The sequence below is a fragment of the Glycine max genome, chromosome 12, assembly GCF_000004515.6.
Source record: "Glycine max cultivar Williams 82 chromosome 12, Glycine_max_v4.0, whole genome shotgun sequence".
Lineage (NCBI taxonomy): Eukaryota > Viridiplantae > Streptophyta > Magnoliopsida > Fabales > Fabaceae > Glycine > Glycine max.
Genome location: NC_038248.2, coordinates 512,012 through 563,176, shown reverse-complemented (window position 1 = coordinate 563,176; position 51,165 = coordinate 512,012). Strand labels below are relative to the sequence as shown.

The following is a 51,165-nucleotide window of genomic DNA, read 5'->3' as shown; positions in this document are numbered from 1 at the left end:
CCAGATTCCCCACCTTGCGAGATCAAAAGTAACCTACCTCTCTCATCTCATCCCTTCTCCCTATACTTCCCTTTCAATTAAATACTAATTGATTATTTTGTGTGAAGTTACTTTTGCGGAGAAACACGAGCTCAGACAAATCTACGTTCGAAGCACGGCTCGCGTCTACGAGATTTACTATGCGCCCAATTCCCGCACCAACAACGACTATCTCTCTACAGTCCGTTGCGGCTTTGCTGTTAGAGACGATCAGGTTCTTCGTTTCCCTTCTATTCAAAATCTGAGCGACGATAACATTAATAAGTCTGAAGATGATTGGGTTGAAGTCAAAGTTCCTGATTCTCCTTCGCAAACCAAGCCCTACCCCAATTCCGCCAAAACCTCTGTGTCCCAGGTATTCATTCCATTGCACCTCTTCTCCTTCAGTGCTTATTATTCCGAATAAATGATTGCTCAATTTGGTTCGCTCTCGTTTAAATTAGCAAATAAATAGTACGCAATGAATGTATATTCCCTATAAGGGAGAACACAATGATGCATCAATTTAGTATCGGGTCATGCTTAAATTACACTGCTTCTCTTGATAGATATTAATACATGCTATGTTTTTTGCAACTTCAAATAGTCTTGGGAACAATTTTCTTCACTCTCTACATCAATAGCAGCAGCTAGATTTGAACCCCTACTATTGACTTTTAAACTTCATGAGATGATCATGGACAAAGATGATCGTAAGGTGTTTGAAACATTATTTTATCTTTTAAAATCCTAAAATTGATAGTAGGTTATTCAATATTGGCTATGCTATGGACAAGATTTTGACAAAGTCAGGAAAGAATTCTTTGGCGGGCTCTATCATGAAAAATGAAGGTTCATTTTATCAACATGGAAAACAAAGTATTTTTTTTATTGGCAAATGTTAATTGTTAGTTTTTGTTTGTAGGAGGGATCAAACCTACGACTTTTTCCTTCTTTCCCTCCTTCTTAACCACCCACCCAACCTTGATCAAACCTACGACTTTTTCCTTCTTTCCCTCCTTCTTAACCACCCACCCAACCTTGTATCTTCTGGAAAAGAAAGTATTACATTTCATTATTTTTAAAATTAAAAAGAATGCAAGCATACCTCAAATGATGCATTATTCTCCTAGCTTTTAGATTCTCATGTGCCACATTAGATGATGGTATGTTAGTTTGATTTTCTGATTTCTGTGTTCTTTCTTCCTGTCTCCAGGATCTTTATGAGGCTACAGCAGAGATTAATGATGCAAATCCTTGCATTTCTGTTACTCTTCGTCTGCTCTCGCTTCAGAGCAAAGGCCGTGTTTATGTTGATGAGATTTATGTGTTTGCTGATCCTGTTGAGTCAGCTGATTCAGAAAGCCATATTGAAAACTCATCCAGCAGTTCCCTCATGGCTATGTTTCTACCTTCAATGCAATTATCTAAGACAACAGAGCTCAGCAATCTAAATGCTCTTAGAAAGGAAAACCAACATTTTCCGGGGGATGGTTTGGAAGTAACTCTCCCAAGTGATTCTGTAATTAAAACTCAGCTGAAAGGAAACACTAGCATAACTGATCCTCAAGAAGTGAAGTTGAATGAGGTAAAAGGAGGTTGGGTGGGTCCATCCCAGCCAGATGCACTCTCAGAAGATGCTAGAATAGAGAGCAATCATGCTGCAGTACCCTCACAAACTGATAAAATGGACAACACTTTCAGTGTTGTACCCTCAAAAATTGCCGAAATGGAGAACAACGATACTGCTCTTCCCTTTCAATTTGCTAAAACCAAATGTAATTGTAGTGCTATTCCGTCACAAGGTTCTATTCCTGAGAGCAATCATGGTGATTGTTTGGGTGACAATGTTGAAAGGGCCCTGGAACAGCTTCTATCACGCATGGACAGGATAGAAGAAATCTGTCTTGGCTTTCAAGAGAAAATGGTAATGCCCATGAGCAGCATTGAGGCAAGACTTCAGCAAGTCGAGCAGCAACTGGATACTCTGACTAAGAAATTTCAGACTTCTGCTTTGCCATCTTGTCCTAGAATTTCTGCTCTTGATGCTTCTTGTATTGAATCAGATGCCAACTCTTGTGAAAATTGTCCTGATTATACTGTCACCAGGGAAAATGAATCAGATGAGAAAAATTTACACACAGAGGTACCATATGTCTCTGCTCTCATGTCTGATTCAGAAAATACTACTCAATTGCTCCCAGGTCTTGTAGTTACAGCTCCTGAGTTTCTTGATGGTGAGGATGAAGAAGGTGATGCATCAGGACAAGAAACAAACTCTTCGAAAGATAAAGGAAAGCAGTCAACTGATGATGCTATATGTTCTGCTTTAGCTAATTTTTTGTTTTCTTTTTCTCTAGAGTCTCCAGAGTATACCAAACGTTTAAGTGTTAAAGCCCCTGAGTTTTCAAATGAAGATGATGATGACCATGAGAGTAATAGTGAGATAGCAAAAAATGACCCAGTTCATCTCACAGAGAGTGAGGAATTTAGTCACATCCAAGTGTTGGCTTCATCCTATACTTTGGAAAATAGTGAGAAGATAGACCCAGATTCTAATGATAAATTCTCGAAAAAGACTGCCCAAGAATCTGAAGAAAATGACCAGCTTTACAGTGCAGAAGGAGATCAAGATGAGGCGTGTGTGAACACTGGTTGTATTGACAGCTTTGAAGAAGACAAAAGTGGAAAAATCAATGATCAGAAAAGTGACATTTCAGATGAGTTGCTCGACAATCAGACCCCCTTGGGTCATAGTATCACCGAGGAAGGACCATCTGCAGGAACTGAACTTACTGTTGCAGCAGAGGTCCCTAGAAAAACATTCCATGAGAACATCATAGAGAATGTTCTTGGATTTGCACTTGCTTCCTCTGTTGTAGATTTTGAAAACCCAATATTGGATGTGAAATTCATTTCTCAGAGAAGTAGTACCGAGCGTTTCCTTGAAGACCTTCTAGTGGGAACACAAGATCAAAAGACCAGTTCAAGCGATCAATCTCTCAAGGAAAGCAATGATGATCTTTCTGTTAAGGAACAACTGAAAAGCAATGGTGATGTCTCAGTTGAGGAGCAGTCTAATTTGATTTCAATAGAAGATGGGGAACTGGTGATTCCAGCTAGCGATAGCCATTTTGCTGTGGACAAAGACTTGTGTACTTCTTCGATAACTGCATCTGTGAACAATGAAGTTGATAATCTGCCGCTGCCGGAGGATCATAAACGAAAACGTGATCAAATAACTGGGTCAAGTTTCATATGAAGTGGTTTCTAAGTTCCTGTTTCAGTTCACGAATCTAAATCGTTTACGCATTCTATATAGCCTATTTTCATGAATATCATCTTCTTGCTGCCTTGTCTAAATTTTCAACAATCTTTAGTATTTTTTGGCTTTATGGCGTGGTTGCAAGCACGGCAACTGTAAATAGTCAATCACTTCTTCGTTGTAGTTGCATTAGGATTATTCGGAGGTTATATATTTTCCTTATATGCATTAATAGGCAATTAAATCATGATTTTTCTCTTCTTTATTTTTTGTGCGTTTGGAGGCTGGTGACATTACTTATCTTTTTATGATTTAATTAATAGGTATAACGCTTCCGCCATTATCAAAACTTTTGATATTTTATTTTACTAGAGCTACAGTGTTTTGATTAGACTAGAGCTACAGTTTGATATATACTGAAAAAAATATTATTATTTTGTATTGGTAAATATTTCTTAACCAATTATCTTAAATATTTCAAAGTAAAATCTCATCTTTAGTCCTTTCATGCTGGTGATTTATCTATAAATTTCACGACTTCAGCAAGTAAGGGGCTGTCCTAAACTGACTTATGTGTACACCCTAAATCTTTGTCTATATAGCAAAACATCTCATCTTCAATTGTAAATAAGAGTATTACATGATATCAGTGAAGAAAAAGAAAACATAAGTTAGTTCTTTTTTACATATAATTTAATTTAGTTTAATTATGAAAAAAGTAATGTCAGTCTCAATCATATTAATTTTTAAATAAAAATTCATTAATTAGTTACTAATATTATGAATTTAAATGTTAATTTGACTTAAGAATTATCTATATATGTAAGACAGAGAGAGATAATTTCTTTATTTATTAATTAAAATAACCGATGAAACACATTTTAAAAATTTGTATATTTTTTATATAAATTATCATGAACTATGTTGTGTTTTTTTTTCCTGTGGTCCTTGATAATTTTTTTATTTTTTAAAAATATTTTTGTATTACTTTTTGGAGAGAATTTTTAAAAATGATTATTATTCCTTGTAGACAATTTATTTTTTTAGTCTATGATTCCAGACTAAAGTTTGGTTAGTAATTATTTTGGGTAAGAATCAAATTTAAATATTATGTGATTCAATCTTAATTTTACTGTATGAAATCAGTTGGTTCTATTAAACAATCTATTATTATTATAAGTTAGTGTTGAAAAAAATAGAAATAAAAGAAAGCGTTGATAAATAATAATTGGGCGAAAAGAGAAGAGAGATTGAGTTGAAGGGGTTAGGGTTTAGGAAGGGATGGAAGCGGCAGTGGTGGACGTCGGCTCTAAGCTCCTCAAAGCGGGCTTTGCAATTCCTGACCAGACTCCTGCCATGGTTTCCTTTCATTCTCTCTCTATCATTACTGTTATAACTTTAATCTCATAATTTAATTCAACTCAACTATACTTCTCTGCCATGATGCTCTTCTTACATACCTTTCATTACAGGCCCGCACTTGGAGAGGTTTTATCTCCTTCAATGCATAATTCTAAGTTTCTAACCCACTTAGCTATTCTCAAGTATTACTTTGGACTTCACAACCGCACAATCATATCACCACTTTAGTACCTACCTATACCTAACTATCTATCTCTGTCAGAATCCCTAATTGACCTTCTTTCCATTGGACTCAGATAATTCCCACTCAGATGAAGCAATTACTCGATGATGGATCCGTCGCAGATAATTCACTGGCTGACAATGTCACCGTTGATCCCGTTGTGCGAGGATTTATTAGAGATTGGGATGCAATTGAGGATTTGTTGCACCATGTTTTGTATACCGGCCTCGGATGGGAAATTGGCAATGAAGGACAAATACTATTTACAGATCCACTTTGTACCCCAAAGGTTTCTCAAACTTGTTTGTTTTCTCTTTTCCTGTACACATTTAATTTCATACCCCTTTTATGTGTCACTCTGTGTATATGTATTCTTTCGTAGATTTTTGTTTTCTTTTTCATCTTTATGAACTACTCTTGCAACCTTTTGTTACATAGAACTGCCGGTAATAAGTTCGTATTCTTGTTTTCATGTGCATTATATAGCTTTTCTTAATTCGTGCACGTGTTATTGTTTTCCACTTTTCCAGGCGAACAAAGAACAGTTGGTGCAACTAATGTTTGAAACATTCAATATATCAGGATTTTATGCCTCAGAACAAGCAGTGTTATCACTCTATGCTGTGGGACGTATCTCAGGCTGCACTGTTGATATTGGACATGGAAAAATAGGTATCCACACCTGAATGCTGTGGTCCATTTCTTGCCATTGTATATACCTTGTGCCTTGTGTATTCTAGATAACATTTTTTTTTACAATATTCTTTTTGTCTTGTTTTCTGCATGGTTGAGTGGAAAGAATCATGTACTTAGGCTGCTATATTCGGTAACATAGGTTCCTAGGATTAATTTATCAGCAGTTTCACAGTTCCACCATGCCAGGTTTTTCCTTATGACTTGTTTTCCTCACTGTCAAATTGAAAGCTGAGACAAGTTATTTTCCACAATTTTCTCTTCTGCAGTTAAGTATTAGGAGTTACAATATTTTAACTTTCTCATGTAATCATGGTTAACTTTTGATTTTAAGTGTAGTTGGTAAATGCAATGAGGAAAATATTACTCAATTTATTGAAAACAGAATATTAAATTCTGCCTGAGATTAATGAATTTCTATTGCTCTTTTAGGGGCAAAGATATGTTCAGTAATTTTAAAGTATCAATTCATGGTGTGAAAAATCATTTTTCCTTTGATATTGTTTTTATCTTCAATCATGGTTTGAGAGGGCCATTCTAATTGTGTTCCAGTAAATATTGCATTCTCAATTGGAGTAAATAAATAGATGTCTGAGTGTATTCAAATATGAAACTTGTTCTTGAGCTAACTGGTTGTTATGTGCATCATGATCTTTTTGGTTTTATAACTAGATATTGCACCGGTAATTGAGGGTGCTGTTCACCACATCGCCTCGAGAAGATTTGAGTTTGGAGGTACTGATCTAACTAATTTCCTGGCTCAAGAACTTGGCAAGTCCAATCCACAAGTAAATATCAGCATGTCTGATGTGGAAAAAATAAAAGAGTTGTACTCATGCTGTGCTGAAGATGAATTAGCTTATCAGAAGACCGAATATTCTTGTCCTGTGGAGAAGCACACCCTTCCTGATGGACAGGTAAGCTTTCTGAATTTCAAAGATAAGTTTGACTAGTGAAAATGAAAGGAAATATGGGAATGAAGAATCAGTAAGGAGAAAACAGGGATTTCTTTGGATTATTATGATTGATTGATTTAAGCAAAACTTACAAGCAAAAGTGAGGGGGTGGCTGATGTTTGTTACTTTGGAATACATTCTGTTTTCAACTTTCTGTGATTAGAAATTAAAATCTGATCTTTTAGCTCATCATGCAGATTTCTTTTATTGTGTTATATATTTGAATTAGCTTTTTGAGGAAACCCTTTGCAAGTTATCTGGAAGCTCAAACTGTTAAATTGCATCAGTAACTACCATATTCCATTAGGAGGGGCAGTGTATTAGTATGTCTCCATAAGGACGTTTGAGCTGGCTCTCTATTTAATGGACCAGCTGCTTTTTTTTAGACCAGGCTAGCAAAGAATTGTCTTTCAACATTCTGGACCAGCCTGAAGATTATTTCGTTTCCGAGCCAAACAGGCTGGTTTGATGGGATAAAACTACCAAACTCATCAAGCTTTGTTTCCTTCCCCCCAAGTGTTAACGATGTGTTTTATATTCTAAGTTCCATAAATGGATCTTCAATTCAATAAGTTATGCATTCATCTAAAAGTTGAATTATCTTATAGGTGATAGCAATTGGGAGAGAAAGATATACTGTTGGGGAAGCTTTATTCCAGCCATGTCTACTGGGTTTAGAGGCTCATGGCATTGTTGATCAGCTTGTCCGTGCTATTTCAACTGTGTCATCTGATAATCAACGACAGCTGCTGGAAAATACTGTGGTTTGTGGTGGCACTTCTTCTATGACAGGTAAATTTAGGACAAGCCTCACAACAGTTAGATTTCTTATCTAAGCCAATGCCGTTGCTATGAGTAACTTCTGACAGGCTGATGCTGCTTCTCATTGCAGGTTTTGAAGAGAGATTTCAGAAGGAATCTAGCTTAAGTTCATCTGCTGTTCAACCTACCCTCGTTAAGGTAATTTGGTTATCTTGTGAAATAACTTCAAATTATAACAACTTAAATGTTATAAATAAATAGCTTTTTTTTTCTTTCAATTTGGTAGATTTTAAAATCAAAATTTGACAAATGAATAACATTATAAACTACAAAGATACTATCATTATTCTTGTTATAACTTGAGTTTCCACTGGTGGATAAATCTCTGGCTTACTGCAGCCTCCAGAATACATGCCAGAAAATTTAACCATGTATTCTGCATGGGTGGGAGGTGCCATACTTGCCAAAGTGGTTTTCCCTCAAAATCAGCATATAACCAAGGCAGACTATGATGAAACCGGACCTTCCATTGTTCATCGGAAATGCTTCTGACAGTATCTATCCACATGATTTTAACAACTGTTGGTACCGTAACATGCCATAATCCTTGTATATTCCAAGTGCTAGATGTCCATGTGCGTGCATATCTTAAAAGCTGCAGCGATCTCCATTAATGCAATCTTCTCACTCTTTACGACTTCCTAGGTTGCAGTCGAAGATTTCCATAAATACTTGTTCCTCAAACATGTTGGAGCTCTAGGAGCTTGCATATCTTTATAATGTGGATATCCCCTGTAAAATATTCACTTTGGCCCTTTGTAACCTTGTGGGCTGTAGCTACTAGCACACCCCTTTGTTCCTTTTTTATGATAGTTTTGTAATTTTTGTCTTAAAATTATGAATTAGTAATATATCTCATTAATAGTTTGGAAGGGAAGTTATAGGCAAGACTTCTAATCAACTTTCCCTTAACTGCAGTATACGTAGTTGTTATACCTTTTACGTGACTATGGTTTCATGCAATAGGTGCTGTGAAATGAGATGAAGCAATTAACTCTGCATGTTATGCCTGTGTTATAAATACATTTAAGTTTTTGCAAGTAAATAATTTAGGGTTTCTTTTTTAATTTTTGTAAACAATTAGTTATTTTTTTTAAAATAATGTGGGCTAAAATGGTTGGTCTACAATCATATGCACAAAACTCATTTAACTTAGGGGCTAACCCATATAAGTCCATATTTAAATGGGCTAGATAACACTGAGTTTTAGTTTACGCTGGCCACAGGTTTAATGAGTCAACACGTAGATTAAGACCTATATATTTACCTCCCTGCTGCTTGCGAGTGGATACCCTCCCTGGTGCATATTGGAGAATGTGGAGGTCCTACATTGCCAAGTCACTAATTATACCGGTGACTGTGAGCATGGACCCCCAATACCCCAATATTCAAATCGAATAATATATACTATGTGGATAAGAAGAATAAATATTGATAATTAGTAGTATATCTTGTCGTGAATGATTAAAATTAGAACATACAAGTCACATGATTTTTAAAAAATACTCAATCTCGATTCATGATTATCCATGCTTATCATTATATGATTCAAATTTGTTCCTCTCACTTTCTTTTATATAAAAATAGCTTTCTTCATGATTACTATGCATGATTATATGACTCAAATTTGTTTCTCACCTTTTTTCATATAAAAATAGTTTCTCAATATACACACAAAACTCAGCTTAATTTTAAGCAGTAAAGCATGGTGATGGTTTTTGTGGCTGGTAGTTTTGTTTCTTGGTGATGTAAACTCTGTAACCAAAAGAGAGAAAAAAAAATAATATTCGATAATTACTCTGCAAATTTATTTATGACAAGTATCTCAAAACAAAATTCACAGTAAAACACCAGATTCCTCCTAAGCTCTTGTACATTCATACATACTTTAAGAAGGAATAAGGGCAATGGAAGGTGGCAAAACAAAAACAAAACTATAATTTTTTGTGATCAGCTTCCATTTTCAACCGTCCTTTACTATTCAATCAATGGGGTGCAAAGGGTAAAGCTCTAAGATTTATCTTTTCTGCATCAAAATGCTACCGTGCTGAAGAAATGTTGAGACGCGTATTTGATGATGGATTTGAGAAGGAGCTGTTTTTGTGTTTATGCAGTGCCACCTAAAATGTTATGATACGAGTGAAAGGTGTTTTAGAATAGAAGCAAGCAATTTGCACTTATCAAATGTGACAGAGATATAAAGATACTGCTAATCAATGTTGGTAGTATTGACATACAATCAATTGTCGACTCATGAATTTATTGACATGACATTTGGTATTCTTCTCATAAGACAAGTGAATCTGTGTTAATGTGAAACATGAGCAGTGGAATCATCAACTGGGTGCCAGTATCTGTTGAAAAACCAAAGGGAATCGGCCTCCACAGCAACTCCATCTTGATTTCGGTGCCAGCTATAGTGAGCATGAGTTCGGTTCGTTATGTCAAAAATGGCATGTCCAAAGCTGGCCTCTCGGAATGCAGAATACTTTGGCTGTGGTTCTGTCATGCTGCAACTCATGTCATTTATATCAGACTTAGAGGCATAAAAATAAGAAGAAATGTGACAAGACTCATCATGTTACATATAATGAACTTACTTGGTTGCTAAACCTTCAAGGTTTCCTCCATCCCCAATGGTTATATATACAGGAGCTGATTTATCATTTACAGGAGCACAAAGACCATTTACAATATTGTATGCAACATTGGAAACACGCTCCTGATACATAGTAGCTCATCAATCAGATACAAATTCAAAAAAGTTTATTGAAGTGTATTACTTGTGCAATATTTTTGTAGCTTATTTTCATCTTAAGTTTTTAGGGCCAGAAACTGACATTTACTTGCACAGTTATCTTTTCAAGTTTGAATGCAAGCCTAATGATACATGATTGATACCGGCGGCTTTCAGAAACATGTTGTAGAAATTTCAAATGAGGAATTGAAGTGCTAGTAGCTTAAGAGACCAAGTTTTAGCACTTACAGATCGTTCATAGGCATGAACATGACCAGCAAACACAACATCAACCTTGTACTGCACAAACCAGGGCTCATACATGACTCTCATTGTTTCCCCTTCCATATAGTGATAATTGTAGCTATTATACCAAGGTGAATGCATGAGAACAATCAACCAAGGAGTCTCTGTCCTGTTAACTTTCGGTAGCTCCTTTTCAAGCCATTTATATTGTGGTGTATATTTTCCTGAGAAAATGGAAGATTATTGTAACAAAAGAGATACCACTTTAAAAACAATGATATCTCAGATTATGTGTGCATTTAATCCAAGTAGTAACAGAACAGCTGACGAATGCAATTTAACTTTACATGTTAGCACAGACACACGCACAGATCATTTAAGGCAAGTGTTTGTCTGTGATATTTAACATTCCACATTTAATGGAAACATACATACATACAGATAGATATATATAGATCTAAGAACTGAAATTATTCAGTAAAATTTGATCTTTTCCAAGTCATATAGGTAATCACTAAGGTGAAATTATTACAAACAGAATCGTGTTTGTCTGAAATCATAGAATCAGCCAGTGCTCTCTACATAAATATGTATCATGCAAAAGACATCTAGCATTACCATACGCTGAATATGAGGCCAAAACAATGATGTGTGCTGAAGCTCTCTTGATAGAATACCAGAAGGGTGAAGTACTTTGAGATGCTTTATAAGGAACATGGTAACGGTGGGTATAAGGCTTGAAAGGTACAGTTTCACCCTACAACAAAGCAGTGATCCATGTTAAAAACTTACTTCTTACTAATTTGGACTAGGAAAATGCATTACACGAGGGTTAGAATTTATGGTTGAAAAAATAAAAGAATGAAAAGTTTCTCAGATAGTTAAAACAAAATAAAGTCAATTCTTATGAGAAGCTTACAATTTCTGGAGCAAAATCAATTTCATGGTTTCCTGCAGTCCATATCCATGGTTGATAAGCAACACTCCTTTCTGTAAACCTTCCCCAAGAATCCCACCTAATGTTATCATGATTTGGGTAGTTATCCGCATAAGAGAGGTCTCCAACGAATAGTACAGTTTGTCCTTTTCTTGGGTTCAATTCATAGTGAGAAAGAGTTTTATTTGAATCAAAACTCTGACCAAGATCCCCTGCAAATAAAGACAAACCAGTTTACAGGAAACATAATGGCCTATTGGTACACAAACATATAGCATTTTTCCTTCCCAAATTAATGATGAATGCTCAACAATTCAAGGTGATAAAGACAATTGAGCTAGACCCCCTCAGTGACTCCGAATTACTTTGATAGAATAGTACACTTACCTATGAGACCAAATGTATATGGCACATCGGGACCGATTTCAGGAGGAGTCACAAACCAAAACTGCCGTGTTGTGTTCCCAAGTCCAACCTCATAGTAGTATTTGGTGTTGTACTGCCCCAAAAGAAGCACACGTATCAACAATTGATTCACAAAGCAAAATGCCCTTTTTCTTTTCTTTCACAAGATTCTAGCCTGGCATCTATCTGGACAATAAACAGCATAAAGCCAAAGTAATGGAAAAGAGAATTACCTCCAAATTTCTGATGGTGGTGTGATGAATAAAACCAGATGTGTAATTGAAGAACCTATAAGTAACAAGTTTTCCTTCAACTATCTTCTTCTGGTCACTGTTCTCACTCCAGTAACGCACTTCGCTCGACCCCGGCTCATCCACAGTCACCCATGACACGATCACTGCTTTCCCCACTAGGTCACCTTGCGTTATATGAACCTAAATGCAGATCACCCATTGATTCAAATAAAAAAAAGGGAAATTCCTAAAGAGTGAAAAAAAGCAAAAATGTTGAACTTAAAAAGAGAATTGGTTAAGCACAAAACTTGGATGTAGCTCTATTGGTGTTTTTGGTGCCATGCTGCTATCGGAATTGAAATTTCACTTGGATAATATAGTGATAATAAAGATTTCTATTAAACATCAACTCAGACTATCAAAGTGAAACTCCAATTATTATTCAAGATGAGCACAAAATCATGTATAGAACTACATCCAAGTTTTGCCCATTGGTTAATGACAAGAAGTGGATCTAGCAGAATACAGAACTTGATTCACTAAGCAACAAAGCATCATTCATCACTTCCCTCTCAACTCTAGAGTTATATTGACAGAAAAACAGAATAAAAAATTAAGGGAAACCCAGATAAGATATAAAGAAGAAAAGGGTAGGTACCTGCTGGGGGGCATTATAACCAGGAGGAATAGCAAAGACATCGCTGTCAAGTGGCATATCTACAGCCTTCTCAACTTTCCTGACGAAGGGGCTGCTTGTGCCTCCATTGCACACAACACACACATTCAGAATCAAACCCAATGCCAAGAGACCCTCCACAACACCCATTTTGCTCAAAACCCGTGATTCTAGTGATCCAGGGTCGCAACACTCGCGTATTTATTATTCCAATGCACTCTCTGATCTTTATAATGATAAGTACTGGTATAAGGTAAATTGATAAGGGTGCATTAACTGTTAAATGAATGGAATGGCATATGATGAGGAATATTCACATTAGAGGTCAACAAGACAGAGGGTCCGTGAAGCAAGCAACATTTACCATCGTTTTCTTCGAAAGACAAAAACACGGTTCAGTTTACGTTAACCGCGAAGACTAAGAGAAACAAACCAATGAATGGCTTCAGTTAAGTTGAAGCGGTGAACTGATAAAAATAATGATAAAGTATAAACTATAATATAATATTGATTCACGTCACATCATGTATCTCTCTCACTTATTTATTTTTTCTTCCATCTCATAGGAAAAAGAAGTTGTTCAGCCAAGATTTTTGTTACAAATTACAAAGTTGACTTTGAATGCACAGGTCTGAATCGAATTGGAATTGCAGCATATGAGGAGTGGCGTTCAGTTCAGACCATACAAGTTGCCCGAATGGGCCGGATAGCCCCAGTTAAGAGTTGGAGACACACTTTTCTATATATGGCGTCAAACAAATTGGAATCTTTTTTATTGTGATCATTGATTACATTTTTCTATGTCATTTTGAAAAAGAAAAGGTCATAATCAAATGAAATTATAGGCTAGTGTTATTTCATAAAAGTTACAAACGTTATGATATGATATACCCTTTGTTTTACTCTTAATTAACTTCTCTCTTATCATCAACCATCAATCAACAGGTGGATTGGATTCTTTTATTTTAATCGGTCCTATAATAATCTTATCCATCTTAAATAAAATTATTTCACTATGATAATTATTTTATAAGATCGGCTACATATTTGCATTGTTTTTAACCCCAATGGAAAAAAATATCGTTACATTTAATATTTTCTAAATACTATAACTTAAGAACATATAAAAGGAGAGATTAATAAAGTTGGGTGCACCTTATCTTTAAATTCTCAAATTTAATAATGACATGCGAATACTTTTTTTTTAATATAAATGTTGTGAATTTTTTTGGAAACAAAAATGCATGCCAATTATTAATTTAAGAAATCGATGGCAAGGCATTAAATTGAGAAGTTGATGGTAAGGCATTAAATAATTTGATAAGATTCATCCCTCTTTTTACAGAAAAAAGATTTGTCCCTTAAAATCTACTTACATTGCAATCGTTTATTACTTACATTTTTCAAATAACTTTATAGATACTTTTGCCCAACATAACCGAAATGTCGCTCGGCTCTACCATCGGTTGTTTTGTTCTAACTTATGTCTCATGAGTTCATATGATTTTTGGTCCCTTGAATTATCAATTTAAACTTAATGGATCTTAACTTGATCCCACTAATTTAAGGTTGACCATCGGGCATCACTATTCTCAACTATTAAGTCTCGGATATCAATTGAGATGTTGGTTATCGACCATCAGTCGCAACTACTAATTATTTGATACTAGTTGTGAACCATCGACTACGCATCAACAATATTTATTAGAGTACATATTAATTGAAAAGAGTACTATACTATAATTTACGACAAAAAAGAGAGAGTATACTGTAGTCTTTCCTCAGACAATTGTTGAAAAAAATCTTAAAAAACACCTAATCCTTTTTCTAACATGCTTTGACAACTCTCGTTTTTTCTTAATCTGTTCTTTATTTATCTACTTAATCATATCAAATTTTATAGACATGAGATTCTAGTAATATCGTTGTATCAAGTGTTATATGTGTTCAAACAGTTTATATCCACATGCTAAAATATAATTCATTGAAAGTACCTTAATTTCTTGGTGTACTTTCCTTTTATAAAGTGAGATATTCATTCTTCACAATTAAATGTGTATATTTTATTATAAGACTCTTTCCTGGTCCTAATCAAGCAACCCCACCAATGTGAAACAAAGGGCACCATACATCTCTACTAATTCGTGCAGGCAGAGAGAATTTTCATTTTTAACCATTATTTTTTAAATTTTGTTTCTTTTAGAAAAAATTTATTTGTATATTTTATCATAATTTATATATATATATATATTTAATTTTTTTTCTTAATTTAAAATAACCATAAATGCACAGAATATTATCATTTTAAATTATAAGTATATGTATAATTAATTTTAAAAGATTGAATATGAAATATAAAAGTAGAGAAATTCACAACTTGTGTTGTTATTTAAGAAATAGTCTGTTGTAAGAGTTTTTTTTGTTTGTTTTGTTTTGGCAGTTACATTGAGAGGTTTAATCATTATTAATAAAATCTAGTTTTTCGGTTACCATGATATGTGGCGTAAAGTATGCCACACTCTTTTTAATAATTGATATTTGTTGTAGAATTCAATTGACTACTCTAAACATGATAACCGGAAATTTGTTATCTCATGTATCAGTCATATTTGTAATGCATTTGTTTCTGTAAAAATTAATAAAATTTTAATAATTTTATCACCGGATGAATAGAGGAGGATAAATATGTAACAGATAGTGACATCCCCATCTTCGACTTTCCCAATTAAAAAAAATCAGGTAATTTTTGAATCTGAACCGACCCGTACCCAATCAATTCAGATATTTTCCATTAAAATCGGGATATGTTTGAGCCGATATCCACAGGTTTCATCACCATGACTAGACTACTCCAAATCACATTATTTTTTTAATTTCCAATACTCAAATTGAATTGTAAGCTTGATTAGAGGGATTTAGTTTAGTTTCATTTGAAAAAAAATATGTTGATTAATAAACTCTAGTTTTATATGATCAAAAAAGAATATCTAGGATCAGTATAAAGTTTTTATTTTATTTATTATTACACATCATAATATATAAATTTGTTAAAATTAATAATAAGCTTCCTAAAAGTCACATCAAAGTTAATTTTTAATTACTTTTTTTTAACTGTGGAATAAAATAAGTATGAAACAATTTATAACAATTCACATATATTGTTGAATGAACTTGATACCCTCAATCATTTTAAATAAGTTGTTAGTGTAAAATCTTTTATATTAATATTATATTTCCATTAAACTCATTTTAATACAGGGATAAATATTCCATTTACTTTCTACCTTCACATTGTATACTCTTTTTCCCTATTGATGTTGTGTTTTCTTTAGGTAATTGTCGTGGATCTTATGATTCTTTTTTGAATAAATGATTTATTTCTAGATTAACCTTAAAGCGTAATTTATTCCTGGGTGCAAGTTGGGGCGAACACAATGGAATTTGGGCCATTTGGGGATGTAAAATACGTACGTATACAGCCTACAGAACAGAAGTAATAGTGGCCTGTTTGTCGGCCCAAGCGGACAAAATGTATGTGTCATTTGTCTATTTTTTTTGCAGCCTACACAATGGAACTTGATTTTCTTCTTTTGCAAATATAGCATTATAATTTGTTATTACCATTGAGCGTGTTCATAAAATAACATAAAGTTGGTTCTATCTCTCATAAAATATAATTAAGTGAAAAGTGTCATACAAAAGCGACATTACAAAAGTGTTTGCACTCTAAAATTTCCCAAAGAATTCTATGTACAATAATTTTATCATACTTATACAAGATGTATTACTTGGTATAATAGTTTTATTATTTGTTCACACTCATTTGTTCATGGTTTTAAGCCTGGAATTTTTTTATTTTATTTTTATTTTCAAAATGTTAGATATCAGGTAAATGTGAGAATCAAATTTTTATAGTTTAATTTAAAAATATAGGAATCAAAATTTAATAATTAAAAATTGGGTTCACATCAACACCCTCTATATCAACACTTTAACTCTGCATATTAATAGTGTGTTTGTGGATTCACATCCACCACACTCAAACGTGGATCACAGAAGCAACTTTTAGTTGCTTTTGGTGCATCTTGACGTGAAAATTTGATCAAACACGGATGACGGATGCTACTTCAAACACGCACTAAGTGGGTGTTTGCTTGTACAGTGTATACGTGCATCTCCGTACCTTTTCACGTCCAATTCCTATTATAACGCATCAGCCACAACTAGATGTGTTGGTCTTGATGCAGATCAACCCTGACTCAACCTAGAATCAAACAAAGGCTAACGCACTTACATTATCATCTCCGTCAATTATATGATGTATAGTTAATGAACAAACCCAAATTAAACAATTTGAAAAATGCCAGAATCAATATTACACAATTTTAAAATACGAGGCACAAAGTTGTATAACTAAAAATTAGGATACAAAAGGCCTAAAAACTATATTGTGGCGATATAAAAGGTGCGATTAAGCTTAATTGAAATAATAGCGCTTTTATCATGAAAGAAGTACGTATAAATGACACAAGTGAGCTCAAATACTAATAAAATTATTTGGGTCAATTGTTACTAACAACAAACAAGAATTCAAGTCGCTTGTCTAACTTGGAGTGCTGCAACTGCAAGTGGATCGTGAAAATCATTAACCAACAATCCAACACGGAAGATCGAAGCCCTTCTTTGACTTCAAAAGGGCATTAGTGTATTACTTTTTCCGTATCACATCATCTATCACTTTTATAATTATAATTTTTTTTAAAAGGTTTTTGTTTTAAAAATTGAGAATGCATTAATTATTTTTTCAGAATATTTTTTTTTATATTACAAAAAATTTAATTAATTCGTAATTATATTTAGACTATTTTAATAGGAGTATTTTAGTCAAAGAAAATTATTTTGCTACAATAGTTTATATAATTAATATAGTAGTTTTTTAATATTTAAGACGAACGAAGTTTGGTCATTCGTGCATAAATTTCTGAAGGGAGGACCAGAATAAACGTGTTTTGGTCGTACAAGCATATTATATTTGTCCATATATTTCATGCCTATATATTTTCATTTGATTTTTTTTTTTTGAAAATTTCATTTGAATATGGAAAATATCAATTATTTTTCTCAAACTGAGGGATTCCATATGTTCATACGAGTACCCCAAAACCTGAATGCGAAATTCATGGTATTCAGCAAAACGACGAGGACTTTTTCTTGAAAATGAAATCAACAAAAAGAAAATCAGTTCAACATTCTAACAACGTATATAAAATAATGCAACTGAAATCAATACTGAGTTAACATATACTCAGCTAGCGCGTAGAGAGTCTAGATTAACATTAACGTGGCCTTTGTTCACGTCTGTTAAAAGAGAAAGAGAAGTCCACACGTACATACATATTCATATTTCACATGAGATGCAGCACAACTTTTGTGACAAGATATGCAATTACTTATTTATGAGTCAATAAGTAATTTATCACGTTTTTTTGTTTTTTTTGTTTTGATAAACACATTAAGAGCTATATAGTAGAGGAGCTAAACTTATGCACGAGATGAGAGTAAATCTTATCCATGTCAATCATGTTCACATCACATAATCTTATATAATTTCAAGGGTTTAGCTGAGTAAAGAAAGACAAAATCTCATATTTATCAAGCTGTTGCGTATTTAAGTTTTAATTCGTCTATTTAAGCTAAGGTGAAGTAAATCCATTTACTTCTTATCCCTCTTTTAACTGTTAAAAAAATTAATGATAAAGTAAATTGTTAAAAAAAATTATACAGAAGTGATGTAAAAAAAAAGGGCGCATAACAGAAAAGAGAAAAGACTAGACCAAATGGAAGTAAAATTGTTCATTTATCATATTATTATAAGCAAAAACCATTTGAGGAAACCGCAAGTTGACTAGGGTAGGACAAAAGTTGAGAATTATCAATTATAAATACACATATATATAGCTAGGCAATATACAAGCAAGTTTCAAGCATATATACACAGAACTATCATCTTGGTAAGATGGTTAAATGTTTTGATTTTTTTCTTTCACTGAACTTTGGCAAAATGACAAAGCTTCTCGTTTGGAGGACTGATAAGCCTCAAGATGATATGCCTCAGACACCAAACTCACGTAAGTGGAAAAACCCTTTTTCTGCTTTCATCAGATTTCAGTCCATGTTGATTTCATGTCTATTTCCCCGTTACAAGAATTATTAATTTGTTAGATTTCTTGAATATCAGTTTCAAACTTCGTTCGATTTATATTCAGTTGAAAGCAATTAAGTTGGCGGAGAGTACATATAATCTTATTTCATGAAAAGATGTCCAAGATTTGAAGCGTTAAGTATATATCTGGGTTAATACATTGGATTTAATTAGAAATTGAAATATCTGTTTTGTTCTGTGCAGAAGTTACAATTGTATCACGAGACCATCCACGTGGGGGCAATTATTAGTTGTAAGTTGTAACATGCTGATGCAGCATATCAGTTACTGTATGTCTCTTCAGATGTGATGAGATATATGGTTACTTAATGTTTAGTTTCTCTGTGTCCCGGTTAAGTTTTCGTTTCTATAGAAGATAGAAGCTTTAGTTGGTTAATTATTGAAGTGAAGTTGTATCCTCATGATGCTTTCTCTTTCACTTAGGGTGTATATATGAAAGTTGTAATTAAACTCTTGTAACAGTATGTAATGGTCAATTAATACGTAGTTTTAATTAGTTGAGGCATTGCAAGTTGCAACTCAAACAAATTAAGGATATATATATTCAGAATTGTGATTAGGAATTAATTTCCGGCGAGTCCCGCCAAGCAAACAATACTTGTGAAATGGCTACCTGAAAGATATGCTCAGCTCATGTTAATTGAATTGAAAGTCCCAATTAAAAAATGTTTTAAACATTAATAATAAATTAAATGGAACCAACCGCCTGGGACGATTTATATGGAAATGCTTATTGTTACGAAAAGATATGTAGGGAAATGCTGATTGGTACAAAATTAATTTGTACTAATCACACAAACAATTGCTTTTCATTTAAAAGCCATTTTATATCTTTTTTAATTTATAATTTATAATAATTTTTTAGAAAAATAAAAACCGTTACCTTATTATTCGCGCCTTTCGTGCATTTGTATTTTCGTGATATATGAGTACTCTTTAAGTTATCAGGGTATTTGCTAATTAAAGTTTTTTCCGAAAGTTTTTCAATACTTATTATGGTCAAGTTAAGAAAATAGTCTTTTATTGCATGCACGAAACATACATGGATTTTTTTTTATCTATATCATTTAATTTTTAAACCAAATTATATTATATAGAAGATTTTAATGGTAAACAATTTCTATTAAGTATATACCAACCAATTTGATTTTAAAATAAAATTATCAAAATTTTATCATGGTCAAATGATAGAAACTTTTCACCTTAATTATTTGAATTTTTAATACATGAACGATGCGCATGCAACATTCAATTAATGCGACATTTCTTTATGGACCATTGCACTGCGTTGAATTTGTATGCTTACATCAACCGCATTATATATTGATCAACAAACAATTCAATATATAACTCTTGAACGTTGATTGGTCATTCCAGTTTCTCGTAAACTTGTTTACTATTTAACTTTTTTTTTTACTTGTTAATATATATGATAACATGGAACACTCATATAATAAGGGCTTAGTCAACTATTCAATATAATACACAATTATTTCTTGATACGTTCATCTCCCAACGGGTGTAATAGTTGACATATATCAAGGGGGTTAATTAATTATTACGTACTGAGCCTTCAAATACATCAGTGTATGCACCACTTGATTAAGATGAGAGTATCAGAGAGACTAAATATGTATTTAGGAGAATTGACTAATTAAGTACTTATTACATGGGTGTGTCCTTGATGTATTGTGCCCATTCCACAAACCTTGAAATTAAAGTTGAAGAAGGTCGCCTAGTGCTGGTTCTCTTCCATACCTTAGGCATCAATAAGTTTTTCGGACCAATAGATAAACCAATTTCATCCTATATTTCACCATAACCAAAAATGCCTGTGAGCACATGCAGTCAAGATGAACGACTGCTTAGGACTGGGTTCAAAAATAGGAAGACTTAATTTAAGCAATTGAATTAGAGAAACTAAAACCACTCGTTTAATATACTATTAGGAACGAAAACACAATTATACCTGAATAATTTACTATTGTTATTATAAAAATATCAAGCTTTATATTGAAAGTAAAAACAAAAGAATAAGAAGTTTTAAATAACTTTTTCATCTTTGAGTCTTTATTTTTATACATTTTATTCTTGAAGTTTGAACTATAACCTACATATCGATCATCTTAAGTCTTAACATAAAAAAACCATTTAAGGCGAATCTAACAAAATAAACAAACAAACAAATAAGGCAAAAAGTAAAGACATATATGTATATGAATTATTTAGAGTAAATGATAATCACTTTAGTCATTGTATTTGAAAGTTTTTGAAATTAAGAAAATGTAAAAAAAAATCCCTAAAAGTAAAAATCTACAAGCACATTAGTTTAGAATTTTAAAAAAATGATTTGAGTGATAATATTCACATATATTTATGAATCAAAAGTAGTAGATAGTTAAATTTAAGGACTTATATGGCTTTTTTAATTTCAGAAACTAATATAACAGATTCGTCTAATTTCAAGCAAAAGTACTATTTACTCGAATGATCTATTTATTATTATATTTTACTGCTTTACCTACTTTATATTCTTCATAGTTATTTTGTTATTCAAAACTAATCGAATCTGTGGATGCCTCTTGTACCGAAAGAGAAAAAGGAAAATACTAATCCTATGAAGAATCCGTTGAGTCCAAAGATGGGTCCAACAGACTAATCCCATCTTAAAAGGTAAGATCAAAACAGCATAGGGAGCGGTGAGGGTCGCAGAACAGAACCAAGAACAAAAGGGGACAGAGTTGTTTGTCAAAATCTCCAATTCCTTTGGCCAACAGCTCTGCTGTTCTTGAAAGTTGAGTGTTTGATTGCTTCATGAATCGGTCTCAATCAGGTGTTGGTCAGTTTTCAGTTTATTTGGGAGAAGAAAAGTTGCTTCAAATATTGCGTGCGCCAAACCAATACAGCAACAAATATAAGACCTTTCTTACATTCATATATAATAATAATAATAATAATAATTATGACAAATGAGATCGTGTTCCCATCTTTAGTCAACTATCCTGATCTCCCGTGCCAGAAAATTACATTGGATTTGTTGGCACGATGGAAGGGAATCAAAGTCAAATTTAAGCCAACATATATGAAATGTCTTGCTTCAACAAACAAACAGCTTGAGTTTCTCAACATTACAATACAATGACCAACCATGCATGTTATTCCTGCCTCCTTGCAAGGTTGGTGCTTTTCTTGGCTCTTTTTCAAGGCACTTCTGCCCAAACACAAGCTCAGGCTCTTCTCAGGTGGAAACAGAGTCTCCCTGCCCAATCCATTTTGGACTCATGGGTCATCAACTCCACTGCTACAACTCTAACTCCATGCTCATGGCGAGGTATCACTTGTGATTCTCAAGGCACTGTCACTATAATAAACTTGGCTTACACTGGGCTTGCAGGTACCCTTCTAAACTTGAACTTGTCTGTTTTCCCTAACCTTCTCCGTCTTGATCTCAAAGAAAACAATCTCACTGGCCACATACCACAAAACATTGGGGTGCTCTCAAAGCTCCAATTCCTTGATCTTTCCACCAACTTTCTCAATGGCACTCTGCCTCTTTCCATTGCCAATCTGACTCAAGTTTTTGAGCTTGATCTTTCAAGAAATGATATAACAGGGATATTAGATCCTCGGTTATTTCCTGATGAATCTGATAGGCCCCAAAGTGGCCTCATTGGTATCAGAAATCTCCTCTTCCAGGACACCCTGCTAGGTGGTAGAATTCCAAATGAAATAGGGAACATAAGAAACTTGACTCTGCTAGCTCTAGATGCAAACAACTTCTTTGGGCCTATTCCTTCATCTTTAGGTAACTGCACACATTTAAGCATTCTTAGAATGTCTCAAAACCAACTCTCTGGCCCAATACCCCCAAGTATTGGTAACTTAACCAATCTAACCGATGTGCGCTTTCAAATTAACAACTTAAATGGTACGGTGCCACGAGAATTGGGAAACTTGTCATCATTGATTGTGTTGCATCTTGCTGAGAACAACCTTGTTGGTGAATTACCACCACAAGTGTGCAAAAGTGGCAGACTTGTAAATTTTAGTGCAGCATACAATAGTTTCACAGGCCCAATACCAAGAAGCCTTAGAAACTGCCCAGCATTGTACAGAGTTCGACTTGAATACAACCGGCTGACAGGTTATGCAGATCAGGATTTTGGAGTTTATCCTAATCTCACTTACATGGACTTCAGCTATAATAGGGTGGAAGGTGACCTCTCTGCAAATTGGGGTGCTTGCAAAAACTTGCAATATCTCAACATGGCTGGGAATGGAGTAAGTGGCAACATTCCAGGTGAGATTTTTCAGTTGGACCAACTGCGGGAGCTTGACCTATCCTCCAACCAAATATCAGGAGAGATTCCTCCTCAGATAGTAAATTCCTCTAACTTGTATGAATTAAGTTTGAGTGACAACAAACTCTCTGGTATGGTACCAGCGGATATTGGAAAGCTTTCCAATTTGCGGTCCTTAGACATCTCCATGAACATGCTGTTGGGACCAATCCCCGATCAGATAGGGGACATCTACAACTTGCAGAATTTAAATATGAGCAACAATAACTTCAATGGCACAATCCCCTACCAAGTTGGAAACCTTGCATCTTTACAAGATTTTTTGGACTTAAGTTACAATTCACTTTCAGGACAAATTCCTTCTGATCTTGGGAAGCTTTCAAATTTGATAAGCTTGAATATCTCTCACAACAACCTGTCAGGTTCTATCCCTGACTCCCTTAGTGAAATGGTGAGTTTGTCAGCCATCAACCTCTCCTACAATAATTTGGAGGGTCCAGTTCCTGAAGGTGGCGTATTCAATTCTTCTCATCCCCTGGATTTGAGCAACAACAAAGATTTATGCGGGAATATTCAAGGTTTGCGTCCATGTAATGTTTCTCTCACTAAACCTAATGGTGGATCAAGTAACAAAAAGAAGGTTCTGATCCCAATTGCTGCTTCCTTGGGAGGTGCTCTTTTTATTTCTATGTTGTGTGTTGGGATTGTTTTCTTTTGCTACAAGAGAAAGTCAAGAACTCGAAGACAGAAAAGTTCAATTAAAAGACCAAATCCATTTTCAATTTGGTACTTTAATGGGAGAGTTGTGTATGGAGACATAATCGAAGCTACCAAGAACTTTGACAACCAGTATTGCATTGGGGAAGGAGCGTTGGGAAAAGTTTATAAAGCAGAGATGAAAGGAGGTCAAATATTTGCTGTTAAAAAGTTGAAGTGTGATGAAGAAAATTTAGACGTTGAAAGTATAAAAACCTTTAAGAATGAGGTAGAAGCCATGTCTGAAACACGACACCGAAACATTGTTAAGCTTTACGGATTTTGCTCTGAAGGGATGCACACATTTTTAATTTACGAGTACATGGATAGAGGGAACTTAACTGACATGCTGAGAGATGACAAGGATGCATTAGAACTAGATTGGCCTAAGAGGGTTGACATTGTCAAAGGTGTAGCCAATGCTTTGTCCTATATGCATCATGATTGTGCTCCGCCTTTAATTCATAGAGACATATCAAGCAAGAACGTTTTACTGTCCTCCAATCTTGAAGCTCATGTCTCAGATTTTGGAACTGCAAGGTTTCTGAAGCCTGATTCGCCTATTTGGACATCATTTGCCGGCACATATGGCTATGCTGCTCCAGGTGATTTTGTCTCTCTCACACTTTTTTATGTTTGAATTTATTTAGTACCACTTTGGTTTAAAGTTCTCGAGTGTGGATATTTATTTTTTCTCTACTATACCAAGACTAAACACAACTTTCTTCTTGTTTGCAATTGACTAATATTCACTGTGCTGCAGAACTTGCTTATACAATGGCAGTGACCGAGAAATGTGATGTGTTCAGCTATGGTGTTTTTGCTTTCGAGGTTCTTACGGGAAAGCACCCTGGTGAACTTGTTTCCTACATACAAACTTCTACTGAACAGAAAATAAACTTCAAAGAGATTTTAGACCCTCGCCTCCCGCCTCCTGTCAAGAGCCCTATTTTGAAGGAATTGGCATTGATTGCCAACCTAGCACTTTCGTGTCTGCAAACTAACCCTCAATCTCGACCAACTATGAGAAACATAGCTCAGCTCCTTGCAATGGATACTGCAGATATGAGATGACCCATGATTTAAGTTTTTTCTTTTTTGGCTTCGCGGTAAACAATTTTCTTGTGCATGTGTTTTAATTTGTCTATGTAGACACTTATCTTGTATATATCATATCATATCCTTCACCATAGTGATAGTTTTCCCCTGCAATGTATTGAATGAAATGGGTACAATATTTTGTTTTTGAACGATCCTGCGTTTGCTTGTAGATGACAAGGGGGACAAAAAAAATAGTTCTGTATGACGATTGGTTCTACCTTCAATGTTCCCTGTTTCTTTTCTGTAGTTTTTTTTTTTCTCACTTAGGCTTTTGATTTGACAATTGCACATGCAACTGACTTCAGTTAACTAATCATTTTAGTAAGAATTGTTGTTTATAGTGACTAGTGATGTTTGGTTTACACTTTACGTTCTTCTCTTCATTTTTTTTGAAGTGTAATTCTTCTCTTCATTTTATAGAACTTCAAAAAAAAAAAAAAAGACTTGGATAATATAAATAGGAACAACCGACCTGTATGATCTATTTTTTAAGGCTTAACTTTGGTAGGACATAATAGCATGTATTCCATAAAGAAGCCGTGGCGTGAATGTGAATTGAAACAAGGAGTTATGCTATATGTCACGAAACAAATTTGCACAATAAGATAGGATGTTTTTCTCCCTTGTTTTCAATAAGAAAAATACTAAATGGTACAAATTTAATTTCGTGCAAAACACACGAATGAGTTGGCAACTGATTTGGCACAATAAGATTAAATGTTTTTCTCTCTTTCTCTCTTTTTTATAATCTATTCCCTTTCCCGTGCCTCCAACCTCCCCCTGCTGCAACCAATCGAACTTGAATCATGTTGATTCACACACTCATAAATCATACAACTTCTTTGCTGCAAGATCTCATATCACTAGTTCAAATATTTTGATATCATCAAACTCGATCTGTTGTTGTTCCCTGTTTTTCACATTTGTCTTTGTCCTCATATGAACCACAGTGAACTATCGCATTGTACCTTCAACCTTGTCCCAAACCCCATCCCTTATCAGTTATCATCACAATCAAACTATGCACCGTGGGAGATGGTGAATATATTCCAGTGGTGACTATATATCAGTTGTAATCACAATGAATGCTGGCGGCGGTGACCCCACGTAACAAATTGTTTTAGCAAAGGAGAAGTGATATTCATTTTTTAAGGGAAAATTATGTTCTGATAGCTTTACATATTTTTATTTTAAAAAAGTAAACAGACAATTCGTGCATTTCATGCAAATTTGTTTCATAACATATAGCATAGCTCGTCCCTGAAATCAGTAAAACTGCCACACATTTGTTATTTTTCTAACAGTTTCAAGCTACCATAAGCTAACGTTAGAGACTCAATTGCAAAAATTGTAAAAGATCATAGACTTAATTAAATTAAAAAATCCCAAAAAATTCAAGACCTATTGATTTATTAAACATTAATTTTAATTCTTGATACATTGTATATACAAAGAGGGAGGAGAGATTAAGTTATCTAACTCTAAAAGAGTTACTCACCATCATCACATTTTGTTTTTATAAAATCTATTGACACTGTTAAATAATTAATTTTAACTCTTAGATTTTAAAACAATTGAATGGTGAAGTGTTCTCTTATGAAAAGATATGCAATTTATTTTAGATTAAAACATAAGAGAGAAGGGTATTGTAATACACAAATTTCTTAGGAAAGGAAAGAGTAATTTACTTTAACATGAGAGGGAGGTGATTTTTTTAGAATGTAGAGGAGGCCTAACGGCCTCTAAGAACAAATCCTAGGAGGAAACCTAACACCAAAGAAATCCTGCCATATAGTAAGCTAGTGGATACATGCCTCAGGTGAATGTGGATCTTTAGCTAGATAGTCATAGTCTTCCACAGAGTTACCTTCACGAAAAGCGTGGAAAATATGGACCTGTCCTGCGATGGCCTTAATTTGTAACCATCTCTTGAGACAGTCCAGGATAGAAGCATGAGGGTGGTATGGTTGTGCTTACCGGTAATCGACACCACATGCACCAATAGCACAATCACTTTCAATCCAAACTCTCTGATATCTCTTAATTATTTGAGGCAATGTCCCGCAGTATATATAATTTACTCTTAAAGTTATTTAGTTGTTACATGATTACTTTAAAAAGTCATGCGTATTCTTTTATGTTGACAATCCAAATGAGACGTAATGATTTAAATTTACTTTATGCAAACAAGATCAAAATCAAGATCATAATATATGTATATTAAATAAAATTACTTCTTTGAACTCAAGAAACAAAACAAAATAAAATAAAAAGATCATTAGGCTGGGATTGGGAAATATCCGGTAGATGACGATTTTGAATTTAGTTGATAAGCATAACAGATAATTAGATGAAAAGAACATTAAATTAAATGATGTTTGTGTGTAGCTTATTAATTAATCAATACAGATCTAACTAAGCTGGAATATGACTTTTTCAAAATGAGAACTGGTGGATTCAATCCTTTTTTTTTTTTTCACTAAGAAAGTTTCAACTTTCAATACGGTAGATTAAATCATTTTTTAATTTTATTAAGAAGTTGTTATATGTTATTAAATCAAGAACATCTTTTCTTCAAAGAAAAAAAAAGAACATCTCGAAATAATTTAATACATTGTGCATGATTTACGACGTACGTAGCTTTCATGTGCCAGACTTGTTTTCATATATTTTATCGCATGATGAAGCCAATTATATATATATATATATATATATATATATATATATATATATTAGGGTTTTTGACAATATTGCGGTTCTCAAATTATGGCACTCATTGTTGACTCAGTTAACGCGGAATCATCCAAGAATAATGTACACAAATTTCCCTGCCAATGTTCTAATATTTGACAGAAGAAATTACTAATTAAATTAGTAAAATGACAAAGGCTAAGTAGCGAAGTCAAACACGGCGGCAAAAATATTAAAATAAAATACTTGAAATGCAAGCAACTAGCAGCGTTTTTTGGATTATAAAGGTAGCATGCGGTGCATACATTGTGGTGTGCACCAGACTAATGGGTTCTAAGAGTAGTAGGTGGTCGGTTACTTGGGTGGTTCTTTTTATTTGTTTGCTGTTATGTTTTTCTGCCAAAGCAATAGCAACAAGAAACCTTGCTGGTTATGCAGGTAAGGGAACTGCTACCTCCTCCCTCACATTATATATATGAATATTATCCATATTTGTGTTTGCATATATATATATATATATATATATATATGTATGTGAAGAAATTAGTCGATACAAGTGTTAATTTCTATGTAATTTTGTGGCTTCAGATGAAAAGGGTCCGAGTAGGAGACTCCTTGGCCGTTCTCCATGCAAGAGGGGAAGAATGACTTCTGAAGTGGTTCAAGGAGACAGGAAGCAGCAAAGGGAGGACAGTCCACGTTGCAACAATTATCTGTGATTTGCAGGCTGGGGTTGTTTGTATGTGTTGCAATTGCAAGGATCAACTACACGAATTTTTTTTAATAAAATGGACACATGAGATGTCACTGTTTGTTGGTTTAGTTTCATGAAATTTGTGTTCACAGAATTTCTCTCAAGAATAACTTTGAGATATATGATCAATTTAAGGATGGGTGTGGGTAATATCTGATTTTTAGAAACGGGTATAGGAATGGGTATGTACATACCGGACACAATATGTATAAGAACTAAATTTTCTTTATTTTATGTAACATATATTATTTATTAATCTTTTGTCATTCTTTGTCTTTATAATTGAAGCAGGTGCTCATGTTATTTTGGGATTTTTATTACAATAATTACAAATCATGATTGTTTTTTATGTTCATTTGGTGATTGGATTAAAAATTTGGGATCAAATATGCATGTAATGGACTGATAAAACCTTTTTTTCTTGAATATACATGGTGACACTATTTTATAAAAAATTAAATATTATTGTTTCATTTTTTCTTCTTAAAATTACATATATATTTTTTTAAAATTATAGGGCGACTATGGATATGAGTATACTTGATACATGCGGGGGATGAAAATGAAAATGAGTTTTGGGAGGCAAGGACAAAGACATAGACGATGAATCACATATACCATCTTGTTCTGCTGTCATTTTTATATATTTTATACAAGACATTGTCCCAAGTTGAATAACTATAAATTTGGAATTCGATTATTCTAAATGGAGGGAAGCTAGGGTTAGCATGATCCAATCTGTGGGTCCAAAATTGATTTGGATGATTTTGAGTTTTTGAAAATAGATTAGGTGTACTTTATTAGATAATTTGAGTTGTGTTATAGTTCGTCCTAGGTCCTTCTCTTAATATTCTCTTACAAAGTATAAATTTTTAGAACAATAATGTGTTGGTAATAAACAAAATTATTTAAGAGAAGAACTTAGGATGAACTGTAAATATTGGTATGTATTGCTTTAAGATTGATATGAACAAGGATAAATGGGTGTCAATCTGTTTCTTGCTCCCCCGAAAAGAAAAACACTTTAATGGATAAAATGCATTTATAGTTATCTATTTATATTATATATAAATCTTCTTTTTTATGCATCTCTTGCCAACCTCAATCCTCGTTTCCTTATATCTTCACCTCTATTGTCATTAAAATCATATTTGTAATTTTAAATTGATAACATATTAAAGGATAATAAATTGATATTTTATTATCAAAAGAATGGAACTGCTTACATCTTCACGTCAATTGCCATTAATTAAAAGCTTCACCTCCATTTCAAATTTGCCACTTATAATTAGAACGGATAAGTTTGCCACTTAGAATGGATAAGAAAAAGATTTGACGTTTGAGGAGCTAGCATTGCTCGAGTAGTCCTACATTAGGGATGATAAGGTAACAGAAAGAGAAAATATTAAAATTAAGAGGTTTGTATTGTTCAACCTTGAAGAACATTTAGAGAAGAAAAGTCAACATTTTTCTGTTAAAGTAGCCGCACAATCTACAATATATAAAAGTTCTTACTTCTATAAGTAAATTTTATTCACCCAAAACTAACATAGACCTTCCATCTTTCTTTGCATGTTTAATGCATTTATTGTTCTACACCTAAATAAGCTTTCACTAATGCAGTCATAAAAGTGTTTGACTTTTCATCTTCTTTTGCAAACCTTTAAAAATGTGCATAACTATTTGATAATGATAGTAATAAATTCTAAGCCATTATATTAGTAATTTATTGTCATTGAAAACTACTAACTATTCAACTCTTCAATTGTTTGAGACTTATGACATTTTCATTTTTCCAAATGACACAAAATTCTCCTCCCCTTCTCTCTCTCCCTCTCTCTCTCTCTCTCTATATATATATATATATATATATAGGATATCTCTGATTCATTATCTATTTGTTCTTACATACTATCTCCAACCCTATTTTGGGAAGTAGAAAATAGTTAGGCCTTGATAAATTCTACACTATCTTTTATTTTGTTATTCTTTCGTATAATCTTTTGTTGTTCTATATGAATTATGCATACAATTATTTATGCCTGATCATAAATGCTGTATTTTGTAAATGAAAGATTATCCATTATTCGACAAAGATTGAGAATGCATAAATGACATCAAAAGACCTATTTTTCATTGTGAAATACACCGTGTAATATTAAGATTCATACTTCCGCTTCAATAAAAATAATTTAGGTTTCTGATCTTCTAAAAAGTGTTAAATCCTCATCAGAGGATGTTTTTAATATAAGTTAAGTTCCCTTTTTTCATTCCTTGATGAAACAATTGTTTGAAATCGAGGTTTCTTTTTCTTTTTTGGTATCATTATTTTTATGGTACTAATTTTATTGTCTTTTTGTACTCAATTTTAATATATGTTGTATGGTTTTTGTGAATATGTTTTTTCTAAGCATTGTAATATGGTTCAACTATTCAATATGAGTGTGCCAACTAATTGCCTTGTAAATTAATCTAGAAATTAGATAATCCTTTCTATTGTGATCTTATTGGTGGTTGAAAAATGTGCCAACAATCAAACAAGTTTGCTGGAGGAACTTGTATAAAGCATGAAGTAGAATGAAATTGATGTATAGTAATTGAATAAGCCACCAAACACTGTCATACTTGAGGTTGATTTATATATTTTTTAACAACTAACACTTTGGATGTTTGCAGCACAATTATTGTTTAGTATATAAAACATCCTTTTAGAATTTTCAATATTTCATCTGGTTCTCAATTGTTGGAGATTTAAATTTGCTATAATCACTTGTCAAAAGTTTAGGTCATGTTAGTTCAAATGAAATAAATCAATTGTTTATTTGTATCACATACAAAAAAGTAATCACAACTAATTTCAATTTCTTATATCCATAATCATTGATGTTTATATATAACATGCTTTACAAGAAAGATAATAATAGCTCAAACTTATAGTTGCATAATTCATATTTAACAAACAAAGATATGCATTATACTTAGGATTAAAAACAACCTAAACTGGTGATATGTATGAAGTAAAAAGTGTTGTAGAATGACTTACATTTAAAATAAGAAACTAGCCAAAAACAAATGTGGAAAAAATACCAAGTTAGTTAATTTTTTAACTCAATCATTGAAATATGGTAGTAAAAAAAGTATAAAGACACTTAGGTTGAGTCTCTAATTTTGTTTTCCAGCCTAAAATCTTTGAAGATATTATAGCTATTTTTCATTAATAAAGATATTTAATTTTAAAAAAATGTATTTAATTTGACTTATATAATGTCATTTGATTTGCTCATTTTTTTTTATTTCGATGAGAGAATATCCTTGGGTGGTAAACCACCCTTAAAGCAATCATTACCAATAGTGAATACCAATTGGACAATTTTAACTATAATTAAAATTTTTGCAGAAACTCCTACCCAACTTTATCATTAAATGCTTATTAATTACATAATTTTTTTCTATTTGTTTACCTCTATCCAGTTTAAAAGTTTATTACTATTAATTTAGTGTGGCAACCTCAAATAAATTAATGTGTGCAACTTTTTGAATGTTCCCATTTATTCATTGTCTCCTCTTTCCAACTGTTTTATATATATGTATGTGTATCTCTCATTCATATTGTAATCATTTTTTGTTCTCAACATTCAGCGCTTGATTCATGATGGGTTACAAGTATACGGTGAAGAAACCATGATGATTATAGAATCTACAAACAAGGTCACCGGCCGGGGTGCTTTCCCATAAACAAATAGAAAAAGGAATTGGATTTGCTTTCCCATGATGATTATTGAATCCAATTCCTTTAAACTTGTAGTGAACGAAAAGTAGACTACAAAGAGATTTGGGACCCTCGTCTTCCTTCTCCTGCTAAGAACCATATTTTAAAGGAATTGGATTTGATTGCCAACCTGGCAGTTTCATGATTGAAGACAAACCCTCAATCTCGATCAACTATGCGAAGTATATATATCTCAGCTCCTTTAAATGTAGATTGCAGACATGAGATAACTCGTTATATATTTAAGTTTCTTTTGTTTGTTTCATTGCTTCGCATAAACTATTTTCTATATTTGGACACTTACCTTGTATCATATATATCCTTCACGGCTTCACCATAGTTATTAATGTTTTCCCTTGCATGGCAAGCAATGTATTGAAATGAAATGGCTTAAATATTTTCTTCTTGAACTATATATCCTGCCTTCGCTTGTAGATGACAACGGGGATCCAAACAATTTATGTAAGGCGATTGGTTCTACTTTCAATGGTTCCCTGGTTCTTTTCTCTGCAGTTTATTTTACTTCCACTTTTGATTTGTCAATTGCACATGCAAGTGACCTCAGCTAACTAATCATTTTAGTAATTAAGAATTCAAGTTTCGATCATCCTACAACAACCTTGCTGAAAAGTGAAAACTCACATATCTGTCTCACCGGCCACACAAGTTTTATCGATTCTGTATTGGTCTTCTTCCCTATCGATCGTAATGGCAAGTGTTATTGGCTAGTGAAAACCCTAGAAAATCTTAAGGGAACATGAACCATGTATGTATGACTTCATCAGAAGAAGACATATCGAGGCAAACGCTTCCATATATATTTATGTTCGAAAACAAGAAACTATAAACTTACACGCATCCTAAATGAGGTCTAATATGTTGAATTTAATTTTATGAGAAAAAAATAATATTTTTATATATCTTTTTTCCTTAAGTACTAATGAAAAACCTTTTTCAAAATTAGGCTGGAAATTGACTTTTTCAAAATGAAAGAACTGGTGGATTCAATCATTTTTCTTTTCATAAGAAAGTTTCAACTTTCAATACCCGGGTACAGTAGGTTAAATAATCTTAATTATTAAGTTGTTATATATGTTATTAATACATCTTGAAATACATTAACATTGTACATGTCTTTCTTGTTGGCCTTATATATATATGAGGTATCATATGAAAATGATTATTTTGTATGAAAATATAAATGATTAATTTCAATCGCTAAATTAAAATAAATGTTAAGATTAAAATATTTTAAATTTAAATTAAAATTTTATAATTATAAAATTTCTATAAGATTTACAGATAGAAAAATCAAATATTTTTAAGATTAATTTATGGTGTTCTAAAATATTTCAAACATATCATCATTATGATCGTTTTTATCACAATTGTCATGATTATTACCGCAATCACTATTATGATCGTTAATCGCCATTACTGTTATTACTACTATTATCATCATGATTGCTGCTATGACTCCCGTTATTGTCACCAATGACGACAAAACAACGATGGTGATGTTGTTGGCGACAATAGTGATGATCATGACAATAATTATGGTGTTAGTAGATACAACGATTTTAATATAAATTAAATTTTTAGAATATTTTTTATAGAGATTTTATGGTTAAATAAATTCTTAATTTAAATTTAAAATATTTTAATTTTAATTTTTCATTTTAATCTAGTGATTGCTATTAACCATTTTCATTCTTACTTGACATGCCCATTCTCATGTAACCCGCTCTATATATGTATTATTGCATATATGTATGCATGATGAAAACACGATTAACAATGACGATTTTAATTGAAAAAATTGTGGTTCTCATATATATGGCATCCATTGACTCAGTTTACAACGCGGAAGTTTCCTTGCATTTGTTATATTGACAGAAGATAATTAAGTGACAGACACTACATGTCACTAGGTAGCGATCGAAGTCAAACACGGGGCAAAAATTAAATAAAAAGTTGAAAAGCAAGCAACGCACGACCACCGATTTTTGGAATATTATAAAGGTAGCATTAGCTCGCGTTGAGTATATTCATTGTGGTGTGTGCGCTAGACTGATGGCTTCTAAGAGTAAGAGCTACTCGCTTATTTTGCTGCTTCTCTTTCTTTGTTTATTAATGCTGAGTTTTTCAACCAAAACAATAGCAAGGAATATTTACCTTGCCGGTTATGCAGCAGGTAAGTGAACCCCATATTCATCTGTGATATGTGTTTCTTGATATATATATTTATACACAACTACGTACGGAGAAATTTAATTAAAGGAACGAAATAAGTGGTTCTTATGTACGTAATTTTGTTGTAGCTTCAGATGAAATGGGTCCAAGATGGAGAGTAGTCCTAATTGGCAGAGAACAACCTCCATGTAAGAGTAAGAGGGGAATAAGAGTGATTTTCAGGAACAAGCTAGGAGATGCTCCACGTTGCCACAATTATCTGTGATTGATTTTCAGGGATACGTACGTATTGTATGCGTGGTATTGCAATAGCGCTGCGAGGATGAAGTGCAGAAAAAAAATAAACATGAGATGAGATGTCATTTATTGTTTGTTGGTTTAGTTCATGCAAATTAAAATTGTGTTAACATAATTCATCTATAAGAATCATTTTTATATATGATCAACTTTATCAAACATGTTGTATATATGTATAGTTTATCTTTTAACGTACATTTTTGTTTTTTTAAAAAAACTTTAACAGAGTTAGATCCTAATTAATCCTTAATGAAAATATGCATTCAAATGACTCAAATAATTCTGAGATTAGACCTTTTGACTGATATGCAGGCCATGCACAAGGCACAACCGATAAGTCTTAAGCAAGTTTAGCCACAAAAGAATAGTAGGTTAAATCTTAATTAGCTCCAAGGTTGATCCATGTTCCTAAACCGGCCAGTGACCATAGGCCAACCACTATAACAAATTATTTTATCACGCAATAGTTTTAGGACTCGAATAAGGATGCTTGAGTTTTTAACTGACTTAGGATTCCTTAACCAGTGTTTTCTGTGTTCACTGATGAATAATTTAAGACGTTCTCTACTCTCGTGAATGTTCTAATTGCAATTTTCGTCGGATGTTGTAATTTCCAGGACATAAATTGTAGTATTTTTTACATAAGAGATTAAATCAAATTTTTTGTTCTTTTTTAAGAACTAAACTGTCAATGCGCTTACACTTTCAAGGTTGAAAGTGACCATTTACGTTTTTTATTGTAAAAAAATGCTACAGATGCATGTTACAATAATGCAAATTAAACTTCACTTTAAAATTTTGTGTAGTTCAAGAAGAAAATGACTAAACTACCATTTTAGTCTCTAAAAATGTATATCATTGTCATATTAGTTGTTAAAATGAAGAAAATTTTAAATAAGTCTCTAAGAAGTGCCATCCATCAACAACATTAGTTCAAAATTCAAAAAAATGTTTGACTTAAATGATTATATTAACATATATTTAAAGACTAAATGACAACGAAGGATTAAATTTGGAAACTAATATGGAATTTTCTCAGTTTCAAGATCTAATGTGATAATATTTTTGAAGACTAAAATGATGATTTACTAAAAAATTTCAAATAAAACACAAATTAATATTTGAGTCAATTAAATTAATACAACAAATGGAAATATAAATTTTGTATGAAGTATATGAATATTTAAATTACAAAGGTTAAAAAAATTTATACAAAAGGAGCAGTTCGTTTAAGAGGCTACTTCATGTATTTTTTATAAAGAAAATTTTAGAAATCAAATTTAGTATATTATATTTTTGTATTTAATATTTTACATGTTTTTTTTAATATTTAATATTTTTGTTTCTATTTATTTCTAACTCAAAATAGTATATATTTTGTATTTCGATATAATTTTTATTAATATTATTTCCTTATATATTTTTTAGACATAATCTTATCTACACCATTTCATGTATGTATTATTCAATAGAACTTATTGTGACACTCTTTTACATTTTTATTTACTATACTTTATTCTCAACAAAAAATCATTTACTTTTTTATTATATCATTTATGCATATTATATATTAAATTTAGTTAAATATATTGATACTTTTATAATTTAAATGATCTATTTTATAATCTTAATTTTCTTTATTTCTTCCTTTTCATGACATTATTAGTATTATCTATTATATCAGAGAATTTTATTAATTGACGCGAGATTATTCTAATTTAATTAATAATTTTAAGTTTAAATTTTAATACTCAATTACATTAAATACATTGAAAGAATAATTGACCGGTGTTTATTATAATGATTCTACCCAGTGATGTCACTCACAAGTGAGAGTAAACAAATGCATTTCTTTATTTTAATAAAATTATAAATATTTATCTTAAAATTTTTATTTTACATCTCCTATTTTTATGTATTTGAATTTCTTAATTAATTTTTATGTGAGGATAAACAAATACATACTCGTTATTTCTAGTAAAATCAAAAGTTTTTATTTTAAAATTTTATATTTTACACTTATTGTTACATGTTTGAATCCACTACCTTATTTTTTTCATTTTTCTTACATCTCTATTTATGTCTTTATCTTTATATATATATGATAATTATTTTTTTTTCTTAAATAGATTGTCTCCATTGAATCAAGGACAGGGGAGGGAAAAACTTCTCATAATTGAGTCGTCAAATTTGAATTGGCGGGGATGGAGATCGAATGAGACAGTTAAAGAGGACATGCATGCACAATACACATTTTTATCGAAACCCATCTTCAAGTCTTCACTCTAAAGCTGTTTCTTGCTTTCACATTCTTTTTGCAGTTGGATGTCATAAATTACGTTCTCAAATCAACGATTAACGCGATCCTGTTCTCATTCATCAAATAAATCAACTATATATCCGAGTCAACCATGCAAGAAAATAAGGGTCGATGGGACTGTCGGTTAGTGGAAGGAACAAACAAACGTAATAAAAGTCTTGATAAAACAAATGCACAATAATGCATATATGCCATAGATACTTTGAAAGTGATAGAAACGATGGATATGGTATTTATATCTTTGAAGTGAACAAATGTAACTACTGCCAAACAAATAAGCAGTTTCTGAACATTAAAATGAACAATCATACATGTTATGCCTGCTTTGCTATTCCAGCTACGTTGCTGCTCGTTTTGATGGTTCTTTTTCAAGGAACTGTTGCCCAAACACAAGCTCAGACACTTCTCAGGTGGAAACAAAGTCTCCCTCACCAATCCATTTTGGACTCATGGATCATCAACTCCACTGCAACAACTCTAAGTCCATGTTCATGGCGAGGTATTACCTGTGATTCTAAAGGCACAGTGACAATTATAAACTTGGCTTACACTGGACTTGCAGGTACCCTTCTAAACTTGAACCTGTCTGTTTTCCCTAACCTTCTCCGTCTTGATCTCAAAGAAAACAATCTCACTGGCCACATACCACAAAACATTGGGGTGCTCTCAAAGCTCCAATTCCTTGATCTTTCCACCAACTTTCTCAATGGCACTCTGCCTCTTTCCATTGCCAATCTGACTCAAGTTTTTGAGCTTGATCTTTCAAGAAATAATATAACAGGGACATTAGATCCTCGGTTATTTCCTGATGGATCTGATAGGCCCCAAAGTGGCCTCATTGGTATCAGAAATCTCCTCTTCCAGGACACCCTGCTAGGTGGTAGAATTCCAAATGAAATAGGGAACATAAGAAACTTGACTCTGCTAGCTCTAGATGGAAACAACTTCTTTGGGCCTATTCCTTCATCTCTAGGCAACTGCACACATTTAAGCATTCTTAGAATGTCTGAAAACCAACTCTCAGGCCCAATACCCCCAAGTATTGCTAAATTAACCAATCTAACCGATGTGCGGCTTTTCAAAAACTACTTAAATGGTACGGTGCCACAAGAATTTGGAAACTTTTCTTCCTTGATTGTGCTGCATCTTGCAGAGAACAACTTTGTTGGTGAATTGCCACCACAAGTGTGCAAAAGTGGCAAACTTGTAAATTTTAGTGCAGCCTACAATAGTTTCACTGGCCCAATTCCAATAAGCCTTAGAAACTGCCCAGCCTTGTACAGAGTTCGACTTGAATACAACCAGTTGACAGGTTATGCAGATCAAGATTTTGGAGTGTATCCAAACCTCACTTACATGGACTTGAGCTATAACAGGGTGGAAGGTGACCTCTCTACAAATTGGGGTGCCTGCAAAAACTTGCAAGTTCTCAACATGGCAGGGAATGAAATAAGTGGTTACATTCCAGGTGAGATTTTTCAGTTGGACCAACTGCATAAGCTTGACCTATCGTCCAACCAAATATCAGGAGACATTCCTTCACAGATAGGAAATTCCTTCAACTTGTATGAATTAAATTTAAGCGACAACAAACTCTCTGGAATTATACCAGCAGAAATTGGAAACCTTTCCAATTTGCACTCCTTAGACTTGTCCATGAACAAGCTGTTAGGACCAATTCCAAATCAGATAGGGGACATCTCGGACTTGCAGAATTTAAATCTGAGCAACAATGACTTGAATGGCACAATTCCCTACCAAATTGGAAACCTTCGTGATTTACAATACTTTTTGGACTTGAGTTACAATTCACTTTCAGGAGAAATACCTACTGATCTTGGAAAGCTTTCAAATTTGATAAGCTTGAATATGTCTCACAACAATCTGTCAGGTTCTATCCCTCACTCCCTTAGTGAAATGTTTAGTTTGTCAACTATCAACCTCTCCTACAATAATTTGGAGGGTATGGTTCCTAAAAGTGGCATATTCAACTCTTCTTATCCCTTGGATTTGAGCAACAACAAAGATCTATGTGGGCAAATTCGGGGCTTGAAACCTTGTAATCTCACTAATCCTAATGGTGGATCCAGTGAACGAAACAAGGTTGTGATCCCTATTGTTGCTTCCTTGGGAGGTGCTCTTTTTATTTCTTTGGGGTTACTTGGGATTGTTTTCTTTTGCTTCAAGAGAAAATCAAGAGCTCCAAGGCAAATAAGTTCATTCAAAAGTCCGAATCCATTTTCAATTTGGTACTTCAATGGGAAAGTTGTGTATAGAGACATAATTGAAGCTACCAAGAACTTTGACAACAAGTATTGCATTGGGGAAGGAGCACTGGGAATAGTTTATAAAGCGGAGATGTCAGGAGGTCAAGTATTTGCTGTAAAAAAGTTGAAGTGTGATTCAAACAACTTAAACATTGAGAGTATAAAATCCTTTGAGAATGAGATAGAAGCCATGACAAAAACACGCCATCGAAACATTATCAAGCTTTACGGATTTTGCTGTGAAGGGATGCACACATTTTTAATTTATGAGTATATGAATAGAGGGAATTTAGCTGACATGCTGAGAGACGACAAAGATGCATTAGAGCTGGATTGGCACAAGAGAATTCATATTATCAAAGGTGTAACGAGCGCTTTGTCCTATATGCATCATGATTGTGCTCCACCTTTAATTCACAGAGACGTATCAAGCAAGAACATTTTGCTGTCCTCCAATCTTCAAGCCCATGTCTCGGATTTTGGAACTGCAAGATTTCTAAAGCCTGATTCGGCTATTTGGACATCATTTGCCGGCACATATGGCTATGCTGCTCCAGGTAAGATTTTGAGTGTTTGAAATTTATTTAATACCAATGTACCATTTTGGTTTTAAGTTCTTGACTGTGGATAGATACTTTTACCCTACCCTACCAATACCAAATACAACTTGCTTGTTCTTGTTTGCAATCGACTAACATTGACTGTGCTACAGAACTTGCTTACACAATGGAAGTGACTGAGAAATGTGACGTGTTCAGCTTTGGCGTTTTGGCCTTAGAGGTTCTTACGGGAAAGCACCCTGGTGACCTTGTTTCATCCATTCAAACTTGTACTGAACAAAAAGTAAACTTGAAGGAGATTTTAGACCCTCGCCTCTCGCCTCCTGCCAAGAACCATATTTTGAAGGAAGTGGATTTGATTGCCAACGTAGCTCTTTCATGTTTAAAGACAAACCCTCAATCTCGACCAACTATGCAAAGCATAGCTCAACTGCTTGAAATGGAGATTGCAGACATCATATAAGTTTTTCTTTTCTGTGTTCGCAATAAACAATTTCTCTATGTAAACACGTACTTGTCTTCTATCGTATAATATCCTTTACCATAGTGACTGTTTTCCTTGCATAACAAGCATTGTAATAAATATTTTCTTCTTGAATAATTCTGGCTTTGTTTGTATATGACAAAGCGGACATGAAATATAGTCATGTAAGGCGATACTTTCAGTAAATTTTATATTGTTTCTAGTGTTGATTTATTTTATTATGGCGGAAGTTGATCCATGTAGTCGACCCCACCTAGTGGGATAAGGCGTTGTTGTTGTTGATTTATTTTATTAGACCTTTATGAAAATGTTATTGCCATAAGCTTTATGTATCATACACAATAGTATAACACTCCATTTTCAAACTCAAGTTATAAATCGTTACATAGGAAAATCATCATGTAATTAGAGAAATTTTAGTAGTGGCTAAATGAAGAAGGAAAACTGATTTGTAATATTTGAATTAAAATTTTGGTATTTAACTTAAAAAAATTTAAAAGTACAAAAACTTTGAAAGTAAAAAAGTAGTTTATATGTATATAAACTAGAAACTGACACATAAACCCATCAAGACCTAAGTTTTTAAGTTAACATATGTTTCTTTTATTAACATTTGTTATTACCTTTATTATTCTAAAAATAAATCACGTTATGTTTCAATTTAATTATAATGTTTGCAAATTATAACAAACGTAATTATTAGAACAGAATTATTAAGAAACCTTGAAAGTTGATATTTTGTTTGATAATAATCGTTGTCAACTCAACAGACTTAAAAATGTTTGACAATGAATATTTGTTAATTTTAAAGTAACAAAAGAAGCTGAAAATATTTAAAAGAAAAAAAATTATCAGTGTAAAATACTAAAATGTCAATTAAATTAACTTTGAGTGGAAATTATTAGTAATGTTAAATGATTTTTCTTTAAGACATTACGTGGTTACATACTAAGTAATCTAATCAACTGTATGCTATACACACACAAAAAAAGAAAATTGAAGTTGAAGTTGTCAAAAGTGATCAAGTCAAAATCTGAGTAAAGACTTATTTATATTGTATGGGAAATGGAGAACAGATTACAAGAAATTCCTTTTTTTTTAAATGATAAAATCAAATTTGACATCGTCAAATCTGGCTTATATATAATACGTAGAAATCCTAAATCAAATTCTAAAAGAAGAGAAAAGATCCGTATCAAAAAAAGAAAAGAAGAGAAAAGATAAAAACCTACAAAATCTAATTTAATCTAATTTAATAATATATTATGTAACCAAACAAAGGACTATTTTTCTAATTAAATTCAAAAACAAATTTGAATTGAAACTCAAATTCAACTTTTACTTCTGTGTAATTCTCTCAATGAATTACTATATATGTTGCTTTAGTCAGCCTAGCAATTTTATATTTTGATTTATTATAATTTTATATAATATTATTTTTTCATTTTATTTCTATATATAAATTTATTATTAATAATGAACACTGTTTTATTTTTATAAAATTTTAATATAAATATGATATATATAATTTGATTTGGTCTTTTATAATTTGGATATTAATAACTTATAAAATGATATTTTATTTTATTTTTAGTATATATATATATATATATATATATATATATATATATATATATATATATATATATATATATATATATATATATATATATATATAGTGTGAAGAGATTTCCCTTTGCATAATATAAAAAAAATAAAACATTCAGATAAACATGAATACGATTGTCTTAAATTTTGAGCTAATGAGAGATAAGCAGTTGCCTATTAATTTGTTATTTTTTATTCATTGTTTATTTTTTGTAAGATTAGTTGATTCATTTTATGTTTCTTAATAGTTGTTATGTTAGTAGTTTGTTATTGTTATGTTAGTTATTAGTTATTATTTAGGAAGTTAGCTTATTTTACAACAGATCTAACAAATTAAAGCACGGGGTGTTGACGTCTCATTGAACCCGGATATGAGAGATCCTACACAACTGTAGACATATTTAAATTAATATTTTGAAGAGCAAGATTTGAGTACTGACAAAAGTTTGACATAAGAATGTAGACATGTTATGAGCATTAAGAAAAAATAAAGATGTAAAAACATTCTAAAGTAATTTACATCCAGTATATTATTTGGAGGGTACGTACCCGGAGAGAATGTTAACATCTTTACATTGAAAGCACTTGCAGCCAAGTTATGAGACAGTGAACTTGTCACCGTATCGCTGAAGGTGGCAAGGTTTACTTCTTCAAGAAAAGAAAGATTGCATGTGGTGGAGAGTTGGTGACTAAGAATATGATTGACATCAAAAGAACTAAGATTTGGAGTAGAAAGCACAAGTTTGAAATCTTGCCCGTGTTTTATTCTCAAACTGGAAAGGGATTGATTAGATATCCAAAGGATATATATGATTATATATGTGGTGTTCTTGTGCATCATTATGTAAAGAAAAAATTTCAAGGACCAAAGTTTGAAAAGGGCTCAGCACAATCATTGATCCTGTCCTGTTGTCTTGCCTATGTCTCTTCAGCACCTTGTGGTTTGTGATTGGAGGAAGCCAATTGTTATTGAACCACTGCCCGAAACACCAAATTATCCTCGGAGTCCTTCAAACACACATTGAATATTTTGAGTCATCAGCTTCCACTTCAGGCCTGGGTTTTACGATTTCAATAATATATATATGGCCCTATAAATGCGAAGGGTATAACTCCTTCGATTATGCAGGACTGTGAGATATAAACTCAATCTTGTGATATTATATTATCTATTATTATCGATAAAAAAAATTAAACTTATAAATAAGTTTTAACAAAAAATTCAATCTGAATATATTATTAACGATTATCTTTTCCTTATTTACAATTAAAATAGTAATAATAAATATATTTATCTTATTTTCTAAATAAATTAATTTCCTATAAAATTTTCCTTCTAATAATTGGATCGGATAATATCTCTGATTTTTATTTGATTCATCAAAAAAATCTATTTTCTATTTGTTAAATAAATTCAATTCCTATAACATTATTCTCCCTTAAAAAAATAGTAACTATACTTTTTCCATTTCTATTTTTAATGAAAAAAACATCAAAATAAAAAAATATCTTTCCATTAATAAAGTATCACGTTACCCACTAGTCACACTAATCACTATGAAGCAATCGATACCATGGTCAAATAAAAAAAAATTGATAACATACTTAACTAGGAATATTAGACTTCAAAGCACTATTGGAACATAATAAAAATACAATTAAAGACAACAAATTAATTTAAAAGAAATAAAAATAACAATATTTTTTTTGCCTATCTATAGGAATTGAATTTATTTAACATATAAAAGAGAATAAACTATTTAATAGAAGGAGTATGATTATTATTATTTTTTGGAGGGAGGCATATTATAGAAATTGAACTTATTTACTTAACAAATAGGAAAGAGATACTATCTTTTTTTAGTGAAAAATATTAGGTGATGAATCTTTTTAATAAATAAGAGAAAATTTTATTATTTAGGTTAGAAGTAAATCTATTGATTTAAATAAGAAAATATAATTATTATCTTGAAAGAATAATTAATAATATATTAATCTAAATTAGGTGACATACGTCATTAATTATTAATATTGCACCAAATAAATATATGCATATATGAAAAGGGAATGGAGAGTAAGTGAGTGAAGAGAATTTTTCAAACTATTTATAGAAAAAAAAAATTAAATCTCTTTGTAGGTTGCTAAATTATTTAGTAATTTTTAATATGATCGTTGAACTATTATTTTTTCAATCAAGTTATTCAACTTCTGTTTTTTTTTTAATTGGATCATTTTATAAAATAGTCATTACAAAAAATCAACCATATGAACCTAATTATTTTTCAAATCCAATATAATATTATCACATATATGAAGGTCTGAAGTGAATATTCTTTACCTTTTGCAAGTTACAATGACAACTAAAACTATTTTTATCAAAATAGTTATTCTAATTTATATGCATATAAGATATAAGATAAGATATATTAAAATTTCAAAATTATTTTTAAATTTGTTTTTATAGAAAAATAGAAATAACTGTAAGGCGTTTAAAGTGATAAAATATATATGATGAGACATAGATTATGCTGATATTGCATAGATTTGTTAATGATTTCAAAAGATAAAATAGTATTTTGAAAATATAATTTTCAAGATTGGTATTCTGGGAAATCCTCATACTTTTTGACCTTTTTTAGTTACAAGTCTGTTAGGTTCTTTGGAACTCAGAAACTCAGAAGTCAATTCTTATTCTTGTTGGCGCGTGTTTAGGAACTCTAACTCATTAGTCAATTCTCCATCTGTCTCTCTCGTTTTCTTTCTGACCACGTTTTCTTTTCTTCTTCTTTCTCCGAAAAAATACTACACGCATTGTCTCAGTTTCTTTTTCTCCTTCGCACCCGTTACCACTTATCACATTCTTTTGTTGTTTGAAATGTATCGAGGGGTTCCCGTTGCATGCAGGACGCGTAGCAAGCGGGGAAGGGTGGTTGGAAGTGGTTTAATAATGGGCCAGAAGAAGAAAAAGGTGCATGACCATGAACCTGTGTCTTTGAAGCGTGTAAGGGTATCTGAACGAGGTTTTGATTGTTCGGGAGGGCATGCTGGTGACCCTATTGTAATCGGTGACAGTGGTGATGATGTCAGTGAGGCTGAAGAGGGGTTGAGGCATACTGAGAAGAGGTTTCTGGTAGAAAAGGAATGGAAGAGCGAGGAGGGTAAAAGGTGTTCTGTATTTGTTGATAAAGTTGATAACTTTGGCAATGATGACTATGCTTGCGTACCTGAAAACCGGGTAATTTTGCCGGATGATTCATATGGGGATAATCAGAGTGAGAAGGAACATTGCGCGGATAAAAGTGGTTCAGATGATTCTTTTTTGTGTTTAACGGAGAGTGAGGATGGCGCCACCAGTGATGAAGATTTTCAGGTTGATTATGATGAGAATGATTGCTGCTCGAGCAGTGAGGACAGTGATTCTTCTTCTTATGATGATGATGAGAGAGGGGGATACAGCAAGACGGTGAAGGAGAGGGTGAGAAAGGTGGAGGGTGAAACTGAAAGTAGTGGAGTTTGCAAAAGAAAAGGTGGAAGGAAAGATAATGAAGAGGGGGAGCAATGGATTGGTGCTGACTGTGCTAGTGCAACCTCTAGTAAATCTGAGATTTATAAGCAGGAAGCAAGGAATGCAGCACAGAAACATGAATCAAAGAGAGTCAAAAGTGCCAATGTTGATGCAGAAGTCTTTGGTGATCACTGGAAAAGTTCAGGTTGCTCTATGCCTTCTGAAGCTGAAGCACTAGAGCATAGGAAGAAAAGAGATACAGGTCATCAAAGTGCGTCATTGCAGAAAAAAACAGAATATTCAACTATGATCAAGAAGAATCTTGATGACCATGAAGGAAAAAAGCATCATCACGTCAAAGGAGATTCAGCTAAAGTTGTGACAAAAAAAGACAGGAAGGGAAGAAAGCATAAATATGGGTTTAATAGCAATAAATGTGAGAAGGTACGGGTGGTGGATGATGAAACTGGTGACAAAGATGAGCTGCATGAAGTCCTAAGGATGCCATCTAGAACAAAAAACCGATGTTTTAAATTATTTAATGAATGCTTTTGGGGCAAGAATGATTCTGTTAAAGATGATTCCAATCAGTTGGAAGAAAAGGATGATGATTTTGGTCAGGGTCAGACTAAGCCATTAGCTTCTAGGGAAACAATCCCTTTGGATTGGAACTTTATGAAGAAAGAACCTATTGAAAATTTGGAGTTTGAGAAGGAGTTAGATATCTTGTGGGGTGAAATGGATATGTTGCTTCGAGGTGAAGAAATTGGGTCTCAGGTAAATCACTTTTACTAACTGAAAGGCTGAAGAAAAAATATGTAAATGTAATATAATTTCAGTTATAGTCATTAGATGTTAAGAGCACTTTAATTTTATGTTTGTATTTTTACATGCATATGTGAGCGAAGTAGTACTTAAGAAGGATACTTGTGGTAGATTTTGAATATTTGAGCTCTGTTTTGAATTCTTCATGTATGGATAGATGTTCAAACAAATTGTTATTTATATGAGAGGAGAAATCATTAACCAAGTTTGTATGTTATAATATGCAGGTTGATAATATTGGAACAAATGAAGCAAGAGAAAATGAAGAAAATTCAGCGTCGCAGTGCAAGCATGATACTATTTTTAATGAGGAAATTGGGATATACTGCAGATGGTGTGGTTGGATTGCCACTGAAATCAAATATATCACTCCACCATTTGTAAGCACAGTTTCAATTTGATAATGGTTATAGAAAACTAATTTCCTTAAGTTTAGGATGTTAAGTAGACTTTGTTATTGGTCCTAGCATTTTTTTTTACTTATAAACTTAGGCAAAAAGGCTGATATGTGTTATCATCTATTGAACTATGTTGCTAACTATTGTTAAATATTTATGTGTTCTTTTCTTGTTTAAAAAGCAAAGCATTGATTGACTGCTGCAGGCTTAAATATTTTTTTGCTAATTTATGTTTGTTCTGATTTGACTGTCATGCTTAATGAAATAGGTTGATAGGAAGTACTTATGTATATGCCCTTGTTTGTGTGTACATAATACAGGTGGATTCTGAAAGATGTTGCAGAAGGGTGTCATCTGGTGGAGGGAACACCTCACAGTTTGATGGGGATCTGTTTAATGATCCTGGTGATGACTCAGAGGCAGTTTGGTCTCACAATGAAGGCACAGTTTGGGACCTTATTCCTGACATAAAACAAAGCTTGTATCCTCATCAACAAGAAGGGTTTGAGTTTATTTGGACAAATTTGGCAGGAACCACTGACCTTGCCAAATTGAAGAGGGTTGACCCATGTAGTGAAGGTGGGTGCATTGTTTCTCATGCTCCTGGAACAGGAAAGACAAGGTTGACCATGGTTTTTCTTCAGACATATTTGCAATCGTTTCCAAAGTGTCTACCTATTATCATTGCTCCTGCCAACATATTGCTTACATGGGAAGATGAGTTAAGGAAGTGGAACATAGGAATTCCATTCCATAACTTGAACAATTCTGAATTATCGGGAAAAGAGAAACTCATTAATGAAGTTGACTGGTCTGGCAATCAAAAGCAGAATAAGGATGCCATACGTATGGTGAAGTTGTGTTCATGGTACAAAGAGAAGAGCATTCTATTAATCAGCTACAATTTGTATGAGAAGTTAGCAGGATCCACGGCTGAAGGTGATGGGAAAAAAGAGAAGAAAAATAATAAGATGAAAAAAAAGAAGAAACGTGCAAGGCCAAGGGAGTACATTGAAAGTGGAATGGGAAAGGTTCTGCGTGACTATCCTGGTTTGCTAGTACTTGATGAAGGGCACACTCCTCGGAATCAGAATAGTTATATTTGGAAGGTTCTTTCTGAAAGTAGAACTAAGAAGCGAATCCTTCTTTCGGGGACACCTTTCCAAAACAATTTTTTGGAACTTTACAATATTTTGTGCTTAATGAAACCATCCTTTCCTGACAGCATACCACAAGAACTCAAGAAGTTTTGCCAAAGTAGACAAATGCAGGAAAGGAAAGATGTGAGCTGGGATTGGGAACCTGTTTCGTCTGGAAATACAGCTGATGAGAAAATAAAACTGCTAAAATTGCTGATGAATCCCTTTGTTCATGTTCACAAAGGTAGCATTCTTCAAAAGAACCTTCCTGGGTTGAGAGATTGTGTGCTGGTTTTGAAGCCAGACATTTTGCAGCAAGAAACTCTAGAGAGCATTGAATATTCTCAAAGTGCACTGAACTTTGAACACAAGTTGGCCTTGGTCTCTGTCCATCCATCCCTTTTCCTCAACTGCTCTCTGTCAAAAAAAGAAGAATCTGTTGTTGACAAGGGTAAGTTGGAAAAGCTTAGATTGAACCCTTATGGAGGGGTCAAAACCAAATTTCTGTTTGAGTTTATAAGACTATGTGATGCAGTTAATGAGAAAGTCCTCATTTTCAGCCAATTCATTGATACCTTATGCTTAATTAAGGACCAACTTGAGTCAGCCTTCAATTGGTCTGTGGGGACAGAAGTGCTGTATATGTATGGAAAGCTTGACCATAAGCAAAAACAGTCCCTCATTCGTAGTTTCAATGATTCAAATAGCCAAGCAAAGGTGCTGCTTGCTTCTATAAAAGCATCTTCTGAAGGCATTAACTTAATTGGAGCTTCAAGGGTTGTGCTTCTTGATGTTGTTTGGAATCCCTCAGTGGAAAGGCAAGCTATTTGTCGAGCATATAGACTTGGACAAAAGAGGGTTGTTTTCACATATCATCTTCTTGCACAGGGCACCCCTGAATGCACAAAATATTGTAAACAAGCAGAAAAGAACCGGTTATCTGAACTTGTTTTCTCAAATAGAAATGCTGAAAGTCATAAGCTCAAGAGTAGTGGAGTAATGCTTGAGGATATTGAGGATAGAGTTCTTGATCTCATGGTTCAGCATAAAAAACTCAAGGATATGTTTGGTGAATGTCTGGTTCAACCAAAGGAGAGATATTTGGAGACTTTGGGCCCTTGATGCTTTGATTTTTGAAATTTTGTAAAGTTATATCTGATTGAATCATATTTTTTGTTTGACAGTAAAATGTGAGCAACACTTACTGCTAATGGTTGAATATTGAAGTTCATTATTGACTCCATTATTTGATCATGCATGTGTCATTCTGTTTGGTGCACAACATATTTCTAGAATTTTTTAGTTTGATGTCTGAATCTTATTTCTTGTTCTGAGAATTGCCTTTATAAACCAGATAACTGTAGGAGCAACTCTGAACAGCCAGCACCATAAATGCAATTGTAAACCCAATTAGTGGATTTTGAACAAGGTTTGGCCCAACTAGAATGGTCACACTTTGTTGCTACTGTAGCTTGAATATGTTTACATAGACTTAAGAACCATTGATTACACAACTGTTTATGTAGCAGTATGTTATCATTAAGAAGGAAATATTTCTTTTTCATCCACCTTCCATGTTAGTTGCTTGCATCATGCGGCTTGAGATAAACAATCAAAGAAGTAACTATCCTTATTAATAATGTAAGGTGGAGAAAGGAAATTGAAATTGAAAACTAGGTTCATCCCCATTTCAGAAGCAATAATTCAATGACTTGTAAATTGAATATGGACAGCACTGATGCTGCCTTAGCTTGCTCAGCAAACAGAGAATTCCTGAGTTCAAGTTGCTATAAAAAGCATTGGAGGTTGGAGAATATTTTTGGCTGCTGTGTGGATAGTATAGGTTTGACGTTCTGATAATTTTTTCCTTTTTCTTGAATTTAGGATGATCAGGAAATCCCTTGAAGATTTGACCAGAAATTCTCGATGGAATCTTTGTAAGCTTCTCAGATATTGCAAGATTCAAGATTCAGTATTTGGCTACTTTGAAATCAATGAGTTATGAGTTTTAGTTGTATTTTTTTACCTATTCTGAACCTACATGCAACATGTGTCTATTAATTTTAATGTGTGTTTTGTTGTGAGGCATGTTGTTTTTATTTGGATATTCATTATTATTTTTACTATTTAATTGAGATCATTATTATTTTTACTATTTAATAGAACAGTATATATATATATATTAGATGTACCATGATTAGGTGAGCTCTTCTTAGGTCTTACTTAAACTAGGTTGTGACCAGATTGAACCTGTCATAGAAAGTCTTTGTTTTTACTTGTATGTAATCTTTCATTGGTAGCAGAGGCTGTCATTGGCGGGAAGTAGCTTTGGTTTATGGGTTCAAGAATGTTTGGTGGATAAATTGGGCGAAAGAAATGTTGTGGAATTCTCATTATTCTATTTCCGCATGTTGTCTATGTTTTGCAAAGCCTTATCAGTTATTATATCATACCTATATTTAATTTTTTTTCTTCTTCCATTTCAATGTCAAAAGTTGCTGGCAGTTTCTCTAAATGCACATAATATGCAGCAAGCTAAGACATCAATATGAAATGGAAAATTTTCACTGTTATTGGACTCGGTTCGCAGTTCATGATGCCTAAGACAATGTGACTCTCTTGCAGTTCTAGCCATATTAGCCAAAGTATTACTAATACCTAATTAAATGCTAGTTGATTTAGCTTTTCATATTATAAAAAATAATTTAATTCATGAATTTTTTTTATAACAACTCATGGCTTAAATTAATTGATAGAGACATTGTGGAAGAAGCAAAGGTTCAGTCTTGGAAGTGATAAAGGGAGAGACAGGAAGGCTTGAAGTGCTCCTAAGCAGTTTGTTTATGAAATCCAACTGCATGCCTTGGAGCAACTTTTGATCAAGATATCAAAGGAGCTCATACGCAGCTGGGAAGGCTAGACTAGGCCACATTCCGATTTTTGTGTTGACAGTGAAATAAATGGTTTGTAGCAGAGATTATGCAGAGGCGGTCCAACTCAAATTCTAACACACAAGAGATATCCGAGGGGGTGGTCCTGGTTATTTTGTGCATTGGGAACTATTGACTGTTGTTGTGAGTTTATCATCTAGGGGAGTTAGATTTGGATAGCATGCAGCTAATTAACAGCACTGTTTGCAGTTTTGAGGAGGAAAGAGTGAATATACACAGACATGAGTTTTCTTTCTTTTTGCTGGTAGGGAGGAGTTCAGTGATGCTTTTGTGCTGAATCGGATTGGTAATGGGTATGGCCACACCTTGTGGTTCAACCAAGGCCTTATTAATAAATTTGTCTTTTGCCTCTTCAAATGAATAAGTAATTGATACTATTTATATTTTGGTCAAAAGAGCTTATAAAGCTAGTCAAAGGAGGAAAAGTGAATAAATTCATCTTTTGGTCAA

At 33.0% G+C, this 51,165-nt stretch overlaps 7 protein-coding genes and 2 long non-coding RNA genes across 12 annotated transcripts in view; 8 read left to right on the top strand and 1 right to left on the bottom strand.

Moving 5' to 3' along the window:
- LOC102667353 (uncharacterized) overlaps positions 1-3,530 on the top strand; it is a 3,804-nt gene extending 274 nt beyond the window's left edge. The window contains exons 1-3 of the mRNA XM_006591913.4: positions 1-28; positions 108-394; positions 1,235-3,530. The exon at positions 1-28 is cut by the window's left edge and continues 274 nt beyond it. Of these exons, the coding sequence (XP_006591976.1) occupies positions 1-28; positions 108-394; positions 1,235-3,280 (2,361 nt within the window). The 3' untranslated portion in view covers positions 3,281-3,530. The remainder of the gene's footprint in view (positions 29-107; positions 395-1,234) is intronic.
- A 987-nt stretch (positions 3,531-4,517) lies between these two features.
- LOC100813266 (actin-related protein 7-like) lies at positions 4,518-8,208 on the top strand. Of its 3 annotated transcripts, none has more exons than XM_014764347.3 (7): positions 4,518-4,642; positions 4,756-5,157; positions 5,399-5,540; positions 6,234-6,478; positions 7,126-7,309; positions 7,410-7,477; positions 7,679-8,174. In XM_014764347.3, the coding sequence occupies exons 2-7, from the start codon at positions 4,957-4,959 to the stop codon at positions 7,829-7,831; spliced, it is 993 nt and encodes a 330-aa protein (XP_014619833.1). In that variant the 5' UTR covers positions 4,518-4,642; positions 4,756-4,956; the 3' UTR covers positions 7,832-8,174.
- A 915-nt stretch (positions 8,209-9,123) lies between these two features.
- On the bottom strand, positions 9,124-13,280 carry PAP36 (purple acid phosphatase 36). Of its 2 annotated transcripts, XR_416992.4 has the most exons (9): positions 12,556-13,280; positions 11,898-12,098; positions 11,647-11,758; positions 11,242-11,471; positions 10,941-11,079; positions 10,326-10,546; positions 9,940-10,061; positions 9,577-9,849; positions 9,124-9,459 (listed from the first exon to the last, which is right to left on the bottom strand). XR_416992.4 is itself a non-coding variant. In NM_001253997.2 (8 exons), exons 1-8 carry the CDS (start codon positions 12,721-12,723, stop codon positions 9,648-9,650), a joined length of 1,395 nt encoding a protein of 464 aa, NP_001240926.1. In that variant the 5' UTR covers positions 12,724-12,746; the 3' UTR covers positions 9,492-9,647. The 2 variants fall into 2 exon arrangements, 1 of the variants encoding a protein (NP_001240926.1); NM_001253997.2 differs by lacking the exon at positions 9,124-9,459 and having other exon boundaries at positions 9,492-9,849; positions 12,556-12,746.
- Positions 13,281-17,959: 4,679 nt separating this feature from the next.
- On the top strand, positions 17,960-19,324 carry LOC100802410 (uncharacterized). The gene is made up of 2 exons (XR_417005.4): positions 17,960-18,701; positions 18,980-19,324. It is a non-coding gene; the product is annotated as an uncharacterized lncRNA (long non-coding RNA).
- A 2,049-nt stretch (positions 19,325-21,373) lies between these two features.
- Positions 21,374-25,292, top strand: LOC100814345 (MDIS1-interacting receptor like kinase 2). Its single transcript, XM_003540535.5, has 2 exons — positions 21,374-24,458; positions 24,617-25,292. Exons 1-2 carry the CDS (start codon positions 21,935-21,937, stop codon positions 24,925-24,927), a joined length of 2,835 nt encoding a protein of 944 aa, XP_003540583.1. The 5' UTR covers positions 21,374-21,934; the 3' UTR covers positions 24,928-25,292.
- Positions 25,293-27,917: 2,625 nt separating this feature from the next.
- LOC100527596 (uncharacterized) lies at positions 27,918-28,655 on the top strand. Its single transcript, XM_003539683.5, has 2 exons — positions 27,918-28,083; positions 28,234-28,655. Exons 1-2 carry the CDS (start codon positions 27,972-27,974, stop codon positions 28,362-28,364), a joined length of 243 nt encoding a protein of 80 aa, XP_003539731.1. The 5' UTR covers positions 27,918-27,971; the 3' UTR covers positions 28,365-28,655.
- Positions 28,656-34,206: 5,551 nt separating this feature from the next.
- Positions 34,207-34,817, top strand: LOC102666874 (uncharacterized). Its single transcript, XR_417003.3, has 2 exons — positions 34,207-34,362; positions 34,490-34,817. It is a non-coding gene; the product is annotated as an uncharacterized lncRNA (long non-coding RNA).
- A 2,414-nt stretch (positions 34,818-37,231) lies between these two features.
- LOC100813275 (MDIS1-interacting receptor like kinase 2) lies at positions 37,232-40,475 on the top strand. Its single transcript, XM_003540533.5, has 2 exons — positions 37,232-39,802; positions 39,958-40,475. The coding sequence occupies exons 1-2, from the start codon at positions 37,276-37,278 to the stop codon at positions 40,266-40,268; spliced, it is 2,838 nt and encodes a 945-aa protein (XP_003540581.1). The 5' UTR covers positions 37,232-37,275; the 3' UTR covers positions 40,269-40,475.
- Positions 40,476-44,844: 4,369 nt separating this feature from the next.
- Positions 44,845-49,106, top strand: LOC100812737 (SNF2 domain-containing protein CLASSY 3). The gene is made up of 4 exons (XM_041007519.1): positions 44,845-45,894; positions 45,994-46,179; positions 46,455-46,607; positions 46,946-49,106. The coding sequence occupies exons 1-4, from the start codon at positions 44,845-44,847 to the stop codon at positions 48,884-48,886; spliced, it is 3,330 nt and encodes a 1,109-aa protein (XP_040863453.1). The 3' UTR covers positions 48,887-49,106.
- The last annotated feature ends 2,059 nt before the right edge of the window (positions 49,107-51,165 follow it).

Bases quoted from the DNA above. Each gene is read 5' to 3' on its own strand.
- PAP36 (NM_001253997.2), bottom strand. From the start codon at position 12,723: ATGGGTGTTGTGGAGGGTCTCTTGGCATTGGGTTTGATTCTGAATGTG. The intron at 11,759-11,897 runs GTAATTCTCTTT...CTTTTGGGGCAG, and splicing joins CCACCATCAGAAATTTGGAG to TACAACACCAAATACTACTA. The intron at 11,080-11,241 runs GTAAGCTTCTCA...GCTTTGTTGTAG, and splicing joins TTGATTTTGCTCCAGAAATT to GGTGAAACTGTACCTTTCAA.
- LOC100527596 (XM_003539683.5), top strand. From the start codon at position 27,972: ATGGGTTCTAAGAGTAGTAGGTGGTCGGTTACTTGGGTGGTTCTTTTT. The intron at 28,084-28,233 runs GTAAGGGAACTG...TTGTGGCTTCAG, and splicing joins AAACCTTGCTGGTTATGCAG to ATGAAAAGGGTCCGAGTAGG.
- LOC100813275 (XM_003540533.5), top strand. From the start codon at position 37,276: ATGAACAATCATACATGTTATGCCTGCTTTGCTATTCCAGCTACGTTG. The intron at 39,803-39,957 runs GTAAGATTTTGA...ACTGTGCTACAG, and splicing joins ATATGGCTATGCTGCTCCAG to AACTTGCTTACACAATGGAA.
- LOC100812737 (XM_041007519.1), top strand. From the start codon at position 44,845: ATGGGCCAGAAGAAGAAAAAGGTGCATGACCATGAACCTGTGTCTTTG. The intron at 45,895-45,993 runs GTCCTAAGGATG...GATTCCAATCAG, and splicing joins ACAAAGATGAGCTGCATGAA to TTGGAAGAAAAGGATGATGA. The intron at 46,608-46,945 runs GTAAGCACAGTT...TACATAATACAG, and splicing joins AATATATCACTCCACCATTT to GTGGATTCTGAAAGATGTTG.
- LOC100814345 (XM_003540535.5), top strand. From the start codon at position 21,935: ATGACCAACCATGCATGTTATTCCTGCCTCCTTGCAAGGTTGGTGCTT. The intron at 24,459-24,616 runs GTGATTTTGTCT...ACTGTGCTGCAG, and splicing joins ATATGGCTATGCTGCTCCAG to AACTTGCTTATACAATGGCA.
- LOC100813266 (XM_014764347.3), top strand. From the start codon at position 4,957: ATGAAGCAATTACTCGATGATGGATCCGTCGCAGATAATTCACTGGCT. The intron at 7,310-7,409 runs GTAAATTTAGGA...TTCTCATTGCAG, and splicing joins TGGCACTTCTTCTATGACAG to GTTTTGAAGAGAGATTTCAG. The intron at 7,478-7,678 runs GTAATTTGGTTA...GGCTTACTGCAG, and splicing joins TTCAACCTACCCTCGTTAAG to CCTCCAGAATACATGCCAGA.